General features: G+C 42.2%; 3 protein-coding genes across 7 annotated transcripts; 2 read left to right on the forward strand and 1 right to left on the reverse strand.

The window, feature by feature from the left end:
• Positions 1–21,608: 21,608 nt before the first annotated feature.
• TCF19 (transcription factor 19) lies at positions 21,609–27,303 on the reverse strand. The gene is made up of 4 exons (XM_044005590.1): positions 26,267–27,303; positions 23,727–24,291; positions 22,200–22,429; positions 21,609–22,068 (listed from the first exon to the last, which is right to left on the reverse strand). The coding sequence occupies exons 1-3, from the start codon at positions 26,502–26,504 to the stop codon at positions 22,201–22,203; spliced, it is 1,032 nt and encodes a 343-aa protein (XP_043861525.1). The 5' UTR covers positions 26,505–27,303; the 3' UTR covers positions 21,609–22,068; position 22,200.
• A 485-nt stretch (positions 27,304–27,788) lies between these two features.
• CCHCR1 (coiled-coil alpha-helical rod protein 1) lies at positions 27,789–40,363 on the forward strand. 5 transcript variants are annotated; one of them, XM_044003704.1, is made up of 18 exons: positions 27,789–27,862; positions 29,109–29,175; positions 29,268–29,484; positions 30,808–31,111; positions 31,840–32,003; positions 32,101–32,236; positions 32,489–32,599; positions 32,837–32,986; positions 37,464–37,574; positions 37,663–37,769; positions 37,924–38,036; positions 38,251–38,299; positions 38,476–38,609; positions 38,785–38,973; positions 39,129–39,230; positions 39,524–39,675; positions 39,821–39,953; positions 40,132–40,363. In XM_044003704.1, exons 2-18 carry the CDS (start codon positions 29,115–29,117, stop codon positions 40,248–40,250), a joined length of 2,352 nt encoding a protein of 783 aa, XP_043859639.1. In that variant the 5' UTR covers positions 27,789–27,862; positions 29,109–29,114; the 3' UTR covers positions 40,251–40,363. The 5 variants fall into 5 exon arrangements, with proteins under 5 accessions (XP_043859639.1, XP_043859640.1, XP_043859637.1 ...); XM_044003705.1 differs by lacking the exon at positions 27,789–27,862 and adding an exon at positions 27,965–27,975; XM_044003702.1 differs by lacking the exon at positions 27,789–27,862 and adding an exon at positions 28,389–28,621.
• Positions 40,364–42,199: 1,836 nt separating this feature from the next.
• On the forward strand, positions 42,200–44,040 carry PSORS1C2 (psoriasis susceptibility 1 candidate 2). The gene is made up of 2 exons (XM_043964470.1): positions 42,200–42,251; positions 43,366–44,040. Exons 1-2 carry the CDS (start codon positions 42,200–42,202, stop codon positions 43,707–43,709), a joined length of 396 nt encoding a protein of 131 aa, XP_043820405.1. The 3' UTR covers positions 43,710–44,040.
• The last annotated feature ends 27,243 nt before the right edge of the window (positions 44,041–71,283 follow it).

Here is a 71,283-nt window from a genome sequence, read left to right on the forward strand (position 1 = left end):
AATGACATTAAACATATTTCCACATTAGTCATGTTGTGAAAGAAGAATCAGAGCAATAGGGAAAAACCTAAAAAAAGTAAAAATAGTATGGTTCAATCTGCATTCAGATTCCATGGTTCTTTTTCTGGATGTGGAAAGTATTTCCCATCATGAGTCCTTTGGAATTGCCTTGGATCATTGTATTGCATAGAAGAGCTAAATCTATTTTCAGCTGATCATCACCATCACACAACATTGCTGTTACTATTCAATGTTCTGGTTCTGCTCACTTCACTCAGCATCAGTTCAAGTGGAATTTTTCTTAAACCAGGTATAACACTTAAGAAAATTACAGAGTTCTAGGTTTGGATCCTGGGAGTCAACCTCTCTTTCCTATAACAAATCAGTTGTCAAGTCTTATTCTATGTCTTTTCTGTATTACTTCAGTAGGATTATTGGATAATCTAGATCTGGAAGCTAGTTTTAGGTTTTGTCATTTTTTTTCACCCCAGGCACAAAGACCATCTAATTGTAGGGAAGCTACTTAACACACCAAAGTGATGCTACTAACACAGGTTTGAGTGGATGTCATTACTTATACAAACTGCATTTGTGGGGGCAGAGCACCAGCCCTGGAGTCAGGAGTACCTGAGTTCAAATCCAGCCTCAGACACTTAACAATTACTAGCTGTGTGACCCTGGGCAAATCACTTAACCCCAATTGCCTCACTAAAAAAAAAACCAAACAAAACAAACTGCATTTGTCCTTCAAGTCTGATTTTAACCTTCCACACCTTCTTCCCCATGTTTTTTAGAATCTCTAGCTTCAAAGTTTAGTGGAAACTATATAAGACCTTTCTGGTTCGCACCAGCTGCTTTAGGAAGGAATCAAGTATGAAGTGTGCCTTTGATGTTATGCTAGACACTGTTAAATGGCCTTCTCATTTGTGCCTCCTTTTACAGTTGAGGAAAGGTGGGGGTGGGCCTCAAACAGGTTATAACTTGCCCAAGGTCACAGGCTAGGGAGTGCCTGGGGCTGGATTTGAACTAAAGTCTTCCAGACTTCAAGCCCAGTACTTTATCTGCTGTGCCACCTAGCTGCTTCCTCAAAATTAACCCCGTTTTTAAATGGAAAATCAAAATCTTAATACTCCATCGAGGACAGTGAAATCACACTGACTGAACATCACAGGGGAGGTAGAGCACTGAAAAGAACAAATGGGGGGCAACAGCTGAATTGGATGAAGAGTATGGAGAAGGGCAGCTAGGTGGCGCAGTGGATAGAGCACCGGCCCTGGATTCAGGAGGACCTGAGTTCAAATCCTGCCTCAGACACTTAACACTTACTAGCTGTGTGACCCTAGGCAAGTCACTTAACCCCAATTGCCTCACCAAAAAAAAAGTATGGAGAGACATGCATGAAGGGGGATACAAAGTAGCTAAAGATGTGGGGGAAGATACTCAAGGTGTTGGAAATACAGGACCAATAAGAGGACACCTGGCTCATCTCCAGTCTTTCCAACTATACAAAATAACTACATGAATCAAGGGCATCCTTAATGAGGGAAAATGATAGGCTTGCAAGCAATAATCAATACACATCTTTACCATTTCACAATTAGCTGAATATAAAGATCAGATCAAGGAACACTTTGCTGATAGTAAAAGAGCCAAAATGCAATGGATTCCCTTAAAAGCCTTTTGGTAACAGGGTCTCCCTACTGTATCTTAAAATAATTAAGAGCTCCTTGGAAGATGTAATAACTCCAACAATCCCCGAATTCTTTTTTTTTTTTTTTCCTTTGGTGAGGCAATTGGGGTTAAGTGTCTGAGTTCATATTTGACCTTAGGTCCTCCTGATATCAGGGCTGGTGCTCTTTCCACTGTGCCACCTAGCTGCCCCCAATCCAATGGATGCGTGCTTGTTCGATTTTGCCATTGTGATGGAGGAGGTCCAACAAAAGGCCCAAGTTGAAGGGCAATTCTTTATGGATGGAGAATTCCTCTAGATAGTGCTATTAGAAGATGGCATTGTTGTTAAACTTCGAAATATTGAAAATATTCTGAGCCTAGTGAAAGTTAACACTAACTCAAAAATTTGTTTTTGCCATCTATACAGAAAAGATCAAGTGGTTATTATCAAATGTCCAAATTACAATGTTGGTTTGTATGGACCATTGCAATGCAAGCAAAGACCTCTTTTTTTTTAACTAACATTCGACTAGTCTTGCTATAGGGCAGGGAGATAAAGAATACAATGGACTGTAGGATTAAAAAATGAATATAATGCAAAAGGCAATGAAGAAGAAGGGGGTGGGTGAGAATAGGGTGAAACATAACCAATGGGGAACTCCAAAGAATGGGAATAAGATTTCATCAAAAGACAGCTGTTCACACAGCAAAGGCAAAGCTTAACAGGTGGCTAGCCAATGCTCCACTGGTATACTTGAGATAACAGGAAAAATTAACCCATCAGTTTATGGAATGGACACCCTTGTGAAGTACTGAAGGGAGCACATGGACAAGAGTGGGCAGGTGGGGATGAGTTATGATAGGCAGTGTGGGATTGCAGATGCATTTGAGTTTTTAAAAATAAATTGTTGGGGCAGCTAGGTGGCTCAGTGGATAGAGCACCGGCCCTGGAATCAGGAGTACCTGAGTTCAAATCTGGCCTCACACACTTCACACTTACTAGCTGTGTGACCCTGGCCAAGTCACTTAACCCCAATTGCCTCACTAAAAAAAAAAAATTGTTTACATGCTTTTATGGTCTCCTTAGAGAATGTAAGCTTCTTGAGGGTAGGGATGGTTTAATTTATGTCTTTGTAACCTCAGGGCCTAGCATAGTGGGTGACACATAGCAGATAATAAGTGCTTGTTAATTATCCACAAGTGGCACAGTGGAAGGGGAAGATTAAAAGGGTTTAGGCTCAAATCTTGGCTGTGACCTTTAGCAAATCATTTACCCTCTTCTAGGCTTTCAGTTCTCTTATTTGTAAAATGAGGTTTGGATTAAGTAATTTCTAAATTTTCTTCCAACAAGTGGTATGCTGTAAATGTTTAACACCTGACTCTGAAAATAAAAAAAGATTATACACAGCACATTTTTTTTTTTTAGTGAGGCAATTGGGGTTAAGTGACTTGCCCAGGGTCACACAGCTAGTAAGTGTCAAGTGTCTGAGGTCATATTTGAACTCATGTCCTCCTGAATCCAGGGCTGGTGCTCTATCCACTGCACTACCTAGCAGCCCCCCACAGCACATTTTAAAATTTAGTCTGCATCACTGACATTTTCTCCATCCCTTAAGTCTAGACAATCTGCAAAACAATAAAATATATCAAGCCTAGATGTTAATTTCTGAGGAGTAAATTCTCACATTGAAATTTTATTTAAGGGGTAGCTAAGTGGTGCAGTGGATAAAGCACTGGCCTTGGATTCAGGAGGACCTGAGTTCAAATTCAACCCCAGACACTTGACACTTAACTAGCTGTGTGACCCTGGGCAAGTCACTTCACCCTCATTGCCCTGCAAAACCAAAACCCCCCCCCTGAAAATTTAATCAGTGATTCAGTTCTAGCAAACTCCATCTCTAAATCTTAGATTCTATGATAACAGAAAGGGGGAGGGCCTACATGTGATTAGGTAGAAGGAACTCCCTGTGTAAAAACTCCCTTTACACAAACAGATCAGCAACTAGAATTAGTAGCCTTAAGCACTGAGATGTTTACCTTGGTCACACAGTTATTCATCCTTCATTTCTGAAGGGTACCAATGACATCATGGGGTGATGTCTTGACTGGTGTGTCACAGTCAGCATGTGCCAGAGAGTGGACTTGAACCCAGGTCTTCTTGACTCCAAGATTAGCATTCTATCCACTACCCTGTCTCATTTTTTTTTTTTTACACCACCCTGTGTCAAAGGGATTGCTAAAATCCAGGTATGATATCTGTTAATGGTCTAGAACCTTTCTCAGCATTACACAGGTACCAAGTAGAAGGCCTGGGATTTGAATTCAGGTCCTTTGACTTCAAATCCAACACTTTCTACTGTATTACATTGCTTATTCCTATTGGATGGATTCAACAGTTTCTTCTATGTCCTCCCCTAAAATTCAATTGATTAGGAGATTGGTACCTCTGAGCCACGTGCTTTGTGCCTATCTCCCCATGAGAAGTCCAAGGATTTCTGTCATGGTTTCCCTCCCCCTGCCCTTCCCTTCCCTTGCCCCTAAATAAACTACCACCTTATTCTAAAAAAAAATAAATAAATTCAATTAATTATAGGTTTGGAAGGAAAAGATAAAGCTCAGTTTGGCAATGATGAGTTTCAGATATTGGGAGGACATCCAAGTGTTATTCAAACCATTGGAAATATAGGTCAGAGGGTAGGATTAGAGAGACTGATTTGGATGTCATATATGTAGAGGTGATAATCTGAAGCACAGGTTTGGGGTAAATGAAGTTGCTTAGGGAGAGTATAGATAGTGAAGAAACACCCAATTTAAAGAATTGTGATCAGGGGCAGCTAGGTGGAGCAGTGGATAAAGCACTGGCCCTGGATTCAGGAGGATCTGAGTTCAAATCTGGCCTCAGACACTTGACACTAGCTGTGTAACCCTGGGCAAGTCACTTAACCCTCATTGCCCCACCAAAAAACAAAAGGAATTGTGATCAAGAAAAGACAAAAGTGTAGGAATAAGAGAACCAGAATGGTACGGTGTTTGAGAAGCCAAGAGAGGAGAAAGTATCCAGGAGCTGATAGTCATATAACAGAGTCAAGTAACATAAAAAAATGCAGAGGCCAAGGACTGGGGGAAAAAGCCAATTGGATTCAGTGATTTGGCTGGGGGTAAGGTGGAGAGTGGGGGTTCGTGGGTATGGGGGTACAGTGTATCTTGGAAAGGGCTTTACCTCTGCTATCTGTAAAAGACTATCTTTATTTCTTGGTTTTGATTTGCTTATGTGCCTTGACCTACCATGTAAATGAAGGATTCCTGTATTTACACAATCCAAGTGTCATAATGCTCAATTACCCTGTTGGGTTATGAGGAAATGTTTAATCCCTATTGGGTGATTCCTTGATGCTGTAAATTCCTTGATGTTTTTCTGCTGACTTGAGCAGTTTATTGTATTAAAGACCCAGCCCACATTCACCTCTTGTGTCAACTTGGCCTAAAGGATGCCTGTACATCCATCCATCCATCATACTAAATATCCCAGAATTCAAGAGATCAGGAATTCTGGGTCACAGGGATATGGATATGGAAGATGTCAAGCATGGACTATATATATATATACACACACACACACATATACATACATATGCGCACGCACGCACACACACACACACACATATATATCCTTTGACCAACAAACATCTTGATCTGACCTGTTTGTGGTGAGTGTGGCTGAATTTCACTTGATTCACATTCCATACTAGAGAAGCTTATTAGTCATAGTCATTGATGACTTTCAAAAGAGTAGTTTCAGAAGTGGGGTGGGGATGGAAGCCGCATTACAAAGTACTAAGCAAAGAGTTAATGGTGAGGAAGTGGAGGCATCAAGTATAAATTTTCCAGGACAGTTGATAGTTAAGGAGAGATGAGAACAGACAGTAGCCAGATAAGTCCACAGCATGATCACAGAATTTCAGAGCTGGAAGTTTAAGGTAGCTCAGGGGCTATCTAGTAAAATCCATACCTGAAAAGAATCTCCCACTATAATATACCTGAAAAATGGTCCTCCAGCCTCTGCCTGAAGATCTACAGGTGACAGGGAGTCTAGATAATCAACGAGCCATTTTATTGTTGTTCAGTTTTTCAACTGTGTCCAACTCTTCATCTAGTAAGTGTCAAGTGTCTGAGGCTGGATTTGAACTCAGATACTCCTGAATCCAGGGCCAGGTGCTTTATCCACTGTGCCATCTAGCTGCCCCCTTGTCCAATATGTTATAATGAGGATTCCTTAAGTGTTGTTCAGTCGTCAGTCATATCTGACTTTTCCTGACCCCGTGGACCGTAGCACACCAGGCCCTTCTATCCTCCACTATCTCTCAAAGTCTGTCCAAGTTCCTGTTCATTGATTGCTTCCATGATACAATCTATCCATCTCATCCTCTGCTGTCCCCTTCTCCTTTCGCTTCAATCTTTCCCAACATCAGGGTCTTTTCCAATGAGTCCCATCTTATTACTGGGCCAAAGTATTTAAGCTTCAGCTTCAGTATTTGGCCTTCCAGTGAATAGCCTGAATTAATTCTTTTTAAGTATTGATTGATTTGATCTCCTTGCTGTCCAGTGGACTCTCAAAAATCTCTAGCACCCACGATCAGAGAGCATTGATTCTGTGGAGGTCAGCTTTCCATATTGCTACTGGAGAAACCATAGTTTGATAATATGGGCCTTTGTTGACAAGGTGATATCTCTGGGTTTTAGTATGTTTTCCAGATTTGCCATAGCTTTCCTTCCAAGGAGCAAACATCTTTTAATTTCATAGAGGCAGTCACCATCTGTAGTGATCTTTGAGCCCAAGAATATAAAATATGACACTGCTTCTATTTCTTCTCCCTTAATTTGCTAGAAATTAATGGGATCTGGATCTTAGTTTTTTCTTAATGTTAAGCTTCAAGCCAGCTCACTCTTCTCTTTCTCCCTCATCAAGAGGTTTCTTAATTCTTCTTCACTTTCTGACATCAGAGTGGTGTCATCTGCATATCTGAGATGGTCGATATTTCTCCTTGTAACCTTAATTCCAGCTTTAGACTCATCCAGCCTGGTGTTTTGCATGATGTACTCTGCATGTAAATTAAATAACAATAGAGAGCCTTGTCATACTCCTTTCCTAATCTTAAACCAGTTAGTTTTTCCATGTTTAGTTCTGTTGCTTAGTTCTATGAAGACCTACAATATCTATAAATAACATCCAAAAAAGATGTCCCATTCATCATAGGGGATTGGGGGGCAGATAGGAGGCAAAGTGGATGAAGCATGGGCCCTGGATTCAGGAGGACCTGATTTCAAATCTGGCCTCAGACACTTGACATTTACTAGTTGTGTGACCCTGGGCAAGTCACTTAACCCTCATTGACCCACAAAAACAAACAAAAACAACAACAAAAAACAAAAAACATCATAGGGGATTGGAATACTAAAGCAGGAAATCAAAAGGTAATTGGAATAACAAGCAAATTTAGCTTTGGAGTACAAAATGTAGCAGTGCAGAAACTAAAAGAGTTTTGTCAAGATGACTCACTGGTCATTCATGGCAAACACTCTTTTTCTTTTTTTTTCTTTCTTTTTTTTTTTTTTAGTGAGGCAACTGGGGTTAAGTGACCTGCCCAGGGTCACACAGCTAGTAAGTGTTAAGTGTCTGAGGCCGGATTTGAACTCAGGTACCCCTGACTCCAGGGCCGGTGCTCTATCCACTGCGCCATCTAGCTGCCCCCAAACACTCTTTTTCAACAACCCAAAAGGTGACTCTACACATGGGCATCACCAGATGGTCAATATTGAAATCAGATTGATTATAAACTTTGCAGCCAAAGGTGGAAGCTCTATACAGTCAGTTAAGAAAAGAACCTTGGGAGATTACAGCAAGTAATCACCAGGATAATACACTATGACCAGGTGGGATTTATACCAGGAATGCAGGGCTGGTTCAACATTAGGAAAACTATTAACATAATCAACCACATCAATAAGAAAACCAACCAAAATCATATGATTATCTCAATAGATGCAGAGAAAGCTTTTGACAAAATACAACACCCATTCCTAATAAAAACACTGGAGAGTTTAGGAATAGGTGGAGCTTTCCTTAAAATAATAAACAGTATCTACCTAAAGCCATCAGCAAGTATTATATGCAATGGAGACAAATTAGAGGCTTTCCCAATAAGATCAGGGGTGAAACAGGGATGTCCATTATCACCCCTATTATTTAATATTGTCCTAGAAATGTTAGCTTTAGCAATCAGAGAAGAGAAAGGAATTAAAGGAATTAGAATAGGCAAGGAGGAAACAAAACTATCGCTCTTTGCAGATGATATGATGGTATACTTAAAGAATCCTAGAGAATCAACTCAAAAATTACTTGAAACAATTAACAACTTTAGCAAAGTAGCAGGTTATAAAATAAATCCACATAAATCATCAGCATTTCTATACATGACGAACAAAGCCCAGCAGCAAGAGATAGAAAGAGAAATTCCATTTAAAGTAATGGTAGATAATATAAAATACTTGGGAGTCTACTTGCCAAGACAAACCCAGGAACTCTATGAACACAACTACCAAACACTCTTCTCACAAATCAAATCAGATCTAAATAACTGGAAAGATATCAATTGCTCATGGATAGGCAGAGCTAATATAGTAAAAATGACAATACTGCCTAAATTAATTTACTTATTCAGTGCCATACCAATCAGACTACCTAAAAATTATTTTATAGAGCTAGAAAAAATAACAAAATTCATCTGGAAAAACAAAAAATCAAGAATATCCAGGGAAATAATGAAAAAAAATTCACAGGAAGGTGGGTTAGCAGTACCAAACCTGGAGTTCTACTATAAAGCGGCAGTCATCAAAACTATCTGGTACTGGCTAAAAAATAGAGTGGTAGATCAATGGAATAGGCTAGGCTCAGGAAATGCAGTAGTAAATGATACTAGTAATGTAGTGTTTGATAAACCCAAAGACTCCAGCTTCTGGGATAGGAACTCAGTATTTGACAAAAACTGCTGGGAAAACTGGAAGACAGTATGGCAGAAATTAGGCATAGACCAACATCTTACACTTTATACTAAAATAAGGTCAAAATGGATACACGATTTAGACATAAGAGGTGATACCATAGGTAAATTAGGAGAGAAAGGAATAGTCTACCTATCAGATCTTTGGAAAGGAAAACAGTTTATGACCAAACAAGAGATAGAGTATATTATAAAATGCAAAATGGATGATTTTGATTATATTAAATTAAAAAAATTTTTGTACAAACAGAAGCAATGCATCCAAAATTAGAAGAGAGGCAGAAAGCTGGGAAATAATTTTTTGTGGCCAGTACTTCTTCTTTTTTTTCTTTCCTTTTTTTTTTTTTTGGCAGGGCAATGAGGGTTAAGTGACTTGCCCAGGGTCACACAGCTAGTGTCAAGTGTCTGAGGCCAGATTTGAACTCAGGTCCTCCTGAATCCAAGGCCAGTACTCTATCTACTGCGCCACCTAGCTGCCCTCAGTACTTCTCATAAAGGCCTCATCTCTAAAATATATAGGGAACTAAATCAAATTTATAAGAATCCAAGTCATTCCCCAATTGAGAAATGGTCAAAGGATATGAACAGGCAGTTTTCTGATGAAGAAACCAAAGCTATCTATTCCCATATGAAAAAATGCTCTAAATCTCTAATGATTAGAGAGATGCAAATTAAAACAACTCTGAGGTACCACCTGACACCTATCAGATTGGCTAAAATGACAAAAAAGGAAAATAATAAATGTTGGAGAAGCTGTGGGAAAATTGGCACACTAATTCATTGTTGGTGGAGCTGTGAACTGATCCAACCATTCTGGAGAGCAATTTGGAATTATGCCCAAAGGGCGATAAAGCTGTGCATACCCTTTGACCCAGCAATACCACTTTTGGGTCTTTTTCCCAAAGAAATCATGGAAAGGGGAAAGGGACCCACATGTACAAAAATATTTATAGCTGCTCTTTACATGGTGGCAAGGAACTGGAAGTTGAGGGGGTGCCCATCAATTGGGGAATGGCTGGACAAGTTGTGGTGTATGAATACAATGGAATACTATTGTGTTGTAAGAAATGATGAGCAGGAGGAGTTCAGAGAAACCTGGAGGGTCTTGCGTGAGCTGATGATGAGTGAGATGAGCAGAACCAGAAGAACATTGTACACAGTATCATCAACATTGAGTATTGATCTACTGTGATGGACTATATTCTTCTCACCAATGCAATGGTACAGAAGAGTTCCAGGGAACTCATGATAGAAGAGGATCTCCAAATCCAGGAAAAAAAAAAAAAAAGAACAACTGTGGAGTAGATGCTGAATGAACCATACTATTTCTTTTGGTTTTGGTGCTGTTGGGTTTTTTTCTATTTTGAGGTTTTTCATCATTGCTTTGATTTTTTTCTCTTATAACAGGACTAATGCAGAAATAGGATTAATGTTATTATGTATATATATGTGTGTGTATATATCTCTATATATGTATATGTATATAGATATATAGATATAACCTATATCAGATTACCTGCTGTCTAGGGGAGGGGGGAGGGAGGGGAGGAAGGGAGAAAAATCTGAAATTGTAAAGCTTGTATAAACAAAAGTTGAGAACTATCTTTACATGTAACGGAAAAAATAAAATACCTTATATGTAAAAAAAAAAAAAGAAAAGAAAAGAACCTTGGGCTGACTGTGGCTCAGATCATGAGCTTCTTATTGCAAAATGCAGTCAAATTGAAAGTAGGAAAAGCCATGAGAAATGTATAGGCATGACCTGGATAACATTGCTTATATGAAGTGGAGGTGATGAAGAGATTTAAGGGATTGTATCTGATAGATCAGAATACCTAAAGAATTATTGACAGAGGTTCACCATATTGTATAGGAGGCAACAAAAAAACATCCCAAAGAAAAAGAAGAGCAAGAAAGCAAAATGGCTGTCTGGTGGGGCTTTACAAATAGCTGAAGAAAGAAGGAAAGGGAAAGCGAAAGGAGAAAGGGAAAGAGATGCCCAGCTGAATGAAAAATTCTAGAGAGTAGCAAGGAGAGATAAGGAGATTTTTTTTTCTTTCTTTTTTTTTTTTTTTTGCAGGGCAATGGGGGTTAAGTGACTTGCCCAGGGTCACACAGCTAGTAAGTGTCAAGTGTCTGAGGCTGGATTTGAACTCAGGTACTCCTGAGGATTCCAGGGCCAGTGCTTCATCCTCTGTGCCACCTAGCTACCCCCAGGAGATTTTCTTAAAGGAGCAAAGCAAAGAAATTGAAGAAAACACTAGAATGGGAAAAACAAGACATCTTTTAAAAAAAAAATCAGAGGTATCAAAGGAATGTTTCATGCAAAAATGGGCGTGATAAAAGGCAAAAATGGTAGGGACTTAACAGAATTAGAAGAAATTAAGAAAAGATGGCAAGAGGGGTAGCTAGGTGGCACAGTGTATAGAGTACCTGCCCTGGAGTCAGGAGGACCTGAGTTCAAATCCAGCCTCAGATACTTGACACTTACTAGCTGTGTGACCCTGGGCAAGTCACTTAACCCCAATTGCCTCACAGATACACCAAAATAAATAAATAAACAAACAAATAAACAAACAAATAAATAAATAAAAGAAGAAAAGAAAAGGTGGCAAGAATATACAGAAGAACTATGCAAGAAAGATTTTAACATACCAATAACCATAATGGTGTGGTTACAGATACAGAGCCATACCTCCTGGAGAATGAAGTGAAGTGGGCCTTAGGAAGCTTTGCTAACTTATTGTTGGTGGAGGTGACACAATGCCAGCTGAACTATTTAAAATCCTAAAATATGATGGTGTTAAAATGCTTCACTCAAAATGTCAGCAAATTTGGAAAACACAACAGTGGACACTGGATGGGAAAAGATCAGCTTATGTTGAATCCTAAAGAAGGGCAAAGCCAAAGAATGTTCAAATTACCAAATAATTGTATTCATTTCACACAGCAGCAAAGTTATATTTCAGATTCTGCAAGCTAGCCTTCAGCAATATGTGAACCAATAATTACCAAAAGTGCAGGTTGGTTTTCCAACAGGAGGAATAACCTCCACCTACCTCAAATTGCCAACATTTGCTAGATGATAGATTAAGCAGGGGAGTTCCAGAAAAACAAAAACATCTACTCCTACTTCACTGACTACACTAAAGCCTTTGTGTGGATCACATCAAAATATGGCAAGTCCTCAAAGAGATGGGGTGATGGACTGGATATGTGGGGTGAGGGAGAACAAGGATAACATCAGTCTGGGAGAACGGAAGAATGCCTTGCTGACTTAGTTCTGTGTCTTTTCTACTCCCCCAATGAGCTATTTCTCTGATTGGAGGGTGGAACACTATACTCCTCCCTTTATAGAAGGCTCAACTCTGAACTTTCCAGGTAATCATCCAGCAGTATTCTTGCTTTGTTTTGACTTCAAGGAATATCATGCCTCATCCAAGATAAACATGACTCAGTTCTTGATACTCCCCACCTTTTCAGCTCTCTCAGTTGCTTCTTCTCTCTGATTGGAGGGCTGGAGGGTGGAGCAATAAACGCCTCCCAAACTCTTCCTTCATAGATGGCTGGGATCTGGACTTTTCAGGTAACTATTCATTTTCACTTTCCATCAGCATCCTTGCTTAGTTTGGACTCCATCCTACCTTCTTTTTAGCTTCTTTTTGTGTGTTGTCTTTCCCCATTTGAGAATCGATATCAAGGACTGTCTTTATTTTTCTTATTTATGTCCTCCACAGTTAGTACAGTGCCTGGCCCATAGTAGATATTTAAGTGTTTATTAAATCGAACTGGTTGCCCCTTCCACAGAAATAGGGAAATTTGGAAGAGTTATGTGGTAAAAATTATTTGTGGTAAAAATTATTGGAGTTTTAGCTGACTCATTTGTAACCCTGAAGTTGTACGCTACTGAGGTCAGAAGGAGAACTCTCCATAGGCAGTTTTTGAAGGACCTCCCCGTTTGGGGGAGTGAGATTTTGAGGGGAGGCGAAGAGTCTCTTCCAGAACTCACTCACACTCACACTCACACTCACACTCACACTCACACTCACACACACACCCTCTCCCCCCCTCTCCCTCCCCCCCCTCTCCCCCCCTCTCCCTCCCCCCCCTCTCCCCCCCTCTCCCTCCCCCCCCCTCTCCCCCCCTCTCCCTCCCCCCCCTCTCCCCCCCTCTCCCTCCCCCCCCTCTCCCCCCCTCTCCCTCCCCCCCCCTCTCCCCCCCTCTCCCTCCCCCCCCCTCTCCCCCCCCTCCCCCCCCTCTCCCCCCCTCCCTCCCCCCCCTCTCCCCCCTTCTCTCCCCCCCTCTCTCTCCCGCCTCTCTCTCCCCCCCCTCCCTCTCCTTTCTCTCTCTCTCTCTCTCTCTCTCTCTCTCTCTCTCTCTCTCTCTCTCTCTCCCCCCCCCTCTCCCTCCCCCCCCCAATAAAACCTGCATTCCTTTGAATTGGCTTAATTGGAAACGATCTGGGGATTGCATAGACTTAATTTAGAGTTAAGAGAATTTATCTGTATTTCTTTTTCCCTATTTCCTTAGCTTTGATTTTTATTAATTTCACCTTGGTTGTTTAATTAATTCCCAAGTAATAAAATCTGATCCTTTTGTGGAACAAAGACTGTAAGGCTACTTTCTTATTTGCCTGGGAGAAATATCTAAAAGGGCAGTTCAGAAGGGAGGAAGCTTTGAACCTAAAAGCCCCTCATTATTTCCAGGACCCCAATATTTCGGTGAGTCACCCAATTAATGCTCCATATATTAAATTTCGGCCCCGGGGCAGCTAGATGGCGCAGTGGAAAGAGCACCAGCCTTGGAGTCAGGAGTACCGAGTTCAAATCTGGCCTCAGACACTTAGTACTTACTAACTGTGTGACCCTGGGCAAGTCACTTAACCCCAATTGCCTCACTTAAAAAAAAAAAAATTCGGCCTCTACAGTAGTAAAGATGAGTACCATTTTAGATATATTGTATTTGAGATGTTTGTGGGATATTGGTCACTTTGGGGGAAAAAAGTTTTAGTTGAATGATGAGGTTGGAAGCCAAATTTCAAAGTGTTGAGGAGTGAGAGGAGAGAAAATGGAAGAAAGGAATATGGAAAACTTGTTTCCACCCAATGCTTCTTGAAATTTATGGCAGGAGCCTAATTAGGCCAGATGTGCTTGTGTACGTGATTAGGACCAGGTAGTGACAACAATCTTAAATTAGGAAAATGATATATTTACTGTTTCATGTATCCCACTCCCCAATAGCTAGCATCCTCACTCCCCAAACAGCTGGATCTTTTTGGATCCTTTCTGCCATATAATGGCAGATCACCTAGGGCAGCTAGGTAGTGTAGGAAAGAACTTTGGGCCTAGTATCAAGAAGACCTGAGTTCAAACCCAATTTCAGACACTAGTTTGTGTGACACTGGACAAGTCATTTAACCTCTACCTGCCTTAGTGAACTGTAAAATGGGTTGAAGTGATAATAGTACCTATCTTTCAGGGTTATAGAGTATCCAACACATAGTAGGTGCTAGCTATTATTATCACCATCCAGTGCATTAGCTAACCTGCCTCACTTTGTAGCATCTACAAATACGGTGGGCATGTTACTGACCCCTTTATCCAACTCATCATTTGGTCATTTTTTTTGTCCAGCCATTCAATCGATTCCAACCATATTTGTTTTGTTTTGTTTTTTTCTGGGGCAATGGGGGTTAAGTGACTTGCCCAAGGTCACACAGCTAGTAAGTGTCAAGTGTCTGAGGCCGGATTTGAACTCAGGAACTCCTGAATCCAGGGCCGGTGCTTTATCCACTTCACCACCTAGCTGCCCCTATTCTGACCATATTTAATTGTGTTGTTATTTAGTCCCATCTTTCTATCTTTCCCACAAGAATAGCATGAGGTGTTCTAAAAAAATTCTACCTATAACATCCCCTCAGTTCCCAGTTGAGAAAGCTATGAAAAAAGGACATGAGGTTAGCCTTTCAGTGTCCTTTAGATGTTCACTAACCATTTCTTTAGTGATATGTTCCAGAATTTTACAAGGAACTGAAGTTAAGGTACTGGCCTATATTGTTCATACATTCCACTTTCTTGAAAATGGAGACACTTTGCCATCCTCCAGGTCTTGTCAAAGGAATAATTTTTTAGCTTTGAAGAGAACTGAAGGTGCTTGTAGTCAGATAGAAAGGAACCAATGGAGAGGAAGAATTTGATGGTGCATGTAGAATGAATGAATGCTATACCTATAGTAAATTTTGTACGAAGGGGAATTTGGGATTGATACTGTGAAACTGTGACACTGCAAAACTGAATCTGAAACGATGACACCACGAAACTGGATCTGAAAGATATCTCGCTATCAAAGAATTACTAGGGGCAGCTAGATGGCACAGTGGATAGAGCACCAGCCCTGGAGTCAGGAGTACCTGAGTTCAAATCTGTCCTCAGACACTTACTAGCTATGTGACCCTGGGCAAGTCACTTAACCCCAATTGCCTCACCAAAAAAAAAAAAAAAAAGAATTACTCACACACACAATCCAATCAAAATTTAAGTAAAAGTTTTTATTATTTGGCACAAGGAGATATGGCCAGGAGAAGTCTCAACTTCAACTCCTAGGGAGGAGCAGATTTATGGCATGTTCCTTAATCAGCCAGAGTTAAGACAATACTTTTATAGAGGATAGAAGTGGGTGGGAAGATAGTCTTAGAACTGAAAAGTTACAGCTGTTTGGGGAGTGAGGATGCTAGCTATTGGGGAGCGGGATACATGAAACAGTAAATATATCATTTTCCTAACTTAAGATTGTTGTCACTACCTGGTCCTAATCACATAAACAAGCACATCTGGCCTAATTAGGCTCCTGCTATAAATTTCAAGGTGTCCAACTTTCTGGGTGCCCATGACGCATCTGCTTTTTATGTGTTTGACTAATCACTATCTGGTTAATTAACCTTTGCTTTTCCAAGGAAAGAGTACCCTACAACTGACCCCAGCAAGCTGATCAACTGTATTATTTCTCATGGTCAGAGTATCCTCATGGCCAGAGTATCCCTAACTGGACCCAGGCCTACTAGGCTGCTACTACAGGATCAAGGGTATAAGAACCAGGATGAATCTTAGCAATGAGCAGGTCTTTTCCTTTGAGAGAGTGGGAAAGAACAGAATGGGTGAGGAAGCTGTGATGTTTGATGTGAAGTGGAAAGAAGCTAGCTGAGGAAGCTCTAGTAAAATGACCTCCATTTATTCAGTGAAATGGGAAGCTAGGGCACATGGAAGCACGCAGGCCTGAAAATACAATTGGGAATTTGAGGAAAGAGGGAAAACTGTCAAAAGAGACTGAGTACAATAGAATCACTGAGCAGCAGACAAGGCTTAGCTGAAATTATACACAATCACTTGTATTGGGAAAAATCAGTTGGATTTTATAACTTTCTCCATTAATGCTCAGTAGCCTGGGATAGGGATAAGGACATTAATCATGGCAGTGCTCACCAAGAGTTGGAACAGGTCATGAGATTCTAAGGTGGTACCTGGTAATTTCTTTATTTACTTTATCTATCTATCTATCTATCTATCTATCTATCTATCTATCTATCTATCTATCTATCTATCTATCTATCTATCTATCATCTACCTATCTACCTATCTATCTACCTATCCATTTATTCATGTATTTGCAACCTGGTAACCTATTAAAGTTGTAGGCCTCTGGGTCACATTACTCTCCAGACAGTCTTTCCTGTTGAATTTTTACCCACAGTCAAATCCAAGTGAAATGTCAATCTATTTAGAAACTCTTGACAGATTCTCTTCTTCCTCCTCCAGCTTCCTGCGGTAGTGACCTTCCCCTAATTGAGACCTCATTTAGCTCTTTACTTCTACCTTTCTGATTCACTTTTATGATTATGTATCTTGTCCCCTTACTAGCACTTGAATTTATGCGGATTCTTTCTAAACTTCCGGGCTCCTCCAACCCAAGACTATAGTATTGCATACAGAGGGAATTTAATAAATGTTTGCTGTCCTTAGCTTCCAGAATCCTGCACCTTCCCAGCTCTGTTGGTTCCTTTGTCTACATCCCACCTAGATTCAAAAGATGAGTTCTGATTTCAGTTCTGACATTTGCTATCTCTGTGACTTTGGGTAAAACACATCACCTTTGTCCTCAACTAGTAAAATGAAGGATTTTGCTGAGTCTTCATGGTTCTCCCATCTCTACAGAATGTTTTTCTTTGAATGTTCCAACATCCCTTTCTAATGAGGTCTTTTGTTTTGAGTTCAATACTGTGCTAAATAAACACTGGCAATATAAAGATTAAAAAGTCTCTGCCTGGGGAAGCTAGGTGGCAAAGTGGATAGAGCACAGGCCCTGGATTCAGGAGAACCTGAGTTCAAATCCAGCCTCAGACACTTGACACTTACTAGCTGTGTGACCCTGGGCAAGTCACTTAACCCTCATTACCCCACCAAAAAAAAAAGTCTCTGCCCTCAAGGAAATTACAATGTAATGATGTAATGTGGGAAACAATATGCAAATAACTATGTGTGAACAAGATATATAACAGAATGAACTGGAAAGGGATGAATCTCCAAAGGGAGGCATTAACATTAAGGGGGAGGCAGCTAGATGGCGCAGTGGATAGAGCACCAGCCCTGGAGTCAGGAGTGCCTGAGTTCAAATCCTGCCTCAGACACTTAACACTTACTAGCTGTGTGACCCTGGGCAAGTCACTTAACCCCAATTGCCTCACTAAAAAAAAACCCAAAACATTAAGGGGGACATGGAAAGGCCTTTTGAAGATGAAATTTTAGTTGAGACTTGAAGGAAGCCAAGTAGCGATGATGAGAGAGAGCATTCCCAAACTGGGGGAGAGCCAGTGAAAATGCATGGAACAGGGGGGAGGGAGGGAGAAAAATCTGAAATTGGAAAGCTTGTATAAACAAAAGTTGAGAACTATCTTTACATGTAACGGGAAAAAAAATACTTTATTAATTAAAAAAAAAAAGAAAATGCATGGAGCAGGGAGATGTATTGTCTTGTGGGAGAAATAGCAAGGAGGCCAGTGTCACTTGATTATAGAGTACATGGAAGGGAATAAAGTCTAACAATAGAAGGGCAGGAAAGGGCCAGGTTATGGAGGGTTTTAAAAGCCAAAGAGGGGGGCAGCTAGGTGGCGCAGTGGATAGAGCACTGGCCTTGGAGTCGGGAGTACCTAAATTCAAATCCAGCCTCAGACACTTAACACTTACTAGCTGTGTGACCCTGGGCAAGTCACTTAACCCCAATTGCCTCACTAAAAAAAAAAAAAAAGCCAAAGAGGATTTTATATTTGTTCCTGGAGGTACCAGGGAGCTACTGAATAGGAGGGTGACTTGATTAGATTTGAGCTTCAGGGAGACCAAGATGATGGCTGAGCAGAAGATGGAGTAGAGTGAGGAGAGTGGAGTCAGGGAGACCAACCAACTAGAGGTGATTATGGTCTTGCATCAGGGCATCAGAGGAGAGAAGTCATGTATGAGAGATGTTATGAAGGTAGTACAGATAAAACTTGCAACATATTGGATACTGGGATAAGGGGAATTGAGAGAAAGGAATTAAGCATAATATCTAGGTTTTGAGCTTAGGTAACTGGGAGTGTGGTGGTACCCTTATCAGTAATAGGGAAGTTAGGAAGAGGGGAAGGTTTGGGGTGTGTGAATGAGAACAATTCTGGACGTGTTGAGTTTGAGATGTGCAATAGACAGTTAGAGATGAAATACTAGGAGAAAGGATGGGCTGAATAAATAGAAATGAAATAATAGCATCAAGAAAAATAGAGGGAGAAAACAAGAGGGATCAGCACAGAGCTTTGGGGAACATCCACAGTTAGTGCAGATTGGATGAAGATGCAGCAAAGGAGACTGAGGAGGAATGGTTAGACAGGAGAACCAGAAAGAACAATGAAAACCAAGAGAAATGGGATTAGCAGAGAGAAGGCAGTGATTGATAGTGTCAAAGGCCTCAAAGAGGTCAAGAAGGATGGGGGTTTATGAAAAAATGCTCTAAATCTCTAATGATTAGAGAGATGCAAATTAAAACAACTCTGAGGTACCACCTGACACCTATCAGATTGGCTAAAATGACAAAAAAGGAAGATAATAAATGTTGGAGAGGCTGTGGGAAAATTGGAACACTAATGCATTGTTGGTGGAGCTGTGAGCTGATCCAACCATTCTGGAGAGCAATTTGGAATTATGCCCAAAGGGCGATAAAGCTGTGCATACCCTTTGACCCAGCAATCCCACTTTTAGGTCTCTTGCCCAAAGAAATCATGGAAGGGGGAAAGGGACCCACATGTACAAAAATATTTATAGCTGCTCTTTACGTGGTAGCAAGGAATTGGAAGTTGAGGGGGTGCCCATCAATTGGGGAATGGCTGGACAAGTTGTGGTATATGAATACAATGGAATACTATTGTGCTGTAAGAAATGATGAGCAGGAAGAGTTCAGAGAAACCTGGAGGGTCTTGTGTGAGCTGATGATGAGTGAGATGAGCAGAACCAGAAGAACATTGTACACAGTATCATCAACATTGAGTGTTGACCTACTGTGATGGACTATATTCTTCTCACCAATGCAATGGTACAGAAGAGTTCCAGGGAACTCATGATAGAAGAGGATCTCCAAATCCAAGAAAAAAAAAGAAAGAAAGAACTGTGGAGTATAGATGCTGATTGAACCATATTATTTCTTTTGTTTTGGGTGCTGTTGTTTTTTTTTTCTATTTTGAGGTTTTGCATCACTGCTCTGATTCTTTCTCTTGTAACAGGATTAATGCAGAAATAGGATTAATGTTATTATGTGTATATATATGTGTGTGTGTATATATATATCTATATGTATATGTATAGAGATATATAGATATAACCTATATCAGATTACCTGCTGTCTAGGGGAGGGGGGAGGGAGGGGAGGGAGGGAGAAAAATCTGAAATTGTAAAGCATGTATAAACAAAAGTTGAGAACTATCTTTACATGTAACGGAAAAAATAAAATATCTCATAAAACCAAAAAAAAAAAAAAAAAGAAGGATGGGGGTTGAGAAAAGCCCATTAGATCTGGCAATTAAGAGATCATTAGGGGGCAGCTAGGTGTCCCAGTGGATAGAGCACCGGCCCTGGAGTCAGGAGTACCTGAGTTCAAATCCGGCCTCAGACACTTAACACTTACTAGCTGTGTGACCCTGGGCAAGTCACTTAACCCCAATTGCCTCACTCAAAAAAAAAAAAGAGATCATTAGTAATTTAGGAGAGGTCAATTTCATTTGAATGATAAGGTTAGAGAGATAGAAGAGTAGCTAACAGGAAAGAAGAGATCAAGTGGGTTTTGTTTTGTTTTTTTGAGGATGGGGGAGACATGGGTGTGCTCATAGGCAGTAGGAAAGAAGCCACTAAATTGGTAGAGATAGATTATTGAGAATAGGCACTATGGAGGGAGCAATCTCCTGGAGAAGACAAAATAAAATGGGATCATTCCTCCATGTAGAATTGGCCTTGGCAAGAAGGGCTATCTTGTCATGTGAAATGGGGATGGAGAAAACAGTGGCAAAATGCCACGGTAATGTGAAATGAAGACTAGAGAAGAGGAAGCACGATCTTAGCAAATGACTTTTTTTTTGGCAGGGCAATGAGGGTTAAGTGATTTGTCAAGGGTCACACAGCTAGTAAGTATCATGTCTGAAGCGGAATTTGAACTCAGTTCCTTCTGAATCCAGGGCAGGTACTTTATCCACTGCACTACCTAGTTGTACCATAAATAACCTTATTAATTTTTTGTAGGGCAATGAGGGTCAAGTGACTTGCCCAGGGTCACACAGCTAGCAAGTGTCAAGTGTCCGAAGCTGGATTTGAACTCAGGTCTTCCTGAATCCAAGGCCAGTGCTTTATCCACTGAGCCACCTAGCTGCCCCCAATAACCTTATTTTTAAAAGTGAAATGAGTAAAAGTTCTCAGTTAAGAGGGTGAGATGTAATAGTGATGGGAGGTATGAATCACTGTGTAGAGTGGGATCATCACTTTGATAAGGGAAGTGTAAAAGGATTTGCATTGCCATACTGAGGGCCCTGTTGAGATTATGTAACATGTTTGTAGTGGGTCCAGTGAACATGGTTTTTGATTTTTCTTCATCAACATGGGGAGCAAAGGAAGCAGGGGATGGGAGTAATCTGAAGCTGAAGATCAACTATAGAATAAGGAAACAAGGGACCCAAGAGAAGAGGACAGTGCAGAGTTGAACTGGTTTGCCAAGGAGTTAAGCTAGGGAAGGCAGAATATAGGCAATGCAGGGATGATGGCTTGGGAAAAACTGAAGGGTAGAGAGTTTGGAGGCTGCAGTGATGATGAAAAACAGCATTAGGGATTGGAAGAAAGGTGTCATGACAACAGATCGATTTCTCCCTCCTTTTCAAACCATTTTCAATCCATCATCAAATGTTGACAATTTTTTCCATGATGTTTATTGGACTGGCTTTCCTTTCTTTTTTTTATTATTATTTTTTAAAGTGAGACAATTGGGGTTAAGTGACTTGCCCAGGGTCACACAGCTAGTAAGTACTAAGTGTCTGAGGCCAGATTTGAACTCAGGTACTCCTGACTCCAGGGCTGGTGCTCTATCCACTGTGCCACCTAGCTGCCCCTGGACTGGCTTTCCTTTCTTAACTGAATTAACTTGGCATTCTTTTCTTTTGAGATCTTCAGGTTGGGATAAAAGGCTATCCAGATCTCCCCCCAGAGCTCAGATTAAGTGAACATACACCAAAGCAAGAGTGAGAAGTGATGAAAAGCATGGGTGAAGTCTATGGTGTTAGGAAACAAAATAACAGAGGGCCAAATCCGCAGCTGCTTCTTTATTTGGAAATAAGCAAGAAGGGGAAAGGGCAGATCAGAAAAGACCAAAGATTGGGGAACTGGACATAATGGAACCAGTGAAGCTTTGGGGCAGGCTCTTCTGCTGGAAGCAGCACGTTTGAGATCAGGATCATACTGGAACTTGTTTTCCTGCCCTCTCACAGCCAAACCTGTGGTTTTCCAGATTCCCCCAGAGAATGGCTCTCTGAAACCTTTCTCATCCAGTTCTAGGGTTCCTGAAGCCATTTATCTGACATAGTCTTGACTTCCAGAGTTGGGTAATTCTCTGGTCCCAGACATGTGGCATCTGGGGCAACAGGACCCTGCAACCAGTTCCTTGTTCTCTAGTAACTGGATACTCCTGGAGACGACAGCCACAGCCAAAAGGCCCTTTTGCTTTAGGGGCCTGCTAAGGTCCCTTAGTCAGTCCATGGCAATGGGCGATTCCTTCCTAGAAGTCTTTCCTCCTGGGGAGGGAAGTAGAGAGTATTCCTTTAGAACCTTTTCATTCCTACCATATCCAACCCCTGGCTTTTGGGTCCCATCTCCATGGAGTGGCAGCAAGTTGCCATGATCTTTTTTAAGTGACTTCCATCACCTTAGGCTTGGCAACTAGAACAGCGGTAGTCAGCCTCTTGGGCGGCCCGGTAGCTGCAACCAGCACAGGCCACGTGGAACCACGCATCACAGCCATCACATTGGACCCAGGCCACTGTCTCTTCCTGGGGTGGCTGGCAGCTGGGGGCTGCACAGGGCTCACTTCCCCCAATTGGAGGGGGAGCTGCAGGTCGAGATGACAGGTACTTCCGGGGACGGCCACGGCGTTTTCTGAAAGGGAATTTGGTGGAAAGACACATACACACACACACACACACACACACACACACACACACACACACACACACACACACACACACACACACGGAAAAAACCCTGAACAAGGGAAGACAGAAATGTGCACCTATTCCTAGGGATGAGTTTAGGGTTCAACCAGAGTTGGTATGGCAGACAATAGGAAGTACTTGAAAGATTTTCCTCCATTTCTGAGTAGGACGGTGTGATGTAGTGGAAAGAATGTTGGAATTTGTACTCAAGAGGCCTGGGTTCATATTCTGACAGTAATAGTAGCTGCATGACCAAGTGCAAATCACAAGATCACAGACTTTTTTTTTGTCGGGCAATGAGGGTTAAGTGACTTGCCCAGGGTCCCAAAGCTAGTATATGTCAAGTGTTTGAAGCCGTATTTGAACTCAGGTCCTCCTGAATTCAGGGCCGATGCTTTATCCACTGTGCTACCTAGCTGCTCCTGATTACAGACTTTTGAATCTGTAAAGTCTCCCTAGTCCAAACCCTTTCATTCTTCTTAGGAGGAGCCCAGGGAGGCTGTGACTTGCCCATCACAATACAGGTAGCACAGTGGCAGTGGCAGGATTTAAACCCAGGTGTGCATCCAAATTCAGTGCTCTTGCCACTGTACCACACTGCCTCCCAATGAAAAAAGCCAGGAATGTGTATATGTATATATGGTTAAAGGCTGTTATTTAACCTGAAGCTCAGTTTCCTCATCTAGAAAATGTAGATAGTACTTGTTATCTCAAAAAGCAAAAACTTTCTAAATCTTCACAGACCATCTACTTTTCTTTCTTTCCCATGCCCACCATTTCTCTTTCTCCCCATCTTTGCTCTTACCACCCCTTATTTTTCCTCAAAGTCCCCACTAAGCTCCTGTTTCTACTTGATCTCATAAGACACTTGACACTTACTAGCTGGGTGACCTTGGGCAAGTCACTTAACCCTCATTGCCCCAGAAAAAAAAAAAAAGAAAAAGATCTCATAAGACAGGATTTTAGACAATCTGCAGAGTTGAGTGGTAAATACGGCTTATCTGTGCTGGAGTTTTTTCAGAGACTTCTCTCTCCTCCTGAGCCAGAGGGGAGAAAGAGCTCCCCACAGCTTAGGTCCTCTCAGAGCAAAGGTATTTAATGTGCATGTACGCATGCATGTCTATGTGTGAAGAGGAGGGGGGTGTGTGTGAGGGGATTTAATGGCAGGTTCCAGAGAACAAAGATGTTGGTGAGGATGGGAACAGCCCTTGGTTCCCTCTGTCTAAAGTGACCATACTTACCCACTGGGAGTGACTGGAGTCTTCATTCCACGAGGCTTCTTTCTGGTTTCAGCCTGAACTCTGGGAGGGCTCTCCTCATTTCCCTCCTCATCCTCTAGCTCAGCCAGCACCTTGTGGGCTGACTTCCGACGGTTCCGAGGGGCTGGAGGTGGGGTGGGAAGGGTGGCCTCTGCCTCCCTAAGGGTCACAGGAAAGGTCAGGCTTTGACCTCCACCCTGGACCCTGGAGAACGTGAGGGGCTGAGGCTGGAGTTTGCTGAGGCTGCCAATGGAGCTGAGGATCAGGGTAGCCTTGGGACCAGGGGAGAGGGTGCTGAGGGGACGTTGCGGGGCCCCCCGAGGGGGCAGCATAGGCCAAAAACCACCTCCACCTCCTGATTCCCCACCAGCTCTGGGGATAGTAATAGCAGCAAAGTCCTGGGGGCGGACTCGGACACGCTGGAACATGAAGTAGAACTCAGGAGGGCTGGCCCCCACGGGCCCCTTGGGGCCAAAGGTTAGGAGGTCACCGTCACTCAGTTCCAGTTGGTGACCCCTGGTGAGTCTGATATTGTTGACCAAGGTACCTATAAGGAGAGACAGACAAAGAGAAGGCAGAGAGAGACAAAGAAGAGAAGGCAGGACAAAGATAATAGTCAAAAAGTCATGTAGAATAACCAGATTTCCTAAGGTGAAATCAAGAGAGTGAAGGAAACTGCTGACATCCTCTCCTCCCACTTCAGCCTCAACCTAATTATAACCTCAAGCTCTTTGAGGACAAGAACTGTTTGGAAACTGTTAAAGCTAAAAAGGGTGTTATCATTTAGTGCAGGGAAAAGGACCTGTTTAGGGTCCTATAACATAGCAAGGAAGAAACAGGCTGGAATTTGAATCTGGATCTTGACTTTATCAAGCAGTGAGTTCTCAGGCCTTGTTTCCTATCCTGCCTGGCTCTTGATGAACTGGAGGGATTGGCTCCCAGTCATCTCTGTTCACCTCTCCTGGGGATTTCCTAACAAAGTTGGCACAGAAATTCTGCCCCTGCCCTTTTTCGACCATATTCTGTAAAGACTCATTTTTCATTGACAATAAGAAACCAATTTGGCTAGTTCGAAGCCCAGACCCGTTCTATTCTTTTGGGCCAAACAATGAAAAATCTTTTGGGTCAAGAGGAACCTTTTCTGAAATCTATGGGCAGCTAGGTGGTTCAATGGATAGTGCAATAGGCTGGAGTCAGGAAAACCTGACTTCAAATCCAGCTTCACACACTTACTAGCTGTGTAACCCTGGGCAAGTCACTTAACCTCTTGTTTGCCCAAGAGCATTTCTAATGGAGAAGGAAATGGCCACTCCAGTTATTTTTGCCAAGAAAGCTTCATGGACAAAATTCCATAGGGCAGATAGACTCAGACCTAACTGAACAGCTGAACGACAAGGTCAGGCCAAAGCAACAGAGAAAAATACTAAAGCTTTGGGAACTTGGACTACCAGTCAGGAGCAGTTTATTTAATTCCATTGCCAACTCCTAGAAAACCTGTGTCAGAGTTCCCTGCCTTTTCCCTTCTCTTCTAACCCTAACCCCCCCCCCCCCCCTTTTCTTGGTCCACAATACTATATTTTGTGTCCAGTGCCCTTGGGGTCTTGTTTTCTGCTTTCCAAGGTGAGAGCGCTTGGCACAGGCAGTATGTTGTTTTTTTTTGTGTGTGAGACAACTGGGGTTAAGTGACTTGCCCAGGGTCACACAGCTAGTTAAGTGTCAAGTGTCTGAAGCTGGATTTGAACTCAGGTCCTCCTGACTCCAGGGCACTGCATCATTTTGCTGCCCCAAAACACGGGCAGTATGTATGGAGGCTGAAGATTGAGCTCTAGCTCCCCCTTGACATTTACATTTCACATTACATGTGACCCTGGGCAAAGCACAGTTAGACACCAGTTTCTTCATCTGTATAATGGAGACTAACAATACCCTTACTCAGTAAGCCTTCTCTATGACAAAGATAATATGTTTACACTATATACTTCACTACTGATGGGAAAATGACTAATAAACCTTAAAGTGCTATAGGAACATGAATTAAGTCACTTAATTTGAACCTCAAGAAACTGTAAAATGGAGATATTATCTGCTTGTACTACCTATCTCACATAATTATTGTAAAGATCAAGTGACATAGGATCAATGAAACAATTCTGTAGTAAGAGAACACTATAAATATAGAACTAATCTCAACTCAGCTATGGAACCCATCTGCTCTGATGGACTTTCATCCTTCTCACGCAGGAGATACACACCCCCCCCCCCACACACACACACACCCACACACACCCCCACACCCACCACATATAACACATTACCCTAACAGATAGCAGGTACTTTACGGACAACCAAATCGGTTGCCCTTTGCTCTCTAACTCAAAGGAGGAAGAATTCTAATGGCAATGACAAACAAGAGGGGGAGTTATTCTGTGTCAGGTCAAGGTCCTATGCTACTTCTCAAATCATACCATACCTATTTATACCTATTCTGGCTAAAAAACAGGGTCAGCCATGTCCAGGCTCACCATAGCTACTGCAGTCCTCCAGGCTGACTCTCCAATCGTCACCTTGGCCTTCAGCATGCAGCTTGGCATGGACCGGGGAGATGAGGACAGGCTCACACTGGGGCCGAAGGGCCACATCACACAGATCAGCCCTGAGGCCCAAGTGGTAGGTACAGCCAGCCCCAGTTGGGGGGTGAAAAGTATAGAGGTCTCCACCCCTCCCAACCCCCATGCGAAGCAGCTGGAAGCAGGGCAACATGGGGGGAGGGGCTTTCCCCTATGGACCCCTTACTAAAGTCAGGGAATACATAGCTCTTTCTACCCTTGGGCAATTAAAAACTGAGAGATGTTCTGATGCAAACTTGGAGTACAATTCTTGTGCAATTTTAATCTAGAGGTATGTGTGTATGTATATATATATAATATATATTCAGTGCAATGCAAATTTGGAAGGCATTCAAGCCAGTGCAATAAAAAGACGAACAACGCAAACCGAGGGGACAACCTGTCCTTGAAAGAAAAAAATTAAGGTGTCATCCCCTGTGCGATGCAAAACTAAGGAATGTGCATCATGCTAAATTAAGGATGGGCTCATAACCTATGCAATACCCAAAGTATACTCAATTTGTGCAATGCAACATAAGGGGGTAGTTAACTGAGGGCGTAATGGGGCTAGTTTCCACCACCGTTTAATATTAATTTAGTCATTCAGTGCAGTGGGGGCGAGGTGGCCCTTTGCTTCGAAGGGGCTTGAGGCCCTCCCTCCACAACTTTCCTGGCCGAACACCTCACGGTGGCAGGGGGATTAAGAATCTTTCAAGGTGATAAGACTACCACTCCGAAAATGCGGGCTGAGGCTCCCTATTACTGGAGTAAAGCGAAGCAAGGTCCCTTACCTCCCTCCTCCCTGGAGTGCAATGCAAACCTGGGGTCCTATCGCTTCCGAAGCAATGCAAACGCGGGTCCCCCCAGCCCGGACAGCCTAATTTCGGATCAATCAGTGCCGGACAATCTCAGCATGCCGTGCCCCTCCCTCAGGCAATACAAACCTCGACCGAGGAGGCAATGACCCCGGCCCCCTCCACGGGACCCCCACCCCACCCTGTCCCCACACGCACGCTCCGGCTGCAGTTTGACAGGGCTGGCAAAAGCAAAGGGCTCTGGCCGGAGCCCGGCCCGGAGCAGAACGGGGCGGAGCCTCCAAGGACAGGCGCGCGCCCAGCCTTTAAATCGCAAATTGCCAGGCCCGAATTCCGCGCGCCTCAGAGGCCCCGCCCCATCCCGATGCCATTCCTTATTGGACCTGCCTTATTCCATCGCCCAGGCCCCATTGGGCGGTGGTCAGGAAGGGTACAAAAAAGACCCGGCGCGACCGCCTTCTTCGCTTTCCGATTGGTCGTCGAATTTTCCCGGGTTTCGGGGAGAGGAGGAGGGACTCGGTGGGGAGGCGGGATCTGTAAGGGCGCGGGGATCGGTCAAGCCCCTGGATTGGTCTACCATATAGAGGCCAGGGCGCTTGCGTGTCCCGACCCACTCTCCGTCTCTATTCCGGATGAAGTAAACGGGTCCGAAAAACCCGCCGGCTGTCCCGCTCTGCGCAGGCGCAATCAATCCGTGGTGGGCGGGGGAGATGGGGGAGGTGGGGATAGAGGCGGGGGGGGGAGGGGTGTACTTTGTGGAGAAGCGCGGGGGAGGCGGGGCCACAGGGGGAGGGGAGGGTCTCGCGCTGGGTAAGGGGGCGCGAGAGGGAGTCAGTTGAGGGCGGGAAGGGGCGGAGAGGGGCTGGGGAACGTGGGCACTAGGGAGCTGAGGGGAAGGGGCAGGGCAAAGAAAGTGCTGGAGGTCAGGGGCCGTGGGGCTAGGGGGCCGCAGAGAAACGAGGGACAGGGACACGAGGGTCCCGGGGAAGGGGGAACAGGAGGAAGGGACCAGGCGGTTTGACAGGGGGAGGCCTGGGGGGAGGCCGGCACGCCGAGGGGCAGAGGGGACCAGCGGGCGATGGGGGCAGAAGAGCTGCAGTTGTGAAGGGACCCGGGCAGAGCAGATTAGGGGAAGGCAGGGAGGGGGGGAACCGAGGACGGGGAACAAAGTGGGTGACAGAGGGGCCGGGCCACGGGGGTCCAGGGGAGGGGGGTGGTGGAAGTCTGGAATGGATGGCAAGGGTAATGAAGAAGGAACCGGGAGAGAAAGTGAGAGCATCAGGGTGGGATAAGAGACCAACACCCATCGAAAGGCCTAGAGATGAGCAAAAGACTAAAGATGAGCAAAGGACTGTTAGACTTCCTGCTTACCCAGGAAGATGGTTCGGAAAGTTGCTATGCTGTTAAGGGTAACTCGGGATCTCTGCATCTTACAGACTTCGTCTGGTGCCAAGCAGTATGCCTACTCTTTGATAGGGAGGGGGAATCAGTGATGGAAATAATGAATGGTGTGGGGAGGGAAGTTCCCCAAGGCCTCACTGAGCAAACAGTCCAGTAGAGCTGTTTCCCCCAAGCCCTTTAATTCCACATGCGCTCACACCTTCAACTCACAGAATCAATAGGGAAAATAGAGCCATAAGTGGAGGGAAAGGCACTGCCCCAAATCCTATAAATGCCCTGTAGACCCCCAGAGGCCTTGGCCTTAGATCCTGCTTCCCTTTATCATGAGGTTTTAGATTATGGAGTCTCTTAATTAAAGCTGGGTGGAGCCAACCACATTATTTTATAGATGCCCCAGTTTTTGACTTCCAAAAGTGGGGTTTATAGGGGTGGGGAGGGGAAGGAAAGAAATGACAGCTGGATGCACCGGTTACATTATCTAAGCAGTTGGGGTTATCATAGGAAAATGAATGGGAGCTTGAGGTGTTTCCCTTGCTTTACAGGAAAGAATGGATGGTCGGAGAAGGAACCTGGAACCCCCATCCACTTTCGAGATGCTCCAGTCTTCAGGTAAAAGGAACAGGGCTGGGCTATGAAATTGGAGATTGTACACCCTAGTCCTGTGCCTTCAATACTGACCCTTCTATTCTCTTCTTACTAAGGTCTCAGTGGGCTCATGCCTCCATCTCATTTCCAAACACGGCCCCTTCCAGGCATGTCCAGGATCACCTCTGTTCGGTCCCCACCCTTGCCCCTAGTGCTGCCTTCATCCCATCATGGTCATGATAACAGTGATCAAAGATGGGAGAATCATAGACTACAGATTTTGAGAGGACAAGATGGGGCAGGTGATAGTGAGGATCCCAAAAGGAGGACCAGGTAGGGACCTAGTTATCCTAGTTTCTGCCTGTAATTGTTCTCCACCCCATACTGTGATTTTTTAAAAAGTGTGTTATTTTTTAAAAAAAGTTTTATTAATGCTTTTTTCTTTTACATTCCATTAATTTCCAAATATACATTTCTCTCCTATCTTACCCAGCAAGCCTTCCCTTGTAACAAAGATTAAATAAAACCCCAACCCACTTCTGATTGTATTTTGATCCTGTGTACCTTCTACTTTTGTGTATGAAATTTGAAACATATTTGATTTTGAGGGCTATTTTTTCTTATCTTATGTGTGTATCCTGACTCTTCAAAACTGTACCTTAATGTCTTAATAAAGTTATTGGCTTTAGAGTGGAGTTACAGGCAAGTCTGTCTTAGATCCTGAATTATCAAAGGACTTTGTTATAAGGCCAGCATAGATTCTAAAATAACATTATGATGAGATTAGAGTGGGACCATGTATTTTATTTTTATTACCTCCCTTTAGAGAGCTTTGGACAGTTTATACAATAACCCTCAATAAATTATTATTAATTAGCCCCTATTCTCTCCACATTAGAAGAGGATCCATTTCCTTTTCTGCCCCTACTTCAGGATGGAGCTCAGGTTCCTCATTTTCTCAAACTAGAACACAGAAGACTGAGTATCCCTTCCCTTTTACACCTCAAGCAGAACTTTTAGATTCATAATGTCTTCATCTACTTGTGGACCAGATATCCTAGCACTCATTGTCTGTACCATTCGCGAGGCACACTTAATAGATGTAATTATAGGGATAGCTAGGTGGCACAGTGGATAAAGCACCAGCCCTGGATTCAGGAGTACCTGAGTTCAAATCCAGCCTCAGACACTTGACACTTACTAGCTGTGTGACCCTGGGCAAGTCACTTAACCCCCATTGCCCCGAAGAAACCCCCAAACAAACAAAAACACAAAACAAACAAACAATAGATGTAATTATGCACTATATAGAACTTGTGTCTGTGTATGCCTTCCCTCCTTGATGGCATATACCTTTTTGTATCCCTAGCATCTAGCTTAGTGCCCTACACATAAAAGGTGCTGAATAAATGTTTTTTGAGGATGGTCTCTTCAGAGGAGACCACAGAATCCTTACTGTTTCCAGGTTTTGCATCCTCTTGTGTGTCTGACTGACTTCCAGTTTCCCCAGAGGCCCCCTTGTCCCTTCTTCATCTCTACATATCAGAGCAGAGAAGTCCTCATAACTGCCTAGATGGGAACATAGAGGCTCACTTGTCCATCCCTTTCTTATCTAAGAGCAAAGAGGCCATATATCACTTGTTACTTTCCCCAAAGGTCCTTGGACCATGTGGGACCACAGGGCTTGAATTCCCAGACTGAGCTGATCTCTCAGCAACTGGAAGAGATGCGGAGACTTGAGATGGAGAGCCAGGCCTTGCGGTTGGCTTCAGTCCATCAGAAGGCTCGACTGGCCACCCAGGCTGAGGAGCTGGAGGTCTTGGGACAGGCAGAGCAGGCTATGCGGGCTGAAGTAGAGGAGCTTCGTGCTGCCTTGGCTGGGGCAGAGCTCATTCGGCAGAAATTGGAAGAAGGAAACAAACGAGATCTGGAAGAGACTCAGAAACTGCATAAGGAACAGGTGAATGAGAATAAGGGAATATTAGGGACTAGTTGGGATTTGTCTCAGTTCCATATTGTAGGGAATTAGTCTGAGATAATCACTTTAGCAAAGATCCTTTGGTATTAGATTAGACTACTAATCTACTTGTACTTGGTCAGGAGAATGTTGAGAATTCAGAGTGAAGAAGAACCTGAAGGAAGCAGGCCGGGGCAGTCAGGACAGGGAATTCTACATTTATCTTCCTTGTTCTCTCTTCCTACTTCTCAGGATTCAGATATTCTGCTTCTCTCCCAAAATTTTCATTACTTCTTAGGACTCAAGTATTCTGCCTATTTTCCTTTTGGAACCCAAGCATATGTTAAAATAGGCCCCAAACGCTATCTTCCTCGAATATTGCAGTATATTGCAGTAGTCTCCCAACAGGTTTTCCAACCACTCACTACTCCCTGCCCACTCCAATTCATCCTTCACATTGTTGCTCTAATACATTTGGTTGAGTCAGCTTTCTGTTCAGAATCCTTCAGTAGCTCCCTATTGCCTAAATAAAGTTAAAGTAGACATTTAGACATTTAATACACATTTGTTGGGTAAAGTAAGAGAGTGGGGAAGATGGAAGTAGGGGCCCAGGAAGAGAAGGGAAGAAAAGTAGGCCACGGGAAAGAATTTGAGGAAGTCAGAACTTTTAGAGGAAAGTTGAGAAGCTCCTTTCTGCTCAGCCCCTGCCATGTCATTCTTTCCCTCTTGAGATCTCCCACATGACTGCAGCTCACCAGGAAGCTCTTGCTATCCTGGCCCACAAGGCCCATGAGTTGGAAGAGAAACTGAAGACCATGGAATCCAAGAGGGAAGAAGAGACCAAGGAGCTGGCCCTTGTACAGAGGGAGGCTAAGATGTTAAGGGAGGAACTAAGGTGAGGAATAGAGGGTCAAGCAACTATGTGGGAAGAGCAGGTTTCTGGGGTCTTTCACTATAACCTTGACCTTCTCCTTCCCACCCACCGATCTTAGTAAGGCCCATGCAGAGCTCAAGACCCAGGTGGCCCTTGTTGAGCAGCTTAGGAGGTATGTTGGGGATCAGATCCCACAAGAGAGTAAGACCCAGACGTGGGAGCAGGAGCGAAAGCAGCTGCTGGAGACGGTGCAGGTGAGAGATAAGAGGAGTGAGTGGTTTTATCCTTGGGGGTGGAGATAGGGGTGTGGGTTGGGGGACTGGAAGTGGATATAGAGATTCTTTTGGAAGTGATGAATGTGCATAGCTTCTGGGGGAAGAACAGTCCTTGGCAGAGAAGGGGGAATTAGCATGTGCACAGAGACCTGAAGAATGGGAGAAGTAGGCACATTCTAGGGACAAGTAGAAAAGATGCTTCTTTGTAAGACTCTTCCTTTCCCTGGCCAGCATTTGCAGGAGGATCGGGATGCCTTATGTGCCACTTTGGAGTTGCTACAGGTTCGAGTGCAGAGCCTCCAGGACATCCTTGCCCTCCAGGAAGAGGAGCTGGGTCGGAAGGTAAACTTGGCTTTCTTCACAGAATTCAGGTTTCTTTCTCCAAGAGTCTCTTCTGGGATTTAGGTGTCCTCTACCAGGTTAGTTCCTCTTAGACTCTTCCTCTCCTCATTCTTACCTGTGTTCCTTCTTACTTTGTGACTTTTCACTCTTATCTTGATATTTTTATTGCTTAAGGTAGGAATAGTAAGCAATTACTCCCATGGAAGCCCTGACCTCATGTTTCTCCCCTATTTGAAGGTCCAGCCCATAGACCCCTTGGAATCTGAGTCAGCCAAGAAGGCTCAGGCCCTGCTGAGCCGTTGGAGGGAAAAAGTGTTTGCCCTGATGGTGCAGCTGAAAGCCCAGGAGTTGGAGCATACCCAACATGCCCAAAAGCTGAAAGGAAAGGTAACATATCTTTCCAACACACACACACACACACACACCCCTCCCTACCTCACACTTTATAGGTATATAGACTATTAACTGGGGAGATGTAAAATGCTTCAAGGAGAAAGGGATGAGGTGAAGAAAATTCTACATTGGAGATAGAGCCAAGATGGAGGAGTAGAAGGAAGCAGTATCACTAAGCTCCCTGCCATAAAACTTCTCTAAATAAACCTAGAAAATGTACTAGACCATATCCTGATGGGGAAATCCAGTCACAGTGAGTCATTCAACCTGCTCAGGCCATCATAGGGAGATGAGAGGTCTGCTGATAATAGGGATAGAGTTGGGCTAGGAATAGGCTATGTGTGGAACACCAGAACCCAGGGAGAAGCTGTGGTCCAGGGCAAGAGGAGGTCTTGGATCCATACCAAGGCACTAGGACAGAGACAGGTAGGAACCGGCATCATTGTCCACTACCCAGTTCTGGGTTGTAGATCCACAACGTACTGAGAAGGGGACCTGTGTCCTGGGGTAGTGTTCCCGGGTAGGAAGGAAGAAGTTTAGAAGCATGTAGCAAAGGTATGGCTTAGACTGCAGGAGGATGGCTGTTTCTTATTTCTGGCATCTAGCCCAGCCTGCAAAGGAATAACCAGAGTAAGGATTTCAAACCTAAGGGGAGTCTGCAATTCTGTCTCTATAAACCAATAGAGCTTCCTAGCTGGCCGATAGGAGGTGAGTCCAGCAGCCATCTGCTGTTGCTCAGACCCAGTCCCAGGTCAAGAACTTGTAGAGCTCAGACTAGAGGGGCAGCAATTAGACTTAGGTCTGGATTAGACCCCATTGGGAGCACCGAAAGCTTGCAGGTCCCCAGTCTGTCCCAATACTGGAATAACACAATACTCAGTACCCCAAGAAAGTAACACTAGGACCATCCTATGCCTTCCCCCTCAAAGTGCCACAGAGCCCAGCCTTAAACATCCAATCTGAAGTTAGGAAGTAGGTTGGAAAAATGAGCAAACAAAAAAAGAATCCCATCATAAAGAACTATTATGGTAGCAGGGAATCTCAAGACACAAACCCAGAAAATGAGAATGACTCCAAAAAAAAAATCTATAAGCAAAGCCTCAGAGAAAAACACAGCTTGGGCACAAACAAACTCAGTTGGAATTTCTAGAAGAGATGAAGCAAGAGGTTTTTTTTTTTTTTTAGTTAAAAAATGGTTATATAAATGAGAATGCTTGAGGAAAAAATTAGAAAAGAAGCAGAAGTTATGAAAGAAAGAATTGAGAAAAAAACAAAAACTAGCAGCTTGGCACAAGAGATTCAAAACATCGTCCAAACAACAGACACCCTGAAAATGAGAAATATTTGAGTCAAAAGATGAAAAAAAAAATTAGAAGGTATTTTATAACAACAGCTGACCTGGAAAACTGATCAAGGAGAAAAAATTGAGAATCCGAATACCATGACCAAAAAAAAAGAGGCTAGATATCATACTTAAAGAAATCTTAAAATTATCCAGAGGGGCAGCCAGGTGGCGCAGTGGATAGAGCACCAGCCCTGGATTCAGGAGGACCTGAGTTCAAATCTGACCTCAGACCCTTAACACTTACTAGCTGTGTGACCCTGGGCAAGTCACTTAACCCCAATTGCCCTACAAAAAAACCAAAACAAAACAACAACAACAAAAAACAAAACAAAACAAAAAAAACTACCCAGATCTTGGAGGCAGCTAGGTGGCACAGTGAATAAAGCACCGGTCCTGGATTCAGGAGTACTTGAGTTCAAATCTGGCCTCAGACACTTGACACTTACTAGCTGTGTAACCCTGGGCAAGTCACTTAACCCTCATTGCCCTGCTAAAAAAACCCCAAACCAAAACAAAAATAAAAACCCCCAAAAAACAAAAACATACCCAGATCTCTTAGAACCAGAAAACAAAGTAGAAATAGAAGAAAAAAAATCCACAAATGCCAAAATAAAAACTCTCAGGAATATTGTAGCCAAAATCCAGAGCTTCCATGTCAAAAGAAGAAATGCTACAAGTACCAGAAAGAAAGAATTCAGGGCAGCTAGATGGTGCAGTGGTTAAAGCACCGGCCCTGGATTCAGGAGTACCTGAGTTCAAATCCGGCCTCAGACACTTGACCCTTACTAGCTGTGTGACCCTGGGCAAGTCATTTAACCCCCCATTGCCTGCAAAAAAAAAAAAAGAATTCAAGTGCCAAGGAGCTATAATCAGGTCATATGTGATTTAGCAGCTAACACTATGAAAGAGTAGAATTTGGAGTGTAGTTTTTTTTTTTTTTTTTGGTGAGGCAATTGGGGTTAAGTGACTTGCCCAGGGTCACACAGCTAGTAAGTGTTAAGTGTCTGAGGCCGGATTTGAACTCAGGTCCTCCTGAATCCAGGGCCGGTGCTTTAACCACTGCGCCATCTAGCTGCCCCCCCTTTAATTTTTTTTTTTTTTTTGGTTTTTTTGTTTTTGTTTTTGTTTTTTTAGTGAGGCAATTGGGGTTAAGTGACTAGCCCAGGGTCACACAGCTAGTAAGTGTGTAAAGTATCTGAGGCCATATTTGAACTCAGGTCCTCCTGAATCCAGGGCCGGTGCTCTATCAACTGTACCACCTAGCTGCCCCTTGAGGCCAGATTTGAACTCAGGTCCTCCTGAATCCAAGGCTAGTGCTCTATCCACTGCACCACCTAGCCGCTCTGAGATGTGTCTCTTCTGATCCCTTCTGTTATGAGAACAGTAATTAGTCTATGCATGGCTTTGTGATGTCTAAAGAATTAAGGAACTAGAGGAAGGGGAGTACATGATTGGACAATGGGAAGAAAGAAGGAAAGTTAGGGAAAATTAGCTCACACGATCAGGGTGTGGTAAGTAGATTGCTATTGTTAACTGTTTCCCTTCCATCCTATTCCCTTCCCCATGATATTTATTCTATTACCCATCTTCTTTTATCCTATCCCTCTTCAAAAGGGATTTGCTTCTGTCTGTCCCCTCCCCGAATCTGGCCTTCCTTCTTTTGCCCCTCTCTATATCCCCTTCCCCTCCTATTTTCCTGCAGGGTTAGAGAGATTACTCCACCCAATCGAGTGTGTATGTTACTCCCTCCTTGAGCCAATTCTGATGAGTATTAGGGTCATTTACTTCCTAGATTAAATAGATTACTCCACCCAACTGTGTGTGTGTGTGTGTGTTAATCCCTTCTTGAGGCAACTCTGATGAGTTTAAGGTCTTTGAGCCTTTTCTGATGGGTATAAAATTAATTTACTGCCCTGCTCCTCCCCCATCTTTTTCCTGACTCCATAAACCCTTTCCTTGTTTCTTTCATGTAGGATTTCACCTCATGCTACCTCTGTCCTTCCCCCTTCCCCAGTGCATTCCCCTCACCCCTCTATTTAACCCTAAAGATGTCATCATGGGGCAGCTAGGTGACACAGTGGACAAAGCATCCACCCTGGACCCAGGGGGATCCCAGCCCAAACCTAGCCTCAGACACAAGACAGTCACCCACTGCATGACCCCAGGTATGTCTCCCAACTCCAATTTTTTATGGTTCTCTAGGGTCTTGTATTTGAAAGTCAAATTTGCCATTCAGTTCAGGTCTTTAGATCATGAATACCTGAAAGTCCTCTTTTTCATTAAAAACCCATTTTTTCCTCTGAAAGTTTATGATGAGTTTTTCTAGGTAGGTGATTCTTCGTTGTAATCCCAATTCCTTTGCCCTCTGGAATATCATGTGTGTCATGAAAAAAAAAAAGTAGGTATATACACATACACACGTTAGCTTACTTTCTGTGCCTTGAACAAGACACAACATCTCCTACCTCTTTGTCTTTTCACTTTCTGTCCCACATGTGGAATATGTTCCCTTTCTCCAAATATGCCTCCAGGTTTCCTTCAAGATTCAGTTCAAATCCCACCTGCAGAAGGCCTACTCTGCCATCTCCCCATTTATTGCATCCCCTATACTTAGCACAGTGCTTGACATGTAGTAAGTGCTTAATAAATGTTTATTATTGATTGAAAGGATAAGTCCTTGAAAGAGACTACTATGTAAGGGTTGGAACCACATCTTATCTCAGTTGTGTAGTCTTTCCAAGGCCTAGCACAGTGTTCTACACACAGTAGCTAGGCAATGAATTTTTACGGAAATAGACTTTTCACATAATGTAGTATCCCAAATATAGGTTGTCTTCCTCAATAGAAGTCTTTTAAAGGAGGAAGAAATCCATAGGTAAACCTTGGGAAATAACACTTATTATCAGCTGGCTCTTGGGAGGGTTAGGGTGGGGGTCAGGAGTGGAGTGTGGTCTATATTTGGACCATAAGGATATATTTTTGAGAAGGGAACCCTAAATTGGTCCTTCCCTCAAGAACTTAAGCATTCTTCTGCTAAGGGACCTAGGGTACCCTGTTCTTTTTTCACCACTTGTCATTTTCCTTAGGGATCTGGGAAGTTGACACTCAATTTCTTCCCTATTCCAGGTGGCAGAACTTGAAGGGGAGGTAAAATCCTGGGGCCAGGAGTCAGCCATCTTGCATCGATCCCTGCAGGACAAAACTGCTGAAGTGGAGGTAGAAAGAGTTAACAGCAAGGTGGGTACTTGGGAAAAGAGTAGGAGGCATGAGCTGTGACATCATGGCCTCTGGTCAGAGCCCTTCTCTCATTTCTGTCCTTTTCCAGGTGCTGCAGGGGGAGCTGACCCGAGCCCAGGATGCCAGGCTATGGCAGCAACAGCAGACAAAGATGGCCGAGGAGCACATGAAACTTGTGGCGAATGCTGTGAACAGGTATTCTAGATGAGGAGGGAGTGGGTGGGAGCTCATTTTTCTTGTCCCTTCTGTCAAGGTGTCTTAGGTAAAAAGGGACCAGAATGCAAGGGGATTTTGGAAGCAAGAAAAGGGGATTGTTCCTGGGGTAGTTAATGTTCTCTTGTCCCTTCAGTTCCCATAACTGGCTACAGGATCGGGTAGCTAAGGTAGAAGAGGCTGTAGCTCAGCTACCTAGCCTCAACAACAGACTTGGCTATGCTTCCCGGCAGGTCCGTACTATTCAAGGTAGGAAGGCCATTCCATTCCGGGGCCCTATTTCCTTTTCTTCCCTCCTTACTTGTGTTTATCTTCTCTGTTGTAGGTTCCTGTCATCTCCCTTGCATGTATCCCCTCCCAAATCTAGCCTATGATCTCCTCTTCCCATTTTCCCTATCTTTGTCTTTTCCCTTTGTTTTTTCAGTAACACAGCTCTGCTCTCCCTCTCCCCCCATTTTTTAAGGCCTTGTGGCTCGGAAAGTAGCACTGGCACAGCTGCATCAGGAACAGAGGTAAGATTAGAAGGCGAAAAACCATTGGTCTTGGGAGGTGAACCAAGGGGAGAAAGTGCAGGGCCTCAGGGTCTAGATGTATGTGAACTTGAAGAGTAGAGGGAATGGGTCTGTGTTTGAGAGTCAGATACCTAGCTTCTCTCTACTTGACCTAGTTTCTCTGTCTACTTCTACAGCCCTCCAGCCCCACTGTCTGAAGAAATGGGACTTGAGTTGCAGCAGCTAAGAGAAGAAAGGAACCGCTTAGATGAAGAGCTACAACTGAGTGCTCGACTCATCCAACAAGAAGTGGGCCGGGCCCGGGAACAAGGTAGCACCTGGCTCTTGAATACTTGGTTTCCCTCTGAAGGTGTAGAGAAATATAAATAGGAGAGTAAGATGCTTCTGTCCTGTAGAAGGAGAATTGTGGCTAGTGATGGTGGGGAAGAACCAAAGATCTAGATTTTGATATGGTAGTGTGACAGTATTGATGATCCGGTACTCAGGGGAGGCTGAGCGGATTCGGCTGAGTGAGGAGGCCCGGCAGTTGGAGCAGGAGCTGCAAAAAACTCAGGAATCTTTGGCTGAAGTTGGGATTCAGCTGAAGGCAGCTCGACTGAGCCAGAAGGAGAGCACAGAAGAGGCTGCCTGCCTTCGACGGGAGCTAACTCAGCAGCAAGAGTCCTATGGGAGAGGTACTGGAGAAATTGAAGAATTCTGAATGGAGTGGAGGTGGGGAATTTATTTTGTAGTGCCATTCCAAAGTCAGGGATCCTAATCCCGAGGCAGGGGGTTCACAGAGGCAGGGACTAAGGTAGAATAGGACTCTGATCTCCCCTTCCCTCCTTAGACTTACAGGAGAAGGTGGCTGAAGTGGAGTCACGGCTTCGGGAACAGCTTTCAGAAATGGAGAAAAGACTGAATGAAGCCCGGAGGGAACATACTAAAGCTGGTGAGCTTGGGGTTGTGTCCATGAGAAGGGGAAATAGCATTACAGAGAGTCTTCTTACTCCTCTGAGGTCACAGATTTAGAGGTGAATAGAATTTTAGAAGTAGAAGGAACTATAAAGATCATTGAATCCAGCATCTCTCATTTTATAAATGAACCTAGATAAGTGACTTGCCCAAGGTTACGGTTATGTAACTGTTAGCTCAAACTCTGGTCTCCCAATTTCTTGTCCAGGAACTACCTTGACCAGAATACCATTGGATCAGTCCTTACACATCTTCTTTCCATCCCCCTAGTGGTCTCCCTGCGCCAGGCCCAACGCCAAGCAGCCCGAGACAAGGAGCGTAGCCAGCAGCTGGGTCTTCTGCAAGAGGAGGCCCAGAGGGAAGAAGGATTCCGGTTGAGGCAGAGGCTTCAAGAGCTGGAACGAGACAAAAACCTCATGTTGGTATGGATTTACCCTTGGCCGTTAGTTATAATTTTTCTCTTTCATAATCAGAGGATGAAGGAAATTGGGACCTTACCCTGGGAAGAACTGGAAGAAAAGTGCCTACTACCAGGGGTGGAGAAACATCTAACCCTCTTCTTCTTAGGCCACGCTAAAGCAAGAGGGTCTCCTTTCCCGATACAAACAACAGCGACTGTTTGCAATTCTTCCTCCCCCACCACTGGAACCTGGCTCTGGAACTTCTGAAACTCTCCACCCCACCAAGCAACTTTTGAAAGGTAGAATTCAGAGGGAGCTTGGGACCTTATTACCCCTAGGGATCCATCATATCTCTTGATGTTTCTCTAGATTTTTCTCTTCTTTAGTATCCACACCAAGCCCTCCCATCCCCCTCATTTCACACCAAATGTAAGAGCTTTCTCTTAGGTAACTCCCCTTTTATGAATTCCTTCTCAGGATCCTATCTCTCTGCATTGCTGGAAGATCTGCAGGAAATGAGTGAAGCTATTACTCGAGAAGAGGAGGGAGACAATACGAGGTGCTCAATTGTGGGTTCCTCTTCTTACCAGTTGTAAGCTGTAAAGGGGAACAGAACAGGTGGAGAAGGTAGCAAGTATGACCACCTGCTGGCTCTAATCCCTGAGCTACATCTGCCTTGATGTCTGTGAATTTTCTTATACTAAATAAAGGAGGTTTTAATAGGATCTGTGAGTTTGGAAATATTGTCTCTAACGATTTAAGGATGTTTTCCCAGGATCTCTCTTGCCCCAAATGCTTCCTGCCCCCCTCTCCTATGGAATGTAAGATTTTCCCTTTGTAGCTCACTCCGAAGAATAAGAGCCTTTTCCATATGCCCCTTAGTTGGATCTGGATGATATTTTGAGAAGCAACAATTTTTTTTCAATTAAAATCAACCTTAAATTAAAATCAACCTTCTATCCCTCCCTCCCTTGAAAAGAAAAAGAAAACCCTTATAACAAGTAAGTATGGTCAAGCAAAACAAATTCTTGAATTGTCCCTATCTAAAAGTATATATGCCTTCAGTGCACACTTTTAAGTCAGTAACCTCTCTGTCAGGAGATAGGTGGCAGATTTCATCATGAGTTCTTGACATTGTAATTGATCACTGCCTTGCTCAGAGCTCTTAAGCCCTTCAAAGTAACAACTTTGGTCTTTACAATTTTGTTATGGTATAAATTGATTTCTTAGTTCTGTTCCCCTGACTCGACATCAATTCATACAAGTGAGAAGCAACACCTTAAAAAATAATAATTTGGGGGGTGGCTAGGTGGCGCAGTGGATTCAGCACCGGCCCTGGATTCAGAAGTACCTGAGTTCAAATCCGGCCTCAGACACTTGACACTAGCTGTGTGACCCTGGGCAAGTCACTTAACCCCCATTGCCCTGCAAAAAAAATTTAAAAATTAAAAAAAAAAAATTTGGAAAAGCAAAGCTCTCACCCCTGGAAGAGGAAATTGCATATGAAACCCTGAAAGATTTCTAGGCCTCAAAGGAATGACAAACTTAGAAACAGGGGAATGAGGCCCAGGGAGAAGGATGTCTAAGAGTGGGGATGGGAAGTGATTCTGGGGAATAGAAGAAGGGACTCGGAGAGGCGGAGGAGTAGCACTGAGGGACAGAGGAGGAAGATGGGTAAAGATGATGGTTGTCCAGAACTTGGTGCTCATGCTGAGTAATCTTTTTGGCTTGGCTGTGAAAAGGGGAATTAGGGTTTCCTGCTATTTCCTTCCTTGTTTTGAGTCATTCCAAATCTGCTCCAGGTTCTTCCTTGTGTTGTTTCATGCAGGGTGAAGTTTATGCTCAAAGCTAAGAAGCCGAGCACCTAGGATCTCTTGAGAAAGGGTAGGAATGTGGAACAAAGATGGCTCCTGAGAAGAACACGGATTATAGGAAGATGCCTGTATACTGGGGGAAGAGTGGAGGGATGATGTATAGGTATAGTGTCCTAGCGGTGACCCTTGTGTTCAAAGGGCATAGGACACTCTTCATGGCCTCCCCTGTGCCTCGCCCACCCCTGAAATCCAGGCGTCCTTCATGCTTCTCCTTCACTGCCTCTGTAATTAGGCTGCTTCCCCAAACATGATTTGCATCCTGTCTGTGACTCCTGACCGAGGTAGGGCATCAGAAATGGAGGCCTCAGTATGAGTCTGGAGGGGAAGGCGTGTGTATTGACTTGGAAGCTACTTGGGTAAAGGAAGGCAAGGACTAAGAATCTAGGTGCCCAGATTGTAATTTGAAGAGCCTGGGAAGCTGTCAAGTAGGACAGGTGGGCCCTGACACAGACCTTAAAGTGAATGGCCATTGCTGACCTCCTCCTCCCGCTCCCAACAAGTCTGTCCAGTTATGCCCTCGCCCCTTTGCTGGCACCAGTTGAGTCACTGGGGTTTTCCCTTCTCAGAGCTTGGGCTCCTCCTCTTTCTCTCACTCCCCTATAAAGTCAGTTCCTAGGCACCACAGACGCAATCTGCCCCTCCTCATGGGGCCCAGGAGAGACGGCTTCGCCATGCTGAACTGGAAGTTCCTGGGGATACTGGTTCTTTGTCTCCTTGCAGGAGGTGAGCAGAGGAAACAAGGGAGAGAGAGGGGAATGGAGGCTGGAGAACAACTTGGTGATCTGAGGGGTGGGGGAAGGAAAGTGATAAAAGTAGGAGTTGACATGGGGTGCAGGTTGGGAAGGTATTTGAGGGGGGAATCATTCCAAGGTTTATGTAGATCAAAAGAATTAAATGGAATAAAGGCCATTTCAAACTATTATGTTTTAGGATAGCAAATAAATTTGAGGTCAAATTATCTTTGGGATTACAGATCATGCTGTGAACTCAAGGGTTTTTTTCTGTTTGGAAATCTGGCTTGGTGTGGAGGTTAATGGATCAGAATTAAGGTGGAAATTAGCATTATAGTCGATTTATATTTAGGGGAGTTTCTTCCATTTTGCCTCTTGAATTCCTACCTATCCTTTACAACTCATACTACTACCTTCATATTCCTTCTCTGATCTCCAATTTCCACCATAGGCTTTTCATAACATGTTGTTTTATGTCTTTCTAATGTAATTCTATTCTTCTATTAGACTGTAAGCCTCATGAGACAGGGATAAATAGGTATCTTTGTATCTACTTTGTATCTTTCCCCTAGGGCCTAGCAAAGCACTCTTTAGGAATTTAAAATATTTGAATGAATGGACAAAAGGCATTTGAGAAGTTTGAATGATTTTAGATTTGATGATAATCACTTTTGGGGCATAGATAAGTATGTGTCAATTTGTTTTGTTGGCCATTTTAATTTTTTTGGGGGGGGAGGGTTGGGTTTTTTTGGTTTTTTTGCAGGGCAATGAGGGTTAAGTTACTTGCCAAAGTCACACACACAGCTAGTAAGTGTCAAGTGTCTGAGGCCGGATTTGAACTCAGGTATTCCTGAATCCAGGCTCCGTGCTTTATCCACTGTGCCATCTAGCTGCCCGGCCATTTGAATTTGAGCTTACTTTGAGGGTATAAATCAACTTAAAGTTTGTACAATTTTAAGGGTTTAGGTCAGTGTAGCAGACTGGTCAATTCAAGTTCTCAGTTTTCAGGATTAATGTCCATTTCAGGATTTAGATGAATTCTGTCATTCATAGCATTTGTGGGGAGGGTTTCATCTACTCCAATGACTATTTTTTCTCCTTTACAGGCATCACAGGCAGCAATGACCACCCTTTGCCACCAGCCCCAGAGGCTCATGAAGAAGAGGGTGCACCGACATGGCCACAGGGTCCCCCAATCCCTGGTGACCCTTGGCCAGGGGTGCCCCCTATTTTTGAAGACCCCCCACCCCCAAGCCCTAGTCGTACCTGGAGAGATCTGCCTGAAAGTGGTGTCTGGCCCCCTGAGCCCCCTAGTACAACTACTCCCCAACCTCCACCACGACCTGATGACCCCTGGCCTGCTGGACCTCAACCCCCTGAGAATCCATGGCCTCCTGGCCCTGAGGTAGATGAGTCAGACCTTGATCCACCCAAGGAGGAATACAGATAATTGGGTGTTTTCAATTCCCCTTGCTCATGCACATAAGGCCTGGTTCATCTAACACATCTTCCTCATTCCCCTGGAGGAGTAATCTTTCTGTGCCTCAGCACCCCCTTATCTTTGCCCTTCTGATGTCACTATCCTCCCAAAGATTTACCCTTTCCCTTCATCTTTCCCTTAATTCCTGTTGGTCACCCCCAGAGCACATCCCTACCTCGTACTCTGTCCTTGCCTTCCTGTGCCAATTCTTCCAGAATCTCCACAACTGGTCACTGTGTGGTGGCCATGACAAGGAGGTGAAAGTGGACAATACCTGAACTTCCACCAGATGGAAAAATAAAACCACACTAATAATTATTGTGTATCCACGTCCCGTTCTTATTCGTTCTTAGATGAGGTTGCTAAGTAGTTCTGTTAGCCTAGTCACCCAGAAGGGGATGGGGAGGGGAAAAGGGGAAAGATACCTTAGCCATAGTTAAAAAATGTCTTGATCCTCCTTTCATCCTCATAGTCCCTACTACCTTTAGGGACTTGGGTGTCTGGTTCTTTAGTCTCTTATCTGGAACTCAAAAAATATAACTTGAACCTATTGGAGACCCAGAGAACTAGAGGATCCGGTTTCTGTGATAGCTATTGATATTCTGGGCTGGGGTTGAGAGAATAAAGGGATAACCATTCTTTATGCTTCAGATAAATCAAAAGTTTCAAAAATTTCATGGGACTGAAAGAAGTTGATAGGCTTAAAAGTAATATATATCAGGGGCAGCTAGGTGGCACAGTGGATAGAGCACTGGCCATGGATTCAGGAGGACCTGAGTTCAAATTTGACCTCAGACACTTAACACTTACTAGCTGTGTGACCGTGGGCAAGTCACTTAACCCCAATTGCCTCACATACATACAAACAAAAAAAGTTGGCTTGAAGCTTAACATATAAAAAAAAAAGTAATATATATGAGGGGGCTGCTAGGTGGCACAGTGGATAAAGCACCGGCCCTGGAATCAGGAAGACCTGAGTTCAAATCCGGTCTCAGACACTTGACACTTACTAGCTGTATGACCCTGGGCAAGTCTCTTAACCCTCATTGCCCTGCAAAAAAAAAAAAAGTCATATATATCAAAGCTTCTTAACTATGCATCTTGACCCACTATGGGGTCTCATAACAATGTGGGGATTGTGAAAAATTTGGCAACTGTAAAAGGTTATGTATACCTATTTTATATACCTATAAGCCCGGGGTTTCATAAAAATTTCTTGGGCAAAAAAGGGTCACTAGTGGAAAAAATTTAAGAAGCCCTGATATATATATATATATATATATATATATATATATATATATATAATACTTTAGGTTTACAATGTGCTTATATTTTACAACCCTGAGAGTTATGTAGTTAAAAGTATTTCCATTTTATAGGTGAGAAACAGGTCAGTGATGTATCTTGTGGCCTAAGACTCAGGGTTTGACCCCAAATTGTCCATTTCTCTGACTTGTCCTTGGTTTAATCCAGGAAAATTTCTAAAAAAAAGACTAAGGTATAGTTTGTGACTACAGTGTCCCCAAATCCTGCTCAGGCACTCAACATTATATGGTTATTGGGCATGGTAATCGATCTTTATTTTGCCGCACAAAGAAAGCACAGGATGCTAAAAACTCATAAAGTACTCAAATAGCCTCTCAGCCCTTTTCCCAGAAAGGGAACCAGCCTTGGAGTTCAACATATTGATTGCAATGCTGGATTTAACTAACTTAAAAACCAGTGCTTTTCCACTAGAGTGCAGAGCCTGAAAGAAATGAAAAGCCATAGTATGCTCTGAGCTGGTCTGAATTCATTCAACATTCTTGTCACTAGCATGTAGAATATGAGCTAGAGAGGTTACAGGAGGAATTGAAAAAGGTAATTTCTGTCTTAAAGGCGTTGATCCACAGCTTTCCTACCTACTGCTTATGTTGCCTTAGGAAAAATCCCTGAGCTATTTAGGAGTCAAATGAGAGGGTTGGACTCTAATGTTCTTTCCACTGTCTATAATCCTAGTTGGGAAGGTGACATGCATGCACGAAAGAAAGTTAAATTACTTTCCCAGGTCACATAACTGGTAGAACTGGGACTAGAAACCAAGCATTCTTAGTTAAGGCCTATTCCAATCGGTTTACTGCCAGAGAGTTATAAAATATGGATTCCATTCTCACCAATACCTGACTTTGTTCTCAAATGATAGCAAAAGCAGTATATGATTAAATTTAAGGAGGATTATCTAAGCAAAGATGTTTTGAAGCCAGTCTCAACACAGTGCCTGGCATATAGTAGGTTCTTGTTCTGTCATTTTTCAGTTGTGTCTGCCTCATCATGACCCCATTTGGGGTTTTCTTGGTAGAAATACTGGAGCAGTTTGCACTTCCTTCTCTAGCTCATTTTACAGACGAGGAAACCAAGGCAAACAGATTAAGTGACTTGCCCAGCTAGTAAGTGTCTGATACCAGATTTGAACCCAGGAAGATGAATCTTCCTAACTCCAGACCCAGCTCTCTATCCACTATACCACCCAGTTGCCTACTAGGTGCTTAATAAATGCTTATTGATTTAATTGACTGATATAGACTGTATAGAAAGAATATATAGAAAGCAAATGTAAATGTAGTAATCATCTTCATACAGGTTGTAGCAAACTGAAATGGTGCCAGTTCCCACAAGAGAGTGACAGCCAATTTTTACATAACACTTTAAGATTTGCAAAAGTACTTTACAAATATTTTCCCACTTTGATCCTCACAACAATCCAGGGAGGTAGGTGCTTATATTATTCTCATTTTACAGGTGAGGAAACTGAGGTAGACACAAGCTGAGTGACTTGGCCAGGGTCACATAGCTAATTCATGTTTGAAGCTGGATTTGAACTCAAGTTTACAAGCCCAGCATTCAATCCACTGTACCACCTAGCTATCCCACTAAAAATGGAAATAACAGAAACTTACAATAAATTCCATGACATGGAAAAAAGGAAATTTGGGAAAAGGAGATACAGGCTGATCAGTTAGGAAGGTGCAAGAAAACCTAGAAGACTGGTACCAGTCCCTGCAGTCAAAGAAGATATCAGGGAGGAGTGGTAAACAGAGGCAGCAGAAGTCCAAAAGGCTGAGAATAGAGGAGATAGTATTGAATTTGGCCAGGAGGTCACCCTTAGCTAACTTCATGAAAGCCATTTATTATTGATGAGAACAGAATTCAGATTTCAGGTCCTGGGTGGTCGCGAACTGATGGCAATGACTCTAAACTCTGTATATCTGGTTTCCCTACCCAGTTCTGCCAGTTATGTGACTTGGGGCAAATTGTTTCCTCTCTCTGATCCTCAATTTCTGGTGCAACAGTGGGTTGTACAGAATACATGCAGACATTCACTGGCTGCTTCTGGTCGACCATGTGGAAGTTCTGGGGGTTGATGTAGAGCCAAGTATAACTCAGGCACTTGCAGTGGGGGATAATGAAGTATCCTAATTAGCTGCTAAGCAGGAAGAGCTGACTTATTGGAGATATAAAAGACTAATATCTGACCGCCTTTTTTCCTTCCTTTTAGGCTATGAAGTATGTAGGTTGTTTCCAGCTACATCCAAAGTATCTAGTGAAGGAAGAAATGATTGCTCTGTCCCCAGCCTACCTTCAGGAGGTCTCCAGAGCCCAAGATTACTTCTGCTTGTTTTGTATTTGCTCTTTCCAGATCTTAGGCAAGAGTATCCAGGGGATGTGTCCTAGACTGGAGGTGAACTTGTGAATTCAGAAAATGTTCCAGGTCCTAGAAGACCCATATTGGGGAACTCTCTTTATCTCTTGTAATTCAATTCAATTCAATGTAATTTAATTCAATCTAATAAACATTTATTAACATTTTTATTCATTCATTCATTTATTTATTTATTTATTCATTCATTCATTCATTTATTTCTTTATTTCTTTATTTCTTTATTTGCAGGGCAATGAGGGTTAAGTGACTTGCCCAGGGTCACACAGCTAGTAAGTGTCAAGTGTCTGAGGCTGGATTTGAACTCAGGTCCTCCTGAATCCAGGGCCAGTGCTCTATCCACTGTACCACCTAGCTGTCCCCTTATTAACATTTGTAAACACCTATTAAGTGTCGGGCACAGTGCTAAAGTAGTGGGTATACAAATAAGAAAAATAAAGACAATGTCTACTCTCAAGGAGTTAAAAACCCACAAAAGGAAGGTAAGGGGATAGACGGGATATGATGTCCCAGGGAGTCAGATCCAAGCCCTCTATAAAGGAAGATTTTAGGAGGAGTTTAGTGCTCTATCTTCCAGCCCTCCAATAAGAGGGGAGAGGCAACTGAGGGAGTTGAGGTTTTGAGAATCAAAAACTGAATCATTCAGCAAGCATGGTGGTGAGATTTCAGGTGATCAGATTATCCTGGGGGAGGCATGATGTTCCCTGGAATAGAAACCAAGCAGAGCTGCTTATGGAAAATGGGGAGAACATCTTGAGGGATGTCCACCAATTAGGAAGGGTCTGATGACTGTGGGTGAAAGATGGGTGGCCAAACTGAAAGCAAGAGTTTTATTACAGATTTAGATTCCTAAAATGCAGACTAGGTTTTTTTGTTTTTGGGCAGGGCAATGGGGGTTAAGTGTCTTGCCCAGGGTCATACAGCTAGTAAGTGCCAAGTGTCTGAGGCTAGATTTGAACTCAGGACTTCCTGAATCCAGGGCCGGTGCTTTATCCACTGCGCCACCTAGCTGCCCCCACAGACTTGGTTTTTATAACCTTTCAGGCCCATTTAGAATACATGGCAAATCAGCAACATTCTGCAGCAACTTGGTTGTTGTCCTTTGTTCTCCAAGAGGACCAAAATGACTTCACTATGTTAGAATCAAGTTCCAGTGTGCTGCTCAGACCAATATGAGCTTGAAGTGCTCTACCACAGGTTGGGTACAATTATCCATGTGAACATTTGGGTTGGATTCTCTGAATTTGTGCATCTCATGTTTCTTTTGAGTTACTTCGATTCTACTTTGCTCATAAAGCACAATGCCTTCTCTGATGAGGGCATGGCATGCTGGGTGATCCTGTGCCAGTGTCTTTATGCCATGCAATCAATTCCTAAGTTCTTTTGTTTTGTTTTTTGCAGGACAATGAGGGTTAAGTGACTTGCCCAGGGTCACACAGCTAGTGTCAAGTGTCTGAGGCCGGATTTGAACTCAGATCCTCCTGACTCCAGGGCCGGTGCTCTATCCACTGCACCACCTAGCTGCCCCTAATTCCTAAGTTCTTAAGAGAGACCCTGAGAGTGTCTTTTTCTGACCACCATATGGGCCCTTGCCTTCTGTGAGTTCTCCACAATATAGTCTTCATAGGCAAGCATACATTTGGCATTTGAACAACATGGCCAGCCCATCGGAGTTGTGCTCTCCGCAGTAGAGTCTAAATGTCTGGCAGTTTAGCTCAAGAGGACCTCAGTGGCTGGTATCTTATGCTACCAGGTCATCTTTAGAATATTTCTAAGACAATTCAAATGGAAGTAATTTGGTTTCCTGGAATGGGCTGGTATACTGTCCAGGTTTCACAGGCATACAACAATGAGGTCAGCACAATGGCTCAGTAGACCTTCAGTTTGGTAATCAGTCTAATTAACCTCTTCTCTCCTACACTTTCCTTCAGAGCCTTCCAAATGCCGAGCTAGCTCTGGCAATGTGTGTGTCAACTTCATTATCAGTGTGTACATCCCTGGAAAGTATACTACCAAAGTAAGTGAACTTATCTACAATATTCAAAACTTCTCCATTTGCTGTAATTGATGGTTCCACGTATGGATGGTGTGGAGCTGACTGATGGAGCACCTGTGTTTTCTTGGTGTTAATTATTAGGCCAAAATGATCACAAGCAGCAGAGAATTGGGTCATACTTTGTTGCATCTCAGCTTCAGAGGCTGCATTGAGTGCCCAATCATCTGCAAACAGAAAATCATGCACAAAGACTCCCTCCACTTGCCTTTTCTTTTCTTTTTTTTTAAAAATATGTACATTATCTTTATTCATTCATTCATTTCTTTCTTTCTTTATTTTTGTGGGGCGATTGGGGTTAAGTGACTTGCCCAGGGTCACACAGCTAGTAAGTATTAAGTGTCTGAGGCCTCATTTGAACTCAGGTCCTCCTGAATCTAGGACCGGTGCTCTCTCCACTGCGCCATCTAGCTGCCCCACACTTGCCTTTTCAAGTTGAAGAATTTACTGTAATTGTGGTAGCTGACCTTGATGCTATGTTCGTCCTCATTGAAGATATTTGACAACATGGTTGAAAACATCGTGATAAAAAAGCATGAGAGCAAGCATACAGTTTTATTTCACTCAATTGGTGAATGGAAAAGTGTGAGAGTATTGCTCATCATCCAGAATCTGGACAAGCATGCTGACATGAAATGGACATACAGTACTGATGAACAACCAAATTTTGACATACTTTTCTGTAAGCCCTCATGACTGACAGTATCAAAGGCCTTGGTTAGGTCTACGAATGTTGTGTACAGACCTCTGTTCTGCTCCTGGTATTTCTGGAGTTGTTGGGCAGCAAACACCATATTGACCCTTTGGCCCTTTCTGAAGCCACACTGGCTCTCAGGTAGATGACCATCTTTTTGGTGGAGGATCAGCCTATTAAGGAGGACTCTGGAAAGAATCTTGCCATCAACGACTAAGAGGGAGGAATTCCCCTCCCTGCATCATTGTCACAGGACAATCTATTTCCTTTGCCTTTATAGAGATGGACAATGGGGGCATCCTTGAACTCTAGGGGGGATAGCCTCCTCTTGCCATTTAAGCTGAAAGATTTCAGTCTATTTATTTATTTATTCATTTATTTATCTATCTATATATTTATTTACTTATTTACTCATTCATCTAATCATTTATTTATTCGTTCAAGCATTTATTTATTTGATTGAGGGGGGGCAAGTCAATGAGCATTAAGTGACTTGCACAGGATCATACAGCTAGTAAGTATCAAGTGTCTGATCCAGATTTGAACTCAGGTCCTCCTGAATCCAGGGCCAGTGCTTTATCCACTGTACTGCTTCGCTGCCTCCTCAGTCAACTTTTATATGAGCAATGGACCCCCAACCTTGTAAATCTGAGGTGGATTAGAATCAGCACCAAGTGCTTTGCCACAGGAGTGGAACCTAATGGCACACAAAACCTATTCTTTAGTTGGAAATTTGTCTAGAGAGGGGTTGACTTCAACCTGGGGTAAAAGGTCAATGGCTCTGGCATTGATTGATGATGGTCTATTGAGAACACTATGGAAGTGTTCAGCCCATCTTTCCAGCCTCATGTCCTTGTCACATTAATTAATGTGGCTCCATCATTTTGCAGCAACTTAGGATAGCTAAGTAAAGTATTGGGGGCAGCTAGGTGGCACAGTGGATAGAGCACTGGCCCTGGAGTCAGGAGTACCTGAGTTCAAATCCGGCCTCAGACACTGAACACTTACTAGCTGTGTGACCCTGGGCAAGTCACTTAACTCCAATCGCCTCACCAAAAAAAAAAAAAAGAGAGAGAGAGAAACGCAGATCCTCAAGGGAGAAAAGAGGAGGATTTGGAATGTCAGGATTTATTACCAGAATAAAAAAATATACCTTTTCAAGGATAAGAGACAAGGGGAAGACTAAATACAATTTTACAATTGTGAAAGAAGTCCTAGACAACTCTAGAATCTCTTATACAAGAATAGCAAGTGGCTGTACTGCTTTCCTGTGTCCTTGCATGATTTGTAACTTTTTTGAAAAATTTTGTCTTTTTCCACTATTAGACTACTAGGTGGTTGAGAGATTTGTATATTGTTAGTCCATCAAAGTGACAGCTAGGTGTCACAGTGGATAAAGTAGTAGTAGGAGGCCTCCACCAGTCGCAAACGACCATGGATCAGCGCCTCGAAGAGCCACAGGCCACAGTGTGGTTGTGCAGTCCGATATGGGAGCCGCAGCTCCTGAGTGACTTATAACTGGTAACTGCCACATGCCGTGTTGTATCTATCCCATAAGGAGTAGCTGGAGTGTCCTCTTCAGGGCGTTGGCCTGGGCGGATCAATATGGAAAACAAGCTGTTGCTCATGCAGCAGGTTTTCCCTCTCTGCGACATTGGTGGATCCAAAGGAGAAGCAGAGCCAATACAGTTTGGCACCAGTGCCACTGCAGGAGTTGCCAGAGGGATATGATGTCCAACATCTAACTGCCTAAGGGACTCCGACTCCTGATTTTTCCTCAGGGTTAACTCTGAGAGCCTTTCCTATATATGGGTATAGCCTCAAGGCAGTGGAGGTTTAAAATCAGGGTTTCCTTCCTCTAGGTGGGTTGCCTGCTAAGGCTAATGAGCCCCACCTGGAATTAGGAAGACTGGAGCCTCAGACACTTTCTAACTGTGTGACCCTGGGCAAGTCACTTAATCCTGTTTGCCTCAGTTTTCTCATCTTCAAAATGAGCTGGAGAAGGAAATGCCAAACTACTTCAATATCTTTGCCAAGAAACCCCAGAAGGTATCACAAAGAGTTGGACATGACTGAAATGACTGAACAAGTCCATCAAGATATTGCAAAATAGGGGGTAGCTAGGCGGCACAGTGAGTAGACCACTGGCCCTGGATTCAGGAGGACCTGAGTTCAAATCTGACCTCAGACACTTGACACTCACTAGCTGTATGACCCTGGGCAAGTCACTTAACCCCCCATTGCCCCACCAAAAAAAAAAAAAAGATATTGCAAAATAATTGTGATTCCTATTCCCCTCCACCCCACCCATAATGTCCCTGTCATATCGTTTCTACAGGGCAGGTTGTTCTGGTCCTGCTGGCCCTGATCCTCAACAGCAAATAACTCTGTTCTGGTGTTGAATTCTTTGTGTCTGCTCTCTGCTAGGTATAGCATCTTCTTCTGGTTGCCTTGCTCCATTGCAAGGTGCCATTGCAGACAGGGTTGGGTAGGAAAGAGAAATCCCTTACTCTCCTTCCCAGCCCCCCCCCCATCCTACTTTGGAACAGGTGCAAGGGAAAGAGTGAGGGGCTATTGCCTCTCAAGAGCTAGATTCTTCCTCCATAGCTAGCTAGCTCTCTTCTCTACTTCCAGAAAAGAGGGTTCTCTTAGAGTTTGCTATTTTTTATTTTATTATTTTTTAAAATGTCATTTATTTAGTTAGTTAGTTTTAGAGTTTGCTCTTTTTTTTTTCCTTTTTTTTTTTTTTTTTAGTAAGGCAATTGGGGTTAAGTGACTTGCCCAGGGTCACACAGCTAGTAAGTGTTAAGTGTCTGAGGCCGGATTTGAGTACCCAGGTACTCCTGAATCCAGGGCCGGTGCTCTATCCACTGCGCCATCTAGCTGCCCCTAGAGTTTGCTCTTTTAAAAAAGCCATCAGGGCTTAGCCTGTAGCCAGTCAATGGCTAACTGCCCCATAATTCCATCAAGCTGACTGAGAAACTTCTTCATACTTATTAAATGAGTAAAGCTATGGAGAGCTATTTTATACTTCCTTTAAACTGGTCAATCAAAGACTGAATGGGATAAACCCTAAATAAAGTAAGAAAGGGCCTCTCACAGTTTTATAACTTTTAAAACCTGGTCATTCAGAATGTGACTCACTCAAGGGTTTCATTCCCCTTACAAAGCAGTAAATGGGCAAAACCCATAATGCTTCAATTGTCATGTTATAACCTACTCCTTACACCCTAAAATTTCATCAAGTGGTTCAGGTGGACACAATTGGTCAACCTCTCAATACACCTAGTGAGGCACTAGAAGAAAAAGATAGGTCCCATCCACTCATATGCAAAGGTGCTCAGAAATTAGAGCCTCCAGAACCTGTTTCTACTTATTCGGCAGTAGTGAAATAGAGGAGGTCAAGCTTAGAGTCCAAAAGTAGATAGTACACTCTGATGAGCTACTCAGCCATTCTCCCTTATTGTTAATATAATGCAAGTTTTCCATGGAGGAATGCACATAACCGTTTATGTTCATTCCAATTTCTTACTGCCTTGTCCTATCATTGCATTTGCCTTGCCAAAACCCAACCTTGTATTACTCCCGCCACTCACAGCTGTGGCTTTTGTTCTTGTGTTGTGGGGTGGTATGGTAAATCATAAAACTGTGTTGACTGTGTCCACTACAAATTTATGATATCTAATCTCATTTGGGTTCTTAACAGTGAGTCAATCCTTCTATTTCTTCCTAATTGGTCCTCTCTCCCATTCCTCACAGTGGCTTTTCTCCTCAAGCCTCTCCTTCCCTCTCTGCAGAAGACCTCTCTTCATACTTTACTGAGAAAAAAGAGGCTAGGAACCGTCTACATCTTAAAAGCTGTTGATGTCCCCACTTCTCTCCTCCTTTACTCTGAGGAAGACGTGGTCCTTTTCCTCAACAAGAGACCTCTCTAGTAGTACTTAGATTCTATCTAGCAGATTGCTCTCATAATCATTCCATTTCTCAGTCTTAATCTTCACTCTTTCCTTATCTGCTACCTTATTTCCTGCTGCCTACCAATATGACTGGATCTCCTCTAGCCTTAAAAAAGTACCATCTCCTCAAGCTATTCTCTTGAATTTGTCTCTTTCTTTTGTTCTCATTCCCTTTCAACTCCTTTCAATCTAGCCTCTGACCTCTTCACTCCACTGAAACTGTTGTCTTTCAAGTTACCAACTATCTTTTGTTTTTTTATTAGTATTTTATTTTTTCCATTTACATGTGAAGACAATTTTCAACATTCATTTTTTGAAAGATTTTGAGTTCCAAATTTTTCTCCCTCCCTTTCCTCCCTCCACTCTACTCAAGATGGCAAGTAATCTTTGCAAGAGTTTTGGCAAGTAATCTTTGCTGGAGTTGTGAAAAGATCCAACCATGCTGGAGAGCAATTTGAAACTATGCCCAAAGCGCTATAGAACTGTGCATGCCCTTTGATCCAGCAACACCACGGCTAAGTTTATATTCCAAAGACATTCCCCCCAAAAAGAAAAAGACCTATTTGTACAAAATATTCATAGCAGCTCTTTTTGTGGTGGCTAAGAATTGGGAATCAAAGGAATGCCCATCAGTTGGGGAATGGTGAAACAAGCTACTGTATATGATGGTGATGGAATATTATTATGCTATAAAAGAATGACCAGCAGGATGATTTCCTAAACGCCTGGAAAGACTTACATGAACTGATGTATAGTGAAGCGAACAGAACCAGGAGAACAATGTGCACAGTGACAACAATATTCGATGAAGAATTGTGAATGACAACTATTCTTAGCAATAAATTGATCCAAGACAATTCCAAAGGCTGTACACTATCTGCCTCCAGAGAAAAGGACTGATATTGATTGACCACAGCCTGAAGCATGCTATTTTTCACTTTCTTTCATTTTTTTCTTTTGAGTTTTCTTATGCAAAATGACTAATATGGAAATGTTTTACATAATTCTACATATATAACCCATATGTGATTGCTTACCACATCAGGGAGGGGGGAGGGAAGAGAGGGAAGGGGAATTAGAATTTGTTTATTTAAATTAAAATTAAAAAACCCAATATTGCCATCACTGTGTATAAAAAAAGTATAGCTCATGTTTCTTTTTTTTTTTAGTGAGGCAATTGGGGTTAAGTGACTTGCCCAGGGTCACACAGCTAGTAAGTGTTAAGTGTCTGAGGCCGGATTTGAACTCAGGTCCTCCTGACTCCAGGGCCAGTGCTCTATCCACTGCGCCACCTAGCCGCCCCCATTACTTTCTTAAATCTGGACAATCAACAAAATAATAAACCAAACCCTGATTTGTAAAAAAAAAAAAAAAGGATGGCAAGTAATCTTATATGGGTTATACATGTGTAATAATGTAAAACATATTACTATATTAGTCATGTTATGAAAGAAAAAACAGCAAAAAAGGTGAAAATTGTATGCTTTGATTCACATTCAGGCTCCATAGTTCTTTCTCTAGATGTGGAGAACATTTTACATTATGAGTCTTTTGGAATTGTCTTGGATCCTTGTATTGCTGAGAAGAGCTAAGTCTATCATAGCTGATCATCACAAAGTGTTACTGTTATAAAAGGGAAAACCCCCCAAAACAACAAAAAAAGTAGGAACGGTATGGCTCAATCTGCATGCAGATTCCACAGTTCTTTTTTCTGGATGTGGAGAGCATTTTCCATCATGAGTCCTTTGGAATTATCTTGGATCATTGTATTGCTGAGAAGAGCTAAGTCTATCATAGCTGATCATCTCACAATGTTATTGATACTATGTACAATGTTCTCCTGGTTCTGCTCATTTCACTAAGCATCAATTCATGTAAGTCTTGCCAGGTTTTTCTGAAATCTGCCTGCTTCTTGTTTCTTACAGCACAATAATATTCCATTACATTCATATCCACAACATGTTGCTATTCCCCAATTGATGGGCATCTCCTCAATTTCCAATTCTTTGCCACCACAAAAAGAGCCGCCATAAATATTTTTGTGCATGTGGATCTTTTTTCCTTTTTTGTGATCTTGTTGGGATATAAACCTAGTAGTGGTATTGCTGGATCAAAGGGTATGCACAGTTTTTGTTTTTGTTGAGGCAATTGGGATTAAGTGACTTGCCCAGGGTCACACAGCCAGTAAGTGTTAAGTGTCTGAGGCCAGATTTGAACTCAGGTACTCCTGACTCCAGGACCAGTACTCTATCCACTGTGCCACCTAGCCGCCCTGGTATTCACAGTTTTATAGCCCTTTGGGCATGGTTCCAAATTGCTTTCCAGAATGGTTGGATCAGTTCACAACTCTACCAATAAAGCATTAGTGTTCCAATTTTTCCACAGCTTCTCCAACATTTATTATTTTCCTATTTGCCAAACTGATAGGTGTGAAGTAGCACCTCAGAGTTATTTTAATTTACATTTCTCTAATCAATACATACTACAGTTTCTTGAAGCAAAAGGTTGTTTTCCTTTTTTTTTCTTTTCAGTTTTATCACTATGATGGCATGAGGTAGAATCTCAGAGTTGCTTTAATTTGCCTTTCATTTTGTAGCATTTTTTTCATAAGGTTGTTGATTGCCTGGATTTCTCCCTTTGTAGACCTCATGTTCATTTCCTTTGACTATTTGTCTATTCAGAAATAACTCTTACACTTGTAAATTTGAATCATCCCTCCAATTTGTTTAGGATGTTACTTTTAATTTAATTTAATTTAATTTTATTTTTGTTTTGTTTTTTGTGGGGCAATGGGGGTTAATTGACTTGCCCAGGGTCACACAGCTAGTAAGTGTTAAGTGTCTGAGGCTGGATTTGAACTCAGGTACTCCTGAATGCAGGGCCGGCGCTTTATCCACTGAGCCACCTAGCCGCCCCCTGGATGTTACTTTTTATATCTAATGTGTCCATTTGGAGCTTATCTTGGTATATGGTAGAAATAATAATAATAATAATAGCTAGAATTTATATAGTTGCTTTAAGTTTTGCAGGATGCTTTGTGCTTATGATTTTATCTGATGTAGGTGTTATTATTATCTCCATTTTACAGATGAGGGAACTGAGGCTGAGAGAGGTTGTTATTTCCTCAGGGTCATACAGCTACTAAGGACCTGAGGCAGGTTTGGAAATCATGTTTTCTTGAGTGTAAGTACAGCACTATAGTACCTAGCCACCTGTATGGTGTGAGATGTTGGTCCATATCTAATTTCAGCTAGACTTCTTCCTAGTTTTCCCCAAGTAATTTTTGTTGAATATTTAGTTCTTACCTTAGTAGTTGGTAAGTAGTTGACATTTTGGGGCTTACTGAACTAGGGGCTATTATGTGTGTTTGCTTCTGTATGTTGTGTGCTGAATCTATCCCACAGATTGACTTTTCTATTTTTAACTGATACTAAATAGTTTTGGTGATTATTGTGTTGTTTAGTTTGAGATCTGGTACAGCTAGACTTCCCCTTTTTTCTCATTTCTCCCCCATGTTTTCTTGGAGGTTCTTGACCTTTGTTCCTCCTTATGTTTTCCATTTCTATAATAATTTGATTAGTATGACACTGAAAAAATAATTTTTGATACTATTGGCATTTTTATCATATTTACACAACTTACCCATGAATAATTAATATTTCTCCAATTATTTAAGTGTTTCTTAAATTCTCTAAAAAACATTTTGTAGTTGTATTCATATAGTTCTTACTTATTGACAGATGTCCAAATATTTTACACTCTCTATAGTTATTATTTTTTCTTTTTTTATTTGTAATAAAGTATTTTCTTTTTTTCCCGTTACATGTAAAGATAGTTCTCAACTTTTGTTTATACAAACTTTGCAATTTCAGATTTTTCCCCCTCCCTCCCCCCCTCCCCTAGACAGCAGGTAATCTGATATAGGTTTTATATATATACATATCTATAGTTATTTTGAAGGGAATTTCTCTATCTTATTGATTTTTGTTGATAGCATACAGAAATGTTGATTTATGTGGATTTATTTTATATTCTGCAAATATGCTGAATTTATTGTTTCATTTAATATTTTAGTTGACTTTTTTAGATTCTCCAGATAGATCATCATATCATCTGCAAACAATAATTGTTTTTCCCCTTCTTTGCCTACAACAAAAATCCCTAGAGTTTTGTGCCTTATCTAATATCACTAGCATTACCAATGATCTAATTACCTAATCCAATGATCTTATCTCAAGCCCTCATCCTTTTTTTTTATGCTTTTTTTTTTAAAGTGAGGCAATTGGGGTTAAGTGACTTGCCCAGGGTCACACAGCTAGTAAGTATTAAGTATCTGAGGCCAGATTTGAACTCAGGTACTCCTGACTCCAGGGCCGGTGCTCTATCCACTGCGCCACCTAGCTGCCCCAAGCCCTCATCCTTTTTGACCTCTTTGCAGCATGTTGATCAATCTCTCCTCTTGGATACTCCCTCTTCTCAAGATTTTCCTGATACTACTCTCTCTTGGTTCTCTAACCTGTCTAGCAGTAAACCCAGCGCAATACAAAATGTCAGTTCACATAGCTGGTTTGGTAACTAAATGTCTCCATTACATGTAGAACATATCATTTGTACATTCAACAATACTACTTGTGTGCCATTTGGTGCATTTGCAAACAAACATAAGGTGGAACATGAATATCATTAGTGAATAAATAAACAGAAAACAGTAAAAATACATCTCAGAAATCATGCAGTCATAGAAGATACATGAATTAATGGCTTCTTCCATTTACTAGTCTGGGAGATAAATAAGGGAAAGGTTTCAAAGGGGAGGTTAATGCTCTAGTATCCAATTTTAAATCTCACAGTAGCAACATATGCAGCTACATACTAGGGATTTGTCATACACACCTATTAGCATTTTCATCTAGAGACATGTTTAACTACTTCTATTTCTCTGGCAACATTATAAATTAGCTTGGTCACTGGCTAAATGGTTCTAGCCCTTACAACCTACTGACCTTTTAGTACTGACATTTGAGTTGGTTGATGTTCTAGACTGACCATCACCATTCTCTGGCCAACAGACTAATATGGTGGAAGACCAAGGCTATTAGCATTCTCTGATGCTGGATTGTTCTCTACTCTAGGAGTGCAGCTGAAAACACTAGGGAGAACAGGAGCTATTTCTGCATTCAGCCCTCCATCCCCTGCCCTCCCCACCAAGGTCTTCATCAGGCAGACTCCATCAGGAATTTGTGTCAGGTGACTTCTTTCCTCTGAATCATCACCTTAATGAACTATTCTCTCTCTCTCCCAATCTGTCTACAACTGGTTACTATGCTCTTCTCCTCAGAGTCCACTTAACTGACTATCCATTCTTCTTTTTCTTCTCCTCTCTCCTTTCTTCCATCTCTCTTCCTCCCTTCCCCTCTCTCTTCCTTTCTCTCCCTCTTCTTCTGTCTCTCTGTCTTTCTCAATTCTAACTGGAGATTCTTCCAAGGGCAAAGGAAACAAACTCAAAGGCTCTAGGAAAATGTATGACCTTTCCTAGCTTACTTGAGCTTCTCAAATCTTTTACTCTGGCCATTTCTAGGAGATCTTGGAAAACTGCCTCAACAGTAAGGGTGGGGCAGCTAGGTGTCGAAGTGGATAGAGCACTGGCCCTGGAGTCAGGAGTACCTGAGTTCCAATCTGGCCCCAGACACTTAACACTTAATAGCTGTGTGACCCTGGGCAAGTCACTTAACCCCAATCGCCTCACTAAAAAAAACCAACCAACCAAACTAAAACAAAACAGTAAGGGTAAGGTGCCCTCTAGGGAATGAAGCTTCAGTCCATGTCACCCCCATGCTTCTTGGTTTGTGTCACTTCTCATAGTCCATCATTATATCATTGCTCCCAGTGATGCCAATCATCCAAGAGCAAGTGAGGCAGAGATGATTTGCTCAATGAAATAAAATTTACAAAAATGGATCTCTGGGAGAAAAAAAAATATCACTATAGCTCCAATATCATGTTGCTTATTGGATAGAATGTTCACATTCATATTATTTTTCCTTGGAAAATAGTGTTTCCTGAATTTATCTTTGAAAAGTAACATCTGGGGCAGCTAGGTGGTGCAGTGGATAAAGCACTGGCCCTGGATTCAGGAGGACCTGAGTTCAAATCTGGCCTCAGACACTTGACACTTACTAGCTGTGTGACCCTGGGCAAGTCACTAAACCCTTACTGCCCCACCAAAAAAAAAGGTAGCATCCCACTTGGCACTGGTCAAAATAAAATACATAGGTCAGTGACTTGTTAATACTTAAAACTTAGCTCCATGCATGGGGTCTTAAATATCCAGGGCCATCTCCGCCATCTCTAGTTGTCCTGATAATATATCTCATCACTGGACCCAAATGGATCCAGAGGAGAAAGTGAGGCTGGTGACTTTGCACATCCCTTCCTCACTTAAATCCAATTCAGTGCAAGTCATGACATTTGTCATGGTCCTCTTTGAGAACAAAGGATGAACAATAACAACAGCATCCACCAATCTCTATATAGTTTCAGAAGGTTTAGACCAAATTGAACTTTCTTGTCCTTTTGTTTCTGGTTTTCCTCAATCGTATATCCATAAGTGATATCTCCAGGCTATATTCCTGAACTTCCTTCACAGGATGTTTAAGGTAATTGGAGTTAAGTGACTTGCCCAGGGTCACACAGCTAATAAGTGTATGAGGTGAGATTTTAACTCAGGTTCTTCCAAATTCAGGGCAAATGCTCTATCCACTGTACCACGTAGCTACCCCAATTGGTGCACATAAACTAGTTTCTGAGTACCTGGCCAACTGCCTAATCTGTACATCAATGTTGGCCTATAGAAACCCAATAAACCACTTGTCCTTCAACCTGAAAAGCTATGGAGCAATCCTGTCCCAAATGAACTGGTCATGATTGCATTTGCCTCTAGAGGACTGGCAATGAGGCTCATTATGCCACACAAAAACTGTAGTCCTTGGTTTTGAAGTAGGCTGTCACCAAAAAGTTCAAAAGAACCCATGCATGGAGCTAAGTTCTGGAAGGTTCTGGAAGGATCCATGCAATCAGAGGGAGAGGCTGCAGGGGCAGACAATATATCCAATGTGAATTCTGTTGCTAAAGTGAGCTCTAGAGTGAAAAGCTTGGTGGTTTGAGATTGAGTGAGGAAGCTGGCTAGTTTCTCTGGGAGAAGAGATTTTCTTGGCTAATTCTGGAATGGGTGTTGAGCAGATTAGAGAGAGAATTTTTATAATTTTGGTAATTAATGAAAATATTCCAGTGTATACCCACAAGACTGCCTTTGAATTCAGAAAGAGAACACTTATGAGAAACAAGCAGTAGCCAACTTGAGGGGTTAGAAGGTGGTATAGTGTGTGTTTGTCTCTGAATGTACCCAAAAGGCACTGTTCATATCCTAGCACCATTTCAAGGTCTATACAAATGATATACCAACATCAACATAATTCTTTATCTTTCAGATAATAGTATAAGATAATGAGTTCTGAAAGGTGACAAAGTAACAGGAAGAAGTACAGTGAGCTCCCCACCCAAACTCCCGCAAACACATCGAGAAAATGTACCAAACTAAATCCTGACTGGGAAATCAAGAAGAAAAGAAAATGAACCAAATCATTTTTCCAGCTCAGGTCACCATGGGGAAACAGACAGAAAAGTCCATGAATACTGGGGACAGGGTCTGGCCAGGAACACATTGTGTGGACCATTCATTGCCGGGAAAGAGGGGGCCCCAGGTTAGCACAGAGGGCTTTAAACTTGTGTAAGGGGGGGTGCAGCTAGGTGGCACAGTGGATAAAGCACTGGCCCTGAATTCAGGAGGACCCGAGTTCAAATCCAGTTTCAGACATTTGACACCTATTAGCTGTGTGACCCTGGGCAAGTCACTTAACCCTCATTGCCCCGCAAAAAAAAAAACAACCCAAAAACCTTGTGTAAGGTGCAGGAATAGGTGCCAGCTGGAAGCTTTGTTGCCCACTAGTTAGTCATCTACTAAGCACTTCCATTTAGCTGAAAGGTACCATAGATAGTGAATTAAAATCAATACTAAACATATGTGCACCAAAAACATGGCATCTAAATTCTTAAAGGAAAAGTTAAATAAGTTACAAGGAGAAATAGGCAATAAAACTATAATAGTGGAAAACCTCAATTTACCCCCTTTTAGAGTTAGATAAATCTAATAAAAAATTAAGCAAAAAAAGAAATGAAAGACCTGAATAAAATTTTAGAAAAATTAGAAATAAAAGACCTTTGGAGAATACTGAATGGAAATAGGAAGGAGTATAACACTTTTTCAGCTGCGTATCACAACTTCACAAGAAATTTACCATGTATTAGGGCATTAAAAACTTCATAAATACAGAAAAGCAGAAATATCAAGTGCATCTTTTACCAACCATAATAAAAAGTATATTCAGTAAAGGGTTTTTGAAGCAAAGATAAAAGAAGCTGACATGGGGCTTATGATAAACCAGAAGTTTCTCTTGAGAGAAGCAAAACCAAAGGTGACCAAATAACAGGACAGATATATCAAGGAATCAAGGGACTATTAAAGTTTAGATAGATCAACTAGATATTAGGACAGAGATATAGAAGGAGTAAGGGGAGATTAAATTCTATAACAGGAACATCACCGGAACTAGGAGACAGAGATAACCCCAAAGATCAGGACCATCATTTAAAAAACAAACACCACTCCCTCAACTTCAGGAATATGACAAGCATTCAGGCTTTCCTCACCCCACCCAAAAAAAAGGAACTTTCCATTTTCAGGTGGTCGGTTGCCCCATCTACCCTCTATAAAAGTGTTGTCCTTCATCTGGTTCAGGGAGGTTAAAGTTCTAGACTTTCCTCCGGCCATATCCCCTTGTGCTGAATAAACCTTGCCTTTAATCAGGACATGTGCAAGTTTTAATTCTTTAATAGAGGAAATCCAAGGACTAGTATTTTTCACCTTTCCCCTGCTACAGAAACTATTCAAATGGATCCTATTCTGAAGTCTTTTAAGCTTGGATGTGACTCTGGTCATTTTAAGATCTAGTACTGCTAAATCTCCTTCCTTCACATTTGTATTCATTTTCATTTCTTTTCATATTCTTGACTTTTTGTGCTTCTAAATGAATTTTGTAATTATTTTTTCTAGCTCAATAAAATATTTTTGGGTAATTTAATTGGGATAGCATTGAATTAGTTTAGATTAGTTTAGGTAGAATTGTCATTTTTATCATATTGGCTTTACCCATCCATAAACAATTCATATTTCTCTAATTATTTAAATCTGACTTCATTTACATAAAAAGTGTTTTATAATTATGTTCATGTAGTTATTGGGTTTGTCTTGGGAGGTATACTCCAAGGTATTTTATGCTGTCTATTTTAAATGAGGTATCTCTTTTTACATGGTTTTATTGGATATATAGGAATGCTGATTATTTATGTGGGTTTATTTTATATCCTGCTACTTTGCTAAAATGATTAATTGTTTCAACTGACTTTTTATTTGAATCTCTAGGATTTTTCAAGTATTGCATTGACTATACAGGTAACAGGTTTTATTTTTCTTGTTTTCTCAATGGCAGGGAGACAGGTAGGAAGAAAATTTGGAACTGAAAATAAAATAGAATTTTTTTTAGAAAAAGAAAGGAAAATAGCTTTTAATCTCAAAAAGCTTTACATAACTTTAATCCCTCTGCTACTCCCCCCCAAAATTCCAAGGATGAACTCCTATATATAAAGACCATGTGCCCACAAACAAGGTATACTTCAGTGGGGGATGGGGGCGGGGGGGAGGGGGAGAGAGGATGGCACAGCTGGTGCTATATCTAAGCCAACCACTAGGTGGCATTAGGAGATCTGAGCAATAAATTAGAGCCACCCATTCATGGACAGTCACTGGCCTTTCCAATCTTGAGCACTTTGGTTACTACTTAGTATGTTGAGATCATGGCTGCTTCCAGTTGCCTTTCCCAGGGTATAACTATTCTCAATAATAATTCATAACATCAAATAGCTCTGTCACAGTCCCTCTCTTCTAACACCTCCTCCCAATTTCAAATGAGCCTAATCTATTTCCTTTGTCAATGTAACTCCAAAAGGATTATTCACATATAGATTAAATGGTCTTAACCAATACTTCCTAAATAAAAAAATAAGAAATATAAGATAAGAATTAAAATGAAATGGAAATACAGGACCATTCTGGACAGGACCTGATGTCACAACTTTTATCCTGTCTCCACTCCCACCCCCCCCTTTCTGTTCCTGGTTTTCCATACATAGAGCCAAAAAGCTCTTTTTTTTTTTTTTTTTTTGCAGGACAGTGAGGGTTAAGTGACTTGCCCAGGGTCACATAGCTAGTAAGGTCAAGTGTCTGGGGCTGGATTTGAACTCAGGTCCTCCTGAATCCAAGGCTGGTGCCACCTAACTGCCCCCTAAAAAGCTCTTTAAAAAAAAATTGGAAATACATTTCAGTGTCCTGGCATTAAGGACATGTGAGAAATTGAGAAAAATCATCCTGCAGAGCTCCAGTTCTCTTTGTTTAGTTGAATGGGTGGAGTGAATAATCTGTGCCTCCTAGCTGGCAAATTAGAACTATTTCTAACTCCTGTTGGGTAGCATATAGTGCAGGCATGTTATCAATGTTCGTCTAATCTTCTTCCAGCGGTACTGCTAAACCCAATTTCTGGTTTCCTCTCTCGATGGCTGACTGTGTCTCCCACAAAGCATGATAAACTATCTTTTCAAATATCCTACTCCTAGGACACTAGAATAAACTCAGAGAATTCCAGAATGCTCAGAGGTCATCTATATGTATTTGAATAAATTCCTTTTTTAAAAAATGAAAGTTTTATCAGAAAAAAAATCTTGCTTACAAAGATTTTCCCAATTACCTGCCCTTCCCTTTTAATTTGAGTTCCAATGGTGTTATTTATGCAAAAAGCTTTTTAAATTTCATATATTCAAAATTGTCATTTTATCTTCCATGATGCACAAGGGATACTTTTAGAAAATCCTCTGATAATTCTAGTCTTTTGATCTTTATAAAAGATATTATATTTAGGAAAAGAGGAAGGAATTAATACCCTGGAAATTCCTGTCCCTTGTCATCTGCTCCCAATTAATTCTTTGTTTTTTGGTGTGTTTTTTTTTTGTTCTTTTGCAGGGCAATGAGGGTTAAGTGACTTGCCCAAGGTCACACAGATATAAGTGTCAAGTGTCTGAGGCCAGATTTGAATTCAGGTCCTTCTGAATCCAGGGCTGGTGCTTTATCCACTACACCACCTAGCTGCCCCCTCCCAATTAATTCTTATATGACAAACTTTTGAAGAAACTGGGAATGTTTAGTTTGAATAATTAAAAGACACTGTTTTCAAGTCTTTGAAGGACTGTCAAGATAAAGATATTTTGTTTCTTGTAATTTCAGAGATTTTTAGGAAGGCAGAAGTGTTTGAAAATGTTTGGGCTTTTTTGTTTGTTTGTTTTTAGTGAGTTATCAAACTCCCTCTCACCAGCAATCTTTAAGCAAAATCTGGATGGATGTCCATTTAGGGAGAGGTTGGGATTGAGGATCCCCTTTCCAACTCAGCATTCTTGTAGTTCAAAATGCTAAATGAACAATAAAGATTACATAGTTCCAGGAGTTCAGAGGAAAGGATTAATGAGAGCTAGATGAGTTAGGGAACACTCCATAAGGAGGAGATGGGATTTGGACAAGATCATGATTATTGAATACTATATAGAAGGCCTTGTAATAAGAATAAAGATGGCAAAGCTGTGAATAGATTGTTATAAATGGAGTAGAGATTTCATGTAGTGAGAGAATGGGAGATTAAGTTGAAATGAAACTTTGGGACAAGATTGCCTAAGGCTTTGGATGTCAGATTAATGATTTGTTGTTGTCATTTCAGTCCTGTCTGACTCTACATGATCTTGTTTTGGATGTTTTCTTGGCAAAGATACTGAACCGGATTGCCATTTCCTTCTCCAGCTCATTTTACAAATTAGGAAGGGAGGCAAACAGGGTTAAATGACCTGCCCTGTGCCACATAGCTAGTAAGTGCCCGAGGTTGTATTTGAACTAAGGTCCTCCTGACTCCAGGGCTGGCACTCTATCCACTATTGCACTAAGCTGTCCCTAATGGACTAACAAATGCAGAACCAAATATCCTTCCTGTTTCCTATCTGAAAAAGTATTACTGATGGTGGGATATAAACATAAATGAGTATATTTAGGAGATGTGGGGCAAAGAGGTTGAGGTTGAGGGAAGAGAGATCCATTACTCAGGTCCTCAGCTTCCTCAAGGTCTGGGCTCACAAGTCTGGATTTAATCATGAAAGCCTTTCCTTAAAGTTCTTATTTTATTTGGCTCAATATTGCTTCCACCCAGATTTCACCCTGGGCACTCTCCAAATATATTTTGTATATAATTCACATCTGAAAAGGAAACAAATATATTTTAGGTAGATTTTTTTTTTTGCGGGCAATGGGGGTTAAGTGACTTGCCCAGGGTCACACAGCTAGTAAGTGTCAAGTGTCTGAGGCTGGATTTGAACCCAAGTACTCCTGACTCCAGGGCCGGTGCTCTATCCACTGCGCCACCTAGCCGCCCCTAGGTAGATTTTTTTTAATGAGCTCACACCCATAAAAAGATATAGAAAAGATATGGTAGCCCATAAACAATCCCACCAGGGTCTTAGAGCCCTTCAGACTCTGTGCCACCCCATGGCTTTGACTCCCCTGGGAAGATAGCTGAAGCTGGGGTTGTTAAGGGGGCACATTCCAGTGAATCACTACTATTCCATGGAATCTTCCAAAGTCTCCCTCAGTCTCACAATGCTACAGTGCTGAAATTTGGACTCCCCTCAGAAAGAAAACATACCATGAGGCAGATGTACAGATAACCCTCTTTCAGTTATTTCTGGATCATTCAAATAGCTCTTGGTAATAAATGGGAGTAAAATATATGTCTTCTGTTCTCCTGGATCACAATTAGTCTGTCCCTTCCTGTGCTTCCAGCCTCACATGCATGAACTTCCTCTTCTTCCAAGAGGCATACTCTCTCTAGAAGGCAAGCTTTCTCAATTCCCCAACTTGGGGTTACTCACAAGGCAAGCCCCAATAAGCCTCCTCTAACTAGAAAGTATTATGCTGCTTAGGAAATCTCTCTCTAACTAGGAACTCAGAAGTGACATGGTCCATAAACTTACCTCAGCTTTCATATATTTCTGCATTAGGCAACTAAGGGATGCAGTAGAGGAAGAGCTGGACCTGGAGTCAGCAAAGATCTGAATTCAAATCCAGCCTCACACTGTGTGACCCCTGGGTAAACTCTCAGTCTCAGTTTTCTCACCTATAAAATGGGGTTAATAACATTACCTACCTCTCTGGGTAGTTGTGAGACTTAAAAGGAGACAATGTTTGTAGAGCACTTTGCATATTAAAAGCCTGTGTATAAATGCTAGCTATTATTTTAATTAGGGCTCTAGGCAACCTCTATCAACTCTTACCATCCCACCTCTAGATTAATCTGGAAAAAAAAGGGAAAAAGGGAAAGAATCATTTTTATAAGTCCTTAGAAAAAGGATAGCCCCTCCTGAGAGTCCATCTTCAGAGATGAGCCAAGTTAGTCATCTTGGCAGCCACACTCACTGAAATTTTATCTAGGGTTATCTTTAGTTCTGTTAAGAATGTGACCTTCTGTAGGAAGAAAGGTATGGCCAAGCAAAGGATCTAAACAAAAGCTCACCTCCAGGTGAACTCATTGGGATAATCAGGAAAATCCCATGATCAACCTTTTCACAAGGGAGAAGGAAGGGAAAAGGGGAGTGGGAGGACTGGGGATTTAAACAGCTATAAATAGCCAAAAATCTGTGTGCAGATGTACATTGTTTTATTAAGGAGTATTTCTTAAGGAGTACTTATTTATTGAGAAATGTACCGACTGGAATATTGTGGACTGAAGTTTTGTAAACAAGCCTATTGTTCAAGGCCTTTACTTCAGATCATACAATGTCAATTCCTGGCAGAGAGGACTGGAACCGGCTGAGCTGAACTCATCTTAGAAGATGTCAGTCAATGCAGAGTTTGAGAATAGGATCATAGAGCAACACAGATTTGCACATAGTAGGTGTTTAATTGTTGCTGTTGTTTGTCCTTCACTGTCAAAGAGGACCAAAACATTGGGGTGATGTCACCAGCCTCACTCTTTCCTCCAGAGCCATCATCAAGATCATATATATGTGTATGTGTGTGTATGGTGTATGCATATGAGGATGACTATAGATGGCCCCACATGTTTAAGGCAATTGGGAGTAAGTGACTTGCCCAGGGCCACACAGCTAGTAAGTGTCTGAGGTGAGATTTGAACTCAGGTCCTCCAACTTCAGGGCCAGTAGTCTCTCCACTGTGCCACCTAGTTGCCCCAGGTGTTTAATACAAGACTGAAGGCTAGACTGAAGAACCACTATGTTAAGCACTAGGGATACAAAAAGAGAGAATCCCTTTCCTCAATTCGCTTACAACCTAATGGGGGAGACAACAAGCATTGGATAGTGAGCTACTCAAGGGCAGTGACTGTCTTTTGCTTATCTTTACAATCCCAGTGCTTGGTCCAGTGCCTGATTCACAACAGTCACTTAATAAATGCTTGTTTTTTTAAATAGTATTTTATTTTTTCCAATTACATGTAAAGGTAGTTTTCAACATTCATTTTTGTAAGATTTTGAATTCCAAATTTTTCTCTCCCCTTCCCTTCCCCCTTCTGAAGTCAGCAAGCAATCTGATACAGGTTATACATTATAATCAAGTTAAACATATTTCCACATTAGTCATGTTGTGAGAGAAGAATCAGAACAAAAGGGAAAAAAAACAAAAGAAAGAAGAAACAAAAAACCCAACAACAGTGAAAATAGTCTGCTTCAATCTGCATTCAGACTCCGTAGTTCTTTTTCTGGATGTGGAGAGCATTTTACATGAGTCTTTTGGCATTTTCTTGGATCACGATATTGCTGAGAAGAGCTAAGTTTATCATAGTTGATCATCATACAATGTTGTTGTTACTGTGTACAATGTTCTCTTGGTTCTGCTCATTTCACTCAGCATTATTTGATGTAACTGTTTCCAGGTATTTCTGAAATCTGCCTGCTCATCATTTCTTACAGCACAATAGTATTCTAAATAAATGCTTGTTTACTGATTGTAGGTGCACTTCATTCCAGACACAAGCAGGTGCATCCATCAAAGTACTGAAGTGTCCAAGCAGCACTCTACTTAAAAAAATTTTTTTTGGTGAGGCAATTGGGGTTAAGTGACTTGCCCAGGGTCACACAGCAAGTGTCAAGTGTCTGAGGTCAGATTTGAACTCAGGTACTCCTGACTCCAGGGCCAGTGCTCTATCCACTGCGCCACCTAGCTGCCCCAAGCACTCTATTTTTTAACAATATTTTATTTTTCCCCAATTACATGTAAAAACAACTTGTAACATTCAGTTTTTAAAATGCTGAGTTTCAAATGATCTCCCTCCCTTCCTCCTTCCTTACCTCTCCTCCTTGAGATGGTAAACAATTTGATATGTTATACCTCTGCAATCATGCAAAACATATTTCCATATTAGTCATTTTGTGAAAGAAAATACAGACCAAAAAATCCAAAACAAAACAAAACTGCGCCACACACACACACACACACACACAAATGCTGTGATCTGCATTCAGACTCCATCAATTCTCTCTCTGCAGATGGATAGCATTTTTCATGATGAATCCTTTGGAATCTCTGGTGCCAAGCAGCACTTTCCACAAGAAACCTTTCCTGATCACATCAGCTGTTAATGCTCTCCCTCTCTTTTCCCCTTCTTCCCAGAAATGCAGTATTTAACTTAGTTGTATTTATTTTATTTATACTGAAGTGTGTACTTGTTCTCTTCTCCATTAGAATGGAAGTTCCTTAGAGGTAGGGATTATTTCAATCTCTGTATTTGGATACCCAGTGCTTAGCACAATGCCAGGCACACAGTTATCCCTTCCACATTGTGACTTTCCCCAGTCAGGGGTTTTGATATATCTTGAGTTCCCATAAGAAATTACTGTAATATTTTGTATTTTTAAAATTTCTTTTTCATAGTATTTTTATATAATATTGACCTACATATAACTTTTGACTAAATACTTAACCTAAATTTTACAGTAAGGTACCGTAAATACCCCATAGAAGAAAAAGAAAATATTCAGACTTCTTTGGTTCCAAGGGAGGGCCAAAAGAATTTACATGGATTTTCCAGAGTGAGGAATGGGGAGTGTTGTTGCGGGGTGGGTAGGAATGTTGCATGCAGTACCTCTAACCCCCCATGTAGAAGCGATAACTGTAGTGGAGTTTTAATAAAATGCTTGTTGTTTAATAAAATTGAATTTAATAAATTAAATTTAATAAAATGCTTGTTAAATAACTGTAGTGGATTTTTGGTTTTGTTTTTGCAGGGCAGTGAGGGTTAAGTGACTTGCCCAGGGTCACACAGCTACTAAGTGTCAAGTGTCTAAGGGCACATTGAATTCAGGTTCTCCTGAATCCGTACCGGTGCTTTATCCACTGCACCATCTAGCTGCCCCTGTAGTGGGTTTTTAATAAAATGCTTGTTCTCATGAGTAAACTGCCTCCTATATGAAGAATACTTAGTCTAGGAGATTTGTAAGAGGATGATTCTCAGCCCTAGGGTAGCTAGATTGCTCAGTGGATACAGAAACTGTGATTAGCTTTGTAAGCAAGAATAATATTTTCCCGCTCTCTGATCCATAGGGTGTCGGGGAAACTGGGCGGGCCTCAGTGCAATCACAATCTCCTTAATCCACAAGTGAAGGAAATGGTAAACCACTCCAGTATCTCTGCCAAGAAAAAACCCTATGGACCGTATGGTCCCACGGGGTCATGAAGAGTAGGACACGATTGAACAACAGCGACAACTCTGCCCTCAATAAGCTTATAATCTAACAGGCAGAGAGAGAGAGAAGTAGTACACAAGTGACACAGTATAAGGAAGAAAATGGGGTCCGTGTAAAGCAGGCTTAGAAAGAGCCACGAGAGACTTGAGGAAGACACAAGACCACAGATTCACGTTCTGTTTCCT

The sequence above is a fragment of the Dromiciops gliroides genome, chromosome 4 (genome assembly GCF_019393635.1).
Source record: "Dromiciops gliroides isolate mDroGli1 chromosome 4, mDroGli1.pri, whole genome shotgun sequence".
Taxonomy (NCBI): domain Eukaryota; kingdom Metazoa; phylum Chordata; class Mammalia; order Microbiotheria; family Microbiotheriidae; genus Dromiciops; species Dromiciops gliroides.

Bases quoted from the DNA above. Each gene is read 5' to 3' on its own strand.
- TCF19 (XM_044005590.1), bottom strand. From the start codon at position 26,504: ATGTTGCCCTGCTTCCAGCTGCTTCGCATGGGGGTTGGGAGGGGTGGA. The intron at 24,292-26,266 runs GTGAGCCTGGAC...CTCTCCTTATAG, and splicing joins GGAGGACTGCAGTAGCTATG to GTACCTTGGTCAACAATATC. The intron at 22,430-23,726 runs GTAAGTATGGTC...ATTCCCTTTCAG, and splicing joins ACTCCAGTCACTCCCAGTGG to AAAACGCCGTGGCCGTCCCC.
- CCHCR1 (XM_044003702.1), top strand. From the start codon at position 28,487: ATGAGCAAAAGACTAAAGATGAGCAAAGGACTGTTAGACTTCCTGCTT. The intron at 29,485-30,807 runs GTAGGGACCTAG...CTTTCCCCAAAG, and splicing joins GATCCCAAAAGGAGGACCAG to GTCCTTGGACCATGTGGGAC. The intron at 38,300-38,475 runs GTAAGATTAGAA...CTACTTCTACAG, and splicing joins CAGCTGCATCAGGAACAGAG to CCCTCCAGCCCCACTGTCTG.
- PSORS1C2 (XM_043964470.1), top strand. From the start codon at position 42,200: ATGCTGAACTGGAAGTTCCTGGGGATACTGGTTCTTTGTCTCCTTGCA. The intron at 42,252-43,365 runs GTGAGCAGAGGA...TCTCCTTTACAG, and splicing joins TCTTTGTCTCCTTGCAGGAG to GCATCACAGGCAGCAATGAC.